Source organism: Magnolia sinica, chromosome 14 (genome assembly GCF_029962835.1).
Source record: "Magnolia sinica isolate HGM2019 chromosome 14, MsV1, whole genome shotgun sequence".
In the NCBI taxonomy this organism is placed as follows: Eukaryota; Viridiplantae; Streptophyta; class Magnoliopsida; order Magnoliales; family Magnoliaceae; genus Magnolia; species Magnolia sinica.
In genome coordinates, this window is record NC_080586.1 from 62,114,938 (window position 1) to 62,187,026 (window position 72,089).

The following is a 72,089-nucleotide window of genomic DNA, read 5'->3' on the forward strand; positions in this document are numbered from 1 at the left end:
GGCTCCACCACATGGGCCTAGGGCCCACCATAATATTTATTTGAAATCCAACCTATTCATAAGGTCACTTGGACCTTGGGTAAGGCCCACTGAAATGTTCATTTGGAATCCAACTTATTCATAAGGTCACACGGGCAAGGGAGGAGGGGAACAACAATTTTCAGCTTGATCTGAAACTTCTGTGGACCCAGAAAGGGGTTTCAATGGTAGAGTTCAATTCACACTGTTTCTTGTGATGTGGGCCGCCCGAGCGCTGGATTGGCCTGATTTTTGAGGGGGGTCCATGTCAAATAGTGGCCCACCAAATGGGCGGTGTGGATACAAAATATACATCATGGTGGGGCCCACGGATGGAGCCGTGGGTCCCTGCTTATTGGCCGCCCGCCCGTGCAAAAACGCAGCAGCAGACGCTGCTGTGGCAGTGGCAGCAGGCGCTGCCCTATACATATATATATATATATTTTATTATTATTATTATTTTTTTTTTGTTTGTTGTTTTGGGGCCCACCGAGATGTGATTCACAATCCAGCCCATTCATTGTGTGTGTCCCACGATTTTAAGGGTCCAAATCAAGTTTCATTTACATCCAAAACTCAGGTAGGCCCCACCAAGTACTTCTATATGTTTAGACATGTCTTCATATGATTTCAGATGGTGTGGCCCACCTGCGTTCCGCATAAGGCTGATTTTTGACGTGGACGCGTGGACTGAGGGTACTCATCAAACGCACGGTGTTGATTGTCGAGACACATCAAGATGGGGCCCACAGCTGGGCCGTGAGCCCCCAGCCCGTCCGCCCGTTGGTGGCCAGCGCAGGCAGCGCCTGTACGTGCGCTGGCAGTAGCAGCAGCACTGCTGCTTGCTTCTTCCCTTTTTTTTTTAAAAAAAAAACGGTTTTTCTGCAGTTTTTCCTAGGTGGGGCCCGCTTTAGTACGATCCACTCCGTCCATTGGTCTCTGTGGCTTGATACCAACCCATAGAGTCCAATATTGACCTTTTTCAGATGTACAGGAGCATCAGGGAGCAAATCAAAGGTAGGGATACTGTTTCCTATATCACGGCCCGCCAGAAAACCAAATCAATCTCATTTTTCGGTTCAACGCCTTAAGTGACCTGAGGAAGAGAATGGACGGTTTGGATTGTATAGAAACATTAAGGTGGGGCCTGCATGAGAGGCCCACCACTCCTTCTCTTCTTTTTTTTTTGTCCAAAGTTGCAACGTCCAGCGTCCAGGGACGCTGGACGGTTTGTATATATTCCCAAAAATGTGGTGGGTCCCACGTGAATGTGGCCCACCAATATATATATATATACATATACATTTAATGTTTACCTTATATTGTATATATATATAAGTACATATTATATTATATATTATATACATATATTATATAAAATATAACATACATATATATATATATATATACATATAAAAAGATGCATTGGACCCATCCCAACAGTAGAGGGTGCGGATCATCACCTATAATAGAGTGGGCCACACCGTCTGATGTAGATGGACGGAGGAAATGTAACACCTATCGGTGGGATCCACACCATTACAAAGAAAGAATGAGAGAGATAAAGAGAGAGATACACGGTGAGATAGAGGAACGCCGCCACTATGGGCCCTCTTGATTAAATCACATACATCCAAATGGGTCCCACCAACAAGTGGGCCCTAAAATTTAAATTAATGGAAAAACACCCACCTTATCTTCCTTCTCCTAGCTCCCTTGGACTCCTTAGCTCCTTACCTTCACTTTTAATGGAGATTGATGAAGGATGAATGGCTGAGATTGGAGATGAGAGGGTGGGCCACACTTGAAGTTGAGAGGGAGTGTTGGATGAGTGAAATTTCTCATGGGATTTGGAAAAATTGCTAGAGAATGAGAGGGAGAGATAGAAATAATGGATGGAGGGATGGGTGGAGTGATGGTTGTAAGAAATGAGTGATGAGGGGTATGGTTTAGTTTGAAATTGGTGGAGAAGAGGGATGGTTGAGGTTGAAAATGAGAAAAAGAGGAATGGTGAGGTGGAAAGATGGTGGCCTTTTGGAAAAAGAGGGAATGGGTGAAGTACTTTGAGGCATGGTTGCATTTATGGTTAATTAGAGGGACTAATTGTGTAGAGATTCCCTCGAAATCCGCAACGCGCGGTGTTTCTTCGGAATAAACGCTGATCGGCATCTTCTTACCTGGGTATCGGTTCGGTGCGCAAGTCACGGCGTTGGAACCGCGGCGACGACGCGATCGTCAAGACATAAGTTTCAGATCGAGCCGACGTCGGTGCGCGGGACCTGGCTTAGGATCGTGCGCAAACACCGAATTCGGTGCGAAGGTTGCCGAAATTTGACCGGAAGGACTACGGAAGCCAACGGAATGGTACGGATTAGGACACGGGTCTTACAATAACCATCACTATGAGTAGGGCGTTGACCCTATCCAACCGTACAGATGATGCAGGTGACGTACAAGTAGAGGATCTAGAAGACCAGTCCCTGATAAAAGATGTTACAGAATAGAATAGGCAAATTAGTTCATGATTTCTTTTCTTTACGCTTTCGCTACGTAGTTTGAATATTGTAATAAGCTCCCATTATGTGAGCATTTGACAATTATTTAAATATTGAATGAGAAATACAGTTATTCTATTCTTATGAATGATTACCATTGCCAATGTATTTGAATGTGATTCCTAATAAGAAGGATCTCAAGGCTAGCCTTCAAGACTTCCATGTCATACATTAATAACACACTAATTTCCTCGGGTATGAGTATAAACTCTAGCCATGAAAATTAGGGATGTTATAAGTTCACTCACTTCGCGGTGAACTTTACTCATTGCGTGGTGAATTTTACTCACTTCACGGTCAAGTTCACTCACTTCGTAGTCAAGTTCACTCACTTCGCGGTCAAGTTCACTTACTTCGCGGTGAATTTCAATCATTTCGCGGTCAAGTTCACTCACTTCGCGGTCAAGTTCACTCACTTTATGGTGAATTTCACTCACTTCACGATCAAGTTCAATCACTTTGCGGTGAATTTCACTCACTTCGTAGTCAAATTCAGTTACTTAGAGGTCAAGTTCACTCACTTCGCGTTGAATTTCACTCACTTTGCGGTTAAGTTCACTTACTTTGTGGTGAACTTCACTCACTTCGCGGTGAACTTCACTCACTTCGCGGTCAATTTCACTCACTTCGCGGTCAAATTCACTCACTTTGTGGTCAAGTTTACTCACTTCGCTGTGAATTTCACTCACTTCGCGGTCAAGTTCACTCACTTCGTAATGAACTTCACTTACTTCACGGTGAATTTTAATCACTTCATGGTCAATTCAATCACTTTGCGGTTATGTTTACTCACTTTGCGGTGAATTTCAGTCACTTCGCGGTCAAGTTCACTCACTTCGCGGTGAATTTTAGTCACTTTGCGGTGAATTACACTCCTCGGTCAAGTTCACTCACTTCGCACGTACGTACATAGGAGGACCCCACCATCGATCTGGCTCGATGACGACGTCCAAGGAGGGCCTCCTAGCTAGAAGTCAAGTTTTGGTTCAGAAAAGTGGCCCGATAGTCAAGAAAAGCCCACCATGGGATCTCATGATCGTGGCCCACTCGTCGGATTGGTTTTATATTTTAAGTTTTGCTTATTGTTATTATTTAGAATATCGTAAACGCTTTAGATTTCCTTGTTTGGTTTTTATTTTAGTTTACTTCATCGCCAAGTAATAGGTGTCGCACATGGTGCGAGTTTTTGGGTATAGGGTTCTCCCTATAAATAGGCACCCTTTGTAGTTCTTTTCATTCATTGAAGTTAATAAAAAATTCCTGCTTTATTTTTCTGCTCTCTTCGTGAGTTGTGGAAGAATTCAAAAGTGGGTGCGAAGCCTTCCCTTTTCGAAGGGCTAACTACCGTGGTGCGAAGCCACATCGATCCCAATTCACCCCCATCTTCCATCATCTTTTTTTTTTCCATCTTCCCCCACCATCCGTACTTTGAATTTGTCCTTTTGTTGCATCAGATTTCTTCATTGAAGCAGGTTTCCAGATTTCGCAGGAGAGCTGAAACTTCGGCGGAGCACCACGCACAAACCGTACATCGGATCGAGCTGAAATTTGGAGGTTTTGGAGTCCATTCCTGGCTGACCAGGGCCAAGGTGGCCTTTTTCTGAATAGTGGGCCCCACACACGTGCGGCTGGGATCACACGCACGTCCGTTTGGGCCATTGTTGTTGTCCACACGCGGGATCATCTTTTGGCTCAGGTTTTTATCCTCTTTTATCCTCTCATAGTCATTTTTTCATGAATCCTAACCCTATATTACATGATCCCTAATTGATTTGCCCCTTTTTATCACCTTAGAGTTCCTTGAATTGAAATTAGGGAATCCCTTGGATTAAGGACTGATTTTTATGCATGAGTAGTTGATTTTATTTCCCTTTGACATTGTTTGGTTTATAATTTTATTGGTCCAGTCCTAGCCCCTGGACCCACATAGATTCCCCTTTAATTGAATGTTTGGATTTTCATGTGGGATGTGGAATTTGTGTGATTGTTTCTGAATTGGTGTGATCTAAGCCTGCAATCTTGCATATCATATTTAATTTTCCATGTCCTGCATCAAATTTGGTATCAGAGCCTAGGGTTCTTATAGGAGAATTCACCACATATTTAGGGTTTAGTTTGTTTGAGTCCTTCATGCATTCAGTCCATCATATATAGCTGAATTTTAGTAACAGTGTGTAGTCTCCTTCATATAGAGTCTCGTAGGGTCATTTAGTTTTTAGACGCATATAGTTGTCATAGCAAGTCCTTAGGTTGAGCAAGTCAGTGTATGCTCACACGTACGGGTCGCGGCTTCGGTTTGCACCCCACACTAAACATGGAGCAACTACAAGAAACAGTGGCCAAGTTAGCCCAGCAAGTTGAGTCCTTGAATAAGCATTTGGAACAACACATAGATAAACGTCTCGAAGAAATAGAGGCCTCATTCAGGGCAAACCCCACCACTGGGGAGGATGCCCAATCTCAGGCAGTTGGTCGGGAGGTTAGACCAAGGAATGGAGGCGGCCAAGGAGCTGGTCATGGGCGCGTACCTGTGCACCCACCCCGTGAGGGACATCATGATCAATATGACCCAGATGCACAACTCCTCAAGGGAGTTAGGGTAGATGCTCCTACTTTTGATGGTCACTTGGACCCTAAAGCTTTTTTAGATTGGTTGGCGGATATGGACCACTATTTTGAGTGGTATGATATGTCGGATGCTCGACGAGTCCGACTCGCCAAGATGAAGCTTGTGGGTCAAGCAAAGAGGTTTTGGGCGACGGTTGAGCGAAAAAAAGAAAGAGCGAGGGAACTTCCAATAGTCCATTGGGGAGAAATGAAAGAAACGTTGAAAGAGAAGTACCTCCCTTTCTCTTATCGCATGCGGTTGATTGAGGAGTGACAGTCTCTTCGACAGGGTTCCATGAGTGTTGCTGACTATATTGAGAAATTCGAAGAGTACTCGACCCGCTGTGAGGTTGATGAGGACCCCGTACTCACCCTTGCTCGTTTTAAAATGGGCCTCCGTCCTGACATTAGGAGAGAATTGCTCGCCAAAGACATAGACACTATCGAACAGTTGTACCAACTAGTGTTAGATGTCGAGCAATACCTTAAAGCATCTGTGGGAAGGCGGTTTGACTTTCGCAAATCTGGTACTAAGGCCAACCCCTCTGGGGCTAGACCTAACACGGGATTCCAAAACAAACCTTCCCCTAATGTTCAGCCCAGACCTAAGGATGATAAGGGTAAAGAGATTGTCGGGTCTAGTTCATGTGGAAGTGGGGCCACTAGGTGTTTTAGGTGTCAGGGGTTTGGTCACTTTGCTCACCAGTGCGGCACGAGAGAGGGCACCAAAGTACTCCTTATTGATGGGCAAGTAGAAGTAGTGCCCCCAGAGAGTGATAGTGAGGAGGAGGAATATGAGCCAGTCGGAACCCCTAGTGATGAGGAAGAGGGAGCACAAGAGTCTTTGACCCTTGTAATTGTGCGTTGCGCCCTAGCTCAAGCCAAGAACACTGATGACTGGCGCCGCAACACGATCTTCTACACTTATGCAAAATGTGGGGAAAAGAGCTGTAAGATGATCGTGGATAGTGGTAGTTGTGCCAACGTAGCATCCACTAGCACTGTGAGTCGTTTGGGCTTGAAGCTGGAAGCCCATCCTCAGCCCTATAGAGTCTCCTGGGTTGATGAAACATCCATTCCAGTCTCGCACCGCTGTCTTGTCCCTATTCAGTTCGGATCTTATAAAGACACAATTTGGTGTGATGTTGTTCCTATGGATGTGGGCCATGTCATTCTGGGTAGGCCGTGGCTCTATGACAGGGATGTTACCATATTTGGTCGTTCAAATGTGTGTACATTCTGGTTTGAGGGCAAGAAGGTCAAGCTAAATCCTCTACCACCCAAGAATACAACTGGAAAAGAGTTCACCACACAGAGTGGTGTGAGGGCCCAAAAGAAATGAAGGAGTCGAAGTCCAAGTCCAAGCCACTCCATATTTCGAATGCCAAAGACTTTGAGCGAGAGACGGAGGCGGACTCGATGATATACGCCCTTGTGGCTAGGGAGAGTGTACCAGATACTAGCGTAGAGTTACCCACTGAGGCCATTCAGGTAGTACATGAGTTTCGTGATGTTTTTCCTGATGATTTATCGAATGAGCTTCCCCCTATGAGGGATATACAGCATGCCATTGATTTAATCCCTGGGGCAACTCTGCCAAACCTCCCACATTACAGAATGAACCCGAAGGAGCACGCTGAGTTGAAGAGGCAGATTGATGAACTCCTAGAGAAGGGTTTCATTCGCGAGAGCATGAGTCCGTGTGCCGTGCCCGCCCTTCTTACACCTAAGAAGGATGGCACATGGAGGATGTGTGTTGATAGTAGTGCCATCAACAAAATTACAATCAAGTATCGATTTTCCATACCGCGTCTTGATGACATGCTAGATATGATAGCTAATGCTACTATCTTCTCAAAAATCGACCTCAAAAGTGGGTATCACCAAATCCGTATACGCCCTGGTGATGAGTGGAAGACGGCCTTCAAGACGAAGGATGGGCTATATGAGTGGCTAGTTATGCCTTTTGGGTTAACTAATGCCCCAAGCACTTTCATGTGTGTGATGACCCAAGTGTTGAGACCCTTCATGGGGAAGTTCCTGGTCGTATACTTTGATGATATCTTGATTTATAGCATGACTAAGGAGCAACACCTCAACCATTTGAGGCAGGTTTGTGGAATCCTTAGGGCCGAGAAGTTGTACGCCAACCTAAAGAAGTGCGCGTTCTTGTCTAGTAGTGTGATCTTCTTAGGTTTTATTGTGTCAGCTGAGGGCGTATCGGCGGATCCCGAGAAGGTCAAGGCCATCGTTAATTGGCCCGACCCCGCAATATTCATGAGGTGCGCGGCTTTCATGGCTTAGCCACCTTTTATAGGCGGTTCATTCGAGGCTTGTTCCATTGTAGCTCCCATCACGGTTTGCATAAAAAAGGGAGAGTTTGATGGGATTTTTTGCGAAGGCCTTCGAGGAGATAAAGGTCAAGATGGCCAAAGCTCCACAGAAAGCTGCAGATTTTTCAAAAGCTTTTGAAGTCGCATGTGACGCGTCAGGAGTCGGCATAGGGGGAGTACTTAGCCAGGAAGGGCACCCTGTCGCCTTTTTAAGTGAGAAACTGAATGAGGCGAAGCAAAGATATTCCACCTATGACAAGGAATTCTACGCGGTAGTGCAATCACTACGCCATTGGCGACATTACCTATTACCGCAAGAATTCGTCTTGTTCTCAGATCACGAGGCCTTAAAATACTTAAACTCTCAAAAGAAATTAAGCCCCAGGCACGCTAAATGGGTTCAATTCCTTCAAGAGTACACTTTTGTGCTTAAGCACAAGGCCGGTGTAGAGAATAAACTTGCCGACGCGTTGAGTCGTCGAGTCGCATTACTCAACTCCATGAACGTTGAAGTTACGGGCCTTGAGCGCATCAAAGAAGAGTATTCTGAGTGTCCAGATTTTGGAGTTGTGTATACGTCTTTATTAGAGAGTCCATCAGGAGCTAACAGTGAGTATTTGATTTTGGACGGGTATTTGTTTAGGAGTGACCGCTTGTGCATACCACGCACCTCCCTTCGCGATTTTCTTGTCTGGGAGTTACATTCAGGGGGGGTTGCAGGTCATTTCGGTCGTGACAAGACCATTGCCCTAGTGGAGGATAGATTTCATTGGCCAAGCCTCAAGCGGGACGTGGCCAAAATTATAGGGCAATGTCGTACTTGTCAACTGGCAAAGCAAAGGAAACAGAATATAGGATTATATACACCTTTGCCAATCCCATTCATCCCTTGGCAGGACATCAGTATGGACTTCATGCTTGGACTTCCAAAGACTATTCGAAAGCATGACTCCATATTCGTTGTCGTGGACCGTTTCTCTAAAATGGCCCACTTCATTCCTTGTTCTAAGACCTCCGACGCCTCTCATGTTGCCAAGCTATTCTTTAGTGAGGTTGTCAAACTGCATGGGTTACCAAAAACCATAGTGTCTGACCGTGACGTGAGATTTATGAGTTGCTTTTGGAAGACACTATGGCACATGATGAATACTAGGCTCCAGTTTTCTTCTGCTTACCACCCTCAGACCGATGGCCAGACTGAGGTGGTTAATAGGAGCCTAGGGAGTTTACTTCGATGTTTAGTGGGGGAGCATACCAGGACATGGGACGCCGTACTACCCATAGCCGAGTTTGCATACAATAGTTCTGTCAATAGGTCCACAGGTCTAAGTCCTTTTGAAGTCGTTACTGGTTATAAGCCTAGGAAACCTATTGATCTTATCCCCATGTCATTGTCTCATAGGCCATCAGAGTCTGCAGAGTCTTTTGCGCATCACATACATTCATTGCATCAAGAAATCAGGCGAAAGATCACTACTAGTAATGAGCATTACAAACTTTCTGCAGACCTACATAGACGTTTCAAAGAGTTCAATATTGGGGACTCTGTGATGGTCCGTATCAGGCCCGAGCGGTACCCTCCAGGGGCCATTCGTAAGTTACACGCGCGTAGCGCTGGGCCCTTCAAAATTATAAAGCGAAACGGTCTCAATGCGTATGAGGTAGATCTTTCACCTTCCATGGGAATTAGTTCCACATTTAACGTGGAGGATCTAGTTGCTTTTCAGGGACCCACTGATACTTTGTCCAGCCCTTCGCCCACCCATCCTGATGTCTCAACCTTACCCTTTGATCCATGGCCTCTTCCCGACCTCTCGTCCCAGCCTCTGCCTTCCATACCTAGCCTTCATACACCCAGAGAGGAAATAGAGGATATCTTGGACCATGAGATAATTTCCACGTCGGATGGTGGGTTTCAGAAATACCTAGTTAAATGGAAGTCACGCCCAACTTCGGACAGCACGTGGCTCACTGAGGAGGAGCTTCAGAGACTTGATCCAGACATCCTAGAGCGGTTCAGGAGTTTTATTTCGCCAGTGGCGAAATCTTTGCAGCCGGGGAGAGTTGATGAGGACATCGTGCACACGCACGCCCGCACACCACCACCCCTACGCACGTATGTACGCAGAAGGAGGACCCCACCATCGATCTGGCTCGATGACGACGTCCAGGGAGGGCCTCCTAGCTAGAAGACAAGTTTTGGTTCAGAAAAGTGGCCCGATAGTCAAGAAAAGCCCACCATGGGATCTCATGATCGTGGCCCACTCGTCGGATTGGTTTTATATTTTAAGTTTTGCTTATTGTTATTATTTAGAATATCGTAAACGCTTTAGATTTCCTTGTTTGGTTTTTATTTTAGTTTACTTCATCGCCAAGTAATAGGTGTCGCACATGGTGCGAGTTTTTGGGTATAGGGTTCTCCCTATAAATAGGCACCCTTTGTGGTTCTTTTCATTCATTGAAGTTAATAAAAAATTCCCGCTTTATTTTTCTGCTCTCTTCGTGAGTTGTGGAAGAATTCAAAAGTGGGTGCGAAGCCCTCCCTTTTTGAAGGGCTAACTACCGTGGTGCGAAGCCACATCGATCCCAATTCACCCCCATCTTTCATCATCTTTTTTTTTCCATCTTCCCCCACCATCTGTACTTTGAATTTGTCCTTTTGTTGCATCAGCTTTCTGCATTGAAGCAGGTTTCCAGATTTCGGCCCGTAGACGAGCTGAAACTTCGGCGGAGCACCACGCACAAACCGTACATCGGATCGAGCTGAAATTTGGAGGTTTTGGAGTCCATTCCTGGCTGACCAGGGCCAAGGTGGCCTTTTTCTGAATAGTGGGCCTCACACACGTGCGGTTGGGATCACACGCACGTCCGTTTGGGCCATTGTTGTTGTCCACACGCGGGATCATCTTTTGGCTCAGGTTTTTATCCTCTTTTATCCTCTCATAGTCATTTTTTCATGAATCCTAACCCTATATTACATGATCCCTAATTGATTTGCCCCTTTTTATCACCTTAGGGGTCCTTGAATTGAAATTAGGGAATCCCTTGGATTAGGGACTGATTTTTATGCATGAGTAGTTGATTTTATTTCCCTTTGACATTGTTTGGTTTATAATTTTATTGGTCCAGTCCTAGCCTGTGTCGGCTTGGACCCGCATAGATTCCCCTTTAATTGAATGTTTGGATTTTCATGTGGGATGTGGAATTTGTGTGATTGTTTCTGAATTGGTGTGATCTAAGCCTGCAATCTTGCATATCATATTTAATTTTCCATGTCCTGCATCAACATCTGTGTTCAGGCTGTGTTTTTGCCAATTTCACATCCACATCTGTCGGTGCTTCTACCAATGGCTAAAGACCTTTAATCTAGTTCCTGTATTTTTTGTGACAGTGAGGAGAATGTGTATTTGCTTTGCAAGAAACTATGTATGATGGGGTTGGCTAATTCAGAGGGACTCGATCTTTTTGTTGTCTTCATATCCAACGAGGACAAACAGGCAAGTATGTCTTTATTTTCTTTGATGAAATTACCTTATTTATAGGTTTTGTTTCATTCTGTGTATTTCTGAAATAGCTCTTTTTCCAACTGCACATCAGTTTTGGTTTAATGCTAATCATGACTTCTAAGGCTGCAAAAAGCCTTTATGGGTGATTAGAATGAGAAATGCTTTATTGAAACTAAGGACACCATGTGTTTTTAATTGATATGTTGAATGTCAATATGCATAGCATATTATTTCAGAACGAAGATAACTGTCAATGCAAATATTAAAGTTGATTATTCCACTATTTTCAGTATCATACAGGTAGCAAGTCATAGTAGCTGTTGTCACTGGTAGACCCATTATTCAGATAATTATCAGGACTTTCTAGTTCACTCAGAAAAGAACTATCAATCTCAATATAAAAATCTGATTTCAATACTGAAATATTCAGTCACTTTTGTCATCACTACCTCTAACTAAAAGTCTCGTATCTGATGAAAGTGTTTTTTCTCCCTCTCCACTCGATCAGCACAAAACTTAAGTTGATAGCTCACTTGACTCCTAAGCACCACTACTGCCATCACTACCTCTAACTAAAAAAGTCTCGTATCTGATGAAAGTATTTTTTCTCCCTCTCCACTCAATCAGCACAAAACTTAAGTTGATAGCTCACTTGACTCCTAAGCACCTGACTTGACATGATATGACTTGGTATGGGTATGGATATGACTCAGGTATATCCTAATTTAAAAGACAAGGATTTGATCCCTTAATCTTAGGGCCTGTTTGGCCGGCCGAATTTGACGGGATTGGATTTAAGGTTATGATGGTAGTTGTCAGTGGTTGTCCGTGAGTTCCACCGGTTTGCCAAATCCCGGGACGATGTTTGAAACCTGTTTGGATGGATCGGATTATCTGGCAGCTCTAACACAGGGAGTGTTTGGGAACGCATGGGATTAAGCATATACATCAACTGTTTTTTTCCACCGGTGGCTCGAGACCATGCTGCAACAACGTATATCGAGTAAAATCCTACGGTCTGCTCACTCTCTGACCCAGGGCCTTCTCCGCTCACCTTTTGTTTCTTCTCCTCCTTCGACCAAAAGGCTCTCTTTGAGCAACTTCTCTCTGCAAAATTGTGATGGGGACATCACGCGCACTCACGCCGCCCCCCCTACGCATGTACGTACGTAGGAGGACCCCACCATCGATCTGGCTCGATGATGACGTCCAGGGAGGGCCTCCTAGCTAGAAGTCAAGTTTTGGTTCAGAAAAGTGGCCCGATAATCAAGAAAAGCCCACCATGGGATCTCATGATCGTGGCCCACTCGTCGGATTGGTTTTATATTTTAGGTTTTGCTTATTGTTATTATTTAGAACATTGTGAACGCTTTAGATTTCCTTGTTTGGTTTTTATTTTAGTTTACTTTATCGCCAAGTAATAGGTGTCGCACATGGTGCGAGTTTTTGGGTATAGGGTTCTCCCTATAAATAGGCACCCCTTGTAGTTCTTTTCATTTATTGAAGTTAATAAAAAAATTCCTGCTTTATTTTTCTACTCTCTTCGTGAGTTGTGGAAGAATTCAAAAGTGGGTGCGAAGCCCTCCCTTTTCGAAGGGCTAACTACTGTGGTGCGAAGCCACATCGATCCCCATTCACCCCCATCTTCCATCACCTTTTTTTCCATCTTCCCTCACCATCTGTACTTCGAATTTGTCCTTTTATTGCATCAGATTTCAGGAATTTCAGAATCTGGCCCGCAGGCGAGCTGAAACTTCGGCGGAGCACCACACATAAACCGTACATCGGATCGAGCTGAGATTTGGGGGTTTTGGAGTCAATCTCTGGCCGACTAGGGCCAAGGTGGTCTTTTTCTGAATAGTGGGCCCCACACATGGGCGGTCGGGATCACACGCACGTCCATCTGGGCCATTGTTGCTGTCCACACACGGGATCATCTTTTGGCTCAGGTTTTTATCCTCTTTTATCCCCTCATAGCCGTTTTTCATGAATCCTAACCCTAGATTACATGATCCCTAATTGATTTGCCTCTTTTTATCACCTTAGGGTTCCTTGAATTGAAATTAGGGAATCCCTTGGATTAGGGACTGATTTTTATGCATGAGTAGTTGATTTTATTTCTCTTTGACATCGTTTGGTTTATAATTTTTATTGGTCCAGTCCTAGCCTGTGTCGGCTTGGACCCACATAGATTCCCCTTTTTAATTGAATGTTTGGATTTTCATGTGGGACGTGGAATTTGCGTGATTGTTTCTGAATTGGTGTGATCTAAGCCTGAAATCTTGCATATTATATTTAAATTCTCGTCCTGCATCAAATTGTCTCCTCCACCGTCACCTTCTGCAAAAGAGGCAAGTACTCCTCAACGATTTCCTGAAATGGGTTTCGGTTGGTTTCAGCAGAGGGTCGAGATTCGCCACCGGTTTCACTCCTCTGTAACCCAAACCCTTGGAGTGGATGATTGAGGGGGCTAACAGCTGCTCGCCTAAGGATCTCATTTCTGTCTGGGATGAGTATCATCTGGGAAGAGGTCACATAGGTGCATCTATGAATGCAAAGTTGTATCATCTACTGGAGCAAAGAGCAATTCCTTGCTGACATTTTGTCATTCCTTTGTGGAGAGGGAGTGGTTATACGACCACGTTCGTCCAAGTGCAGATGCTACACATCCTTTTCACTGGGCTTGAGGATTACAAGGCAAGAGGAACTCAAGCGGCTCCCTACTTCACTGTCACTTATTACAAGGAATATGCCGAAAGCAAGGATGTGGTGCTTATCCGTGGTGAGGCCCACAGAGCACCGACCACTAGCCACGGGGCTGGTGGCAGGGGGAGTAGCCAATCCGTTTCCGCTTCCAAACATTCGTGTGGTCCACTGCAGCCTTGCATCTCCGTCTGTATGTGGATGAGCGGGCACCTGTGAGGGCTTAATCTCCGTCTGTATGTGGATGAGCGGGACGACGAAAATGCAAATGGGAACCCCTCGTCTTAACAATGAACAGGGTTGGAGGAAGACGGAATGGACTTCGCTGTTTCCCAGGTGTCTCGCTGAATATCGCCTTATAACCATGGGTTCTTGCAGTTCGATGCAAATCGATGGTCCAAACACGCGCGTGGGTTACGGGGATGGGGTTGCATGATCCCATCCCACCTAATCCCATCCAATCCGACCATCCAAACAGGCCCTTAAGGTCTTCATGACATCCTCTTGCCATTGTGCTTGTGCTTAACTGTAACCTTACTATTCTTTTAATCACATTTTTTTTTTTTGAGAAGACTATCTTTTAATCACTAATTTTACCTTTAATTGTGATGCTTTAAACTTATGTTAATTTAATATTGTTCTGCCCATATTAGACTCTTGGTATATTATCTGTTGACGCCTGTAACATATTTGTCATGCCCATATACTGTGATCTTGAAATTTGGACAATTGCTATAGTCGATCCTTCCCATACTCGACCGTGGTACCCTTATCCAAATTACACTGGTTTATGTTGTTTCTATTGTTTATTTACCCCTTCGTATGAATTTTCGTTGTCTACTTTATGGTTTCTTTCATTTCATGAGTCCAACAACCTTTGATGTTATGCAAATGATATTATGAAAAACCCTCTCTAATCAGTTAGTAACATTTTAGATTCGTCATGCTTGGGAATTGTTCCATGGGCTTGCTAATAGAACTCACAAGTAGGCCATGGTTATGTAAGTAATGGTATCAGGTACCTTAATGATGCTTCCACCTGCTTTTAGGCACAGGGCACCAAGTCACGTGATCCACCAATTAACTTGAACATGAATCACTTTGCTTGATTTGGCATTGAGGCTTTAGACTACAATCTTAAGCTAGCTAAGTCTACTGTAATGGCCTCACCAATCATCTTTAAGATTACAACATCACTGTTCTTAATCTTTTCCTAAATGTAGAAAGATCTTTTGTAGTCATGCATGTACTATTTATTTCTATTTGTTATATTTTGTTTGTAGTCATGTGGAGCACTATAGTGGTCTCCTTTTATTAATATCATTTGTCATGTTTTTGTATGGAAGATAGATGTACCTTTGCCCCTGTCATCACCGTATGACCATGGTCCCATGAGGAAAAAACCAAATGTCAGAGCATGATTTTAGAAGCTTTATGGTTATTTTTATGGATTTTTTTTTTATGAGATTTGATAGGTGTTTTTTCAACTATAAAGAAAAACTTCAAAAAAAATTCCGGTTCTAATTTCTGACACATGCATTTTGCTCTGGAGATTTTGAGGAGATTTGAGTCTTCTCTTTGGTGTGTAAGATAATATCCAATCCTCAGAAATTGTTTATTTGGTATGTAAGATAATATCCAATCCTCAGAAGTTGTTTCGTGGCAATCCTTTGATATTTGAGGAGTCCGATGACAAAGCTGAATGAGACAACAACTAAGGAGAAGGCAACTGAGAACTGGTTGCATACTTGTGTTTTCCAGACCTGAGGTACATGTGAAAGGAAAGCCAATTAAGGTCAACCATCAACAATGGAAACACCTATTACATTGTTTTGCAGAAAGTAGTAGATCAGCTGCAGCTGCATGTGGAAAAGTACTGGCAACCTCATTGAGCCGCTGTGATAGGTGGTGAGCCAATGTGGGTGACTCATCAATAACTATTGACTTATTAATTAGCAGAACATTATGTCGAGTTGGTATGGTATGATGTTGTCTCAATAAGACTTGTCACCTCCTGCTAGTCCGACCTAGGATGTTCGATCGTTGTGTGAAGTGTTGTGGGTTCACCAACATCCACAACCCTGTGCATGATGGAAAAGATATCACTCTTCACCCAATGAACGATGACCCTCCATGGAGTGACGTCGAGATGAAGGTTGTCAGGATGAGGACCAGGGATTTCATAGGCAAAGGCATGATGACATGAATCGACTAGCAGATGGTGTAATGGAGAAGAAGAAATTAACTATGCACCAAAAACCAGTGTTAGAAGTATCGGTATTTCACTATGTATCACACCTGTGGGATACAAAAATATCGTGGGAAACAAGGTGTGCTGTGACGGACATTATGTAACACTAACGGTTACAACTGTTACGTATTACATGGTTGTAATGGCTGTAATGGCCATTACGAAAAAAATGACCCATAATGGCCTTCATAACGGCCCGTTATGGGGCCGATACTGGTTTATTTTTTTCCCCAAAAAACAAAAGAAAAAGAGACCATAGCGGCCGTTATTGCCTATGTCATAATGGTAATGGTGGTGGCCATTATGGCCACCATTACCATTATAGAATACCATGGTGGGAAACATTAGGAAATATCACATGACTTGTGTGAGGGAAACATTGGGGAACTTTAGGAAAATGGTAGAATTTCTCCGTGAAACTTCATATGTTAAAAGACCACTGACACACTTATAACTCAAAATCTTACGAAAAGGGCATGCATTCTAGTTTTCCTTATTGAGGGACAAAACCATGCATTGTTGGCCATTAGTGATGCAATTATATCCAAAATTAATTGATACAGAACCAAAATTTCCATGTCAATGCTTGAACTCATGCATAGATATGAATTTCTACCTGTTTTCTTGCTTCTTTGTTGAAACTTTTGTCACCTTTGGTGTTTAGGCCCGAATTTTCTCTCAGATGAAACAACAAAAATGGAGTTGTTAAAACACACTAGGAAACACAACCCAAAAAATTGGGCAAAAGCTTGTTTTTTTGATCTTTTCTGGTTTTTTTTTTCTTCTCATTTTCAGTCAAATATTGCAGACATCATGGTATGGATCAATACTTTGAATTTACAAAAAGGCTCTTTGCTGATAGATCTTGATATAAATGCACTTTCAATGATATTATGGTCAATACCAAGTATTTTTTGTATTACCCATAGTTTCATATCATTGACCTTCTGTATCAAACTATTTGTTGATACATTCAATACATTAAACACTGCTGGAAATGAGGAAATTGAGTACAATGGAGAGCATCACCATTTGTAAAGTAGACAGGGAACGGTCAAGAGATAAGTTGTGTTCAGGAATGCAAGTGGAATCGAAGACATGCTCTAGATTTTGGAGTACGCTGCCAACCAAAAACAATCTGCCAACACTGGCTGATGCTGGGGAATAAGAATCAATGTGATGAGGCAGTGAATTAGAAGTTCCCTCCCGATCTTGTAACTTGAGGTTAAGTTCTTGAAGATGAGGGAATTGATGCAAGAATATCTATAGTCCCACGTGTCGGGCCTATAAGCTTACAGATGTGGAGCCTGCATGCTCACACATGTGACCCCACATGAACACATGTATGTCCCCATGATCACAAACATGTTACGTTTCATATTTTGTTTTTGTTCGAAGTTTATTGAGGCTTTGGATTGACCAAAAGACCTTTTAGTGATTATATGTGGATAACTTTTAAGGACATTTGAACATTTCCCTCCTTTCTTTCTTTTGGTAAGCCCATAAAAGGCTAGTGTTGGACATGTGACTCTTTAGAACATGAGTTTATGAAGGTCTTTTCTCTCTCTTTGAAAATTCCTTTTCTTGCAGTGTTGCTTTATGGCTCCTGCGGCATAGTATCTTCACATGTGCTACCTTTGATCTTTGATAAACTTCGCATCTGAGGCCGTGTCATACATTTTTTCTAGACAAGGACAAAGATTCCATCTCTAGCTAGATACTATAATTTTAGCCTAAAATTTTATTTTCCTTTTTTATTTTTCTTTGCCAACCTCATAAAAGTTTATTATTTTGATTACTGAGGCTTCTTGGTAATTCTGTTTTATGTCTTGAATTGTCAATATCCAGATTCCACTATGGCATCAAAAGGCTAGCAAAATGGGCGGGTTGGTATTATGGGACTATCATGTAATCTGCATTCAGGTGAGGGCTGAAGTCATTTAGATGCTTTAAGTACAAGTTGGAATAGTTAAGTAAAAGATTTATTTTATTGGTGATATAAACCATAATAATAAAACAAAAACAGACATGCTTATTGATTCTTCTTCCCTCAACAACATTGATTGTACTATCCTATTTATTTCTTACCCTAATCAAGATTAATAAACATAGCTTATTCAGATCCGAAAGTACTAATCATATCCTTATCATTATCATGAAGCTAACCATGTCAAACTAAATATAGTTAAGTGAATCTAATATCAAATTATCCTATCTCTACCAAATAATCTTCTTATATCTATAATATTAGAATGCGATCATCGTGTACCGCTCAAACTGAAAGGGAAATTTTATAGGATGGCTATAAGACAAGCCATGCTTTATGGGACCAAAATGTTGGGCTGTTAAGGAACAACAGGTCCATAGGATGGTTGTAGGCTTGTAGCTGCAATGAGGATGTTGAGATGGATGGGTGGCAAGAAGGAAGGATAAAATTACAAATGAATGCATTCGAGGGAATTTAGTAACATCATTAATAGATAACAAGATGAGGGAAAGTAGACTTAGATGGTTTGGTCATGCATAATGGAGACGAAGAACTGTGTCGGTTAGGACTTAGGAGTGAGTTTGCACAAGTTGAAGGCTCTAAAAGGGCAAGGGGAAGGCCCAAAAGGACACAGAGGGAGGTAGTAAGAAAAGACTTGATGTCCTAGGGTTTAATGAAGAGTGGAATGGAAGAAAAGAATTCGTGAAGCCGATCCCAATTAGTTGGGATGATGGGAACATCGGAGGAGCTATTTGGATATACCGGAGATGGAGACGACCACTCACATCAGTACAACTTTCTTTGTGGATAGGTGACGAGTTCTGGATGGGGCCCGTCGGGCTATTTTGAAGACCCCACATGTATTGGACGCGCATCAGGAAGACCCCACTTTGGGATGATGCATGTGGGCTGCTTAGGAGATCATTTTAGTCACAAGATTTTTATTTCGTGTCGATCCAACCGTTGGATCTTGTCGATCAGGCCATCGGGCCACCAGATCTTTTAGATCTGGGCCCCTTGGACTTTGATCTTGCTTTCTTTATATTTTTTGTTATTTTTAGGAGTTAGTTGATGGTTGAGATTGATAATATATGTTTTAATTTTCTTATTTTGGATGATGGGCCACTTCACGTAAGTGAGTGACATAGTTGTAATTATGCTGGATTTAATTCCAAATTTTTAATTATAAAAGCACAGGGGGGAGGGCGGTGGAGTTCCAACCCTAGTGGAGATTTGAGAAGAAAAAAAGAAGAGAGAATTTCTCGTGTGAAGGAATTTTCCTCATTATTTTCTATTTTTTTTTTAACCCCTCCATTCCAATTAAATTGTGGAAGGGTATAAGCTTGTTTGGTGGTGGATTCCCTAAGGTATTATTCGTCTTACATCTTTCCTTTTTCTTTTTCAAAAGGTATTATTCTTTTTCTCTTGTCTTCCTCTTTTCCCTTCCATTATAACCTTCTAAACCTTAGATCCTCAATTTCTTATTTTTCGCAATTTTTAAAAACTCTAATTCTAAAATCCCCAATTCCCATGAACCCTAATTTTCCTAATTTCAGATTTTCCCATTTCCTAACCCTAATCATAACACCTATAAATTTGTTCATTGAGTGTGGAACATGCCTATGCTAAATTGGAAGTTCTATCCTTCCATCGGTCCTAGTTTTAATTGATTTATGTGATTTCGGGCATGTGATTTAGGTTAAATAAGATTTTATTTCCTATTGTTTACTCTTAATTAATTGGTAGGTTAACATCTTTTGTTAATTGAATTATTTATGGACTCTTTCATAATCTCCACGTTGCATGCTAGCATTAAATCATGTGTCCTGCATCAAATTTGGTATCAGAGCCCACATGTTTAGCATAGGATTTTTGTGTTGCATCTAGGTTACAGTCACATCTAGGGTTAGTAGAGTATGGATTGCATATAGGATCATATTGCTGAATTTTTGTTGGAGTATCTTATTGCTGAATTTTCAGTTTGTAGCCCCACTTATACCATTGCTGAAATTTCAACATAGTAATTTCAGGTTGTCACATTACTGAATTTTCAACTTGTAATTTTCGGATTACACCTGTGCTTAATTTTTAGTTTGGTACCCTTGGATTACTATCTTGCTGAATTTTCAACATAAGATTTGAGGATAGAGAGTTGCTGAATTTTCTGGTTAGTGTGTCTAGCGTGATCTCTAGGTTAGTACTATCATTGTCATCACATTGTCCTAGGACCTAGAGTTTCCTTTAGAGTGTCCTTGTGTATGCCCACTCATTCAGTAGGTGTCTTTGGTCTACATCCCACTATGAATCTAGAGCAGATTGACGAGGCCCTTAACGCTATCAACAACCGTCTGACGGCTAGTGAAGCGCACAATAAGACCACCACAACTTAATTGACCGTGATCAATGCACGTGTTGATCGACTTGAAGCTTCCCTTCAGGCAAACCCCGACACTCGGGAAGACGTCCAATCACAAGTCAGGGATCAAGTTGAGACTGTGCCACTTATTAGTTGCGCCTTAAGCCAAATTGTAGAAAGTGATGATTGGCGTAGGGATTCAATTTTCCACACTTATGCTAAGTGTGGTGGCAAAAACTTCAAGGTGATCATTGATGGTGGCAGTTGCATCAATGTGGTATCTGTTCGCACTGTGGACCGCTTAGTTATGCCAGTCGTTCCTCACCCTCAGTCCTATCGAGTCTCATAGGTTGATGCATCTTCAATTCTGGTTTCTTAGTGTTGTCCCATTCCCATCCAGTTTTGTTCCTATACGGACACGTTGCGGTGTGATGTTTTGCCTATGGATATAGGTCACATCATTTTGGGCAGGCCTTGGTAGTATGACAGGGACGCAACATTGTTCGGTTGCTCGAATATGTGTTTGTTTCTATATAGAGGCAAAAGGATTGTCTTGAAGCTTCTCCCGCCCAAAAGTACCTCGGAAAAGGAGGACATCAAGAAACATGGTCATGAAGGTGTGGCGAAACTCTAGCTTGAGTCTCTTCCTATAGTTAATGCCAAAGAGTCTGAAAGAGACTAAAATTGATTTGACGTTGTATGCCCACGTGGCAAGTGTGGTTACACCTAAGGTTATTATGGAGATTCCACATGAGGTTACACCCGAGGTTAGTGTAGAGTTACCATCTGAGGAGAGTCCGATATCGGAGGAGGCCAGTGTTGTTATTCTAGAGGACATATTGGATGAGCAGATGAGCCTAGGACCCCTATAGATTGCATACCCACGTCTATGTTCCATAGGCCTTTAGAGTCTGCACATGCATCTACACAACATATGCATGACTTGCATGTGGAGATTAGAAAAAGAATCAATACAAGTAATGAAACATACAAAATGATTGCTGACTCAAGCATAGGTTTAAAGAGTTTGTTATGGGTGATGAAATCATGATTAAAATACGTCCAAAAAGGTTTCCACAGAGAACCATAAAAAAATTACATGCCCATAGCGCTGGACTGTATAAAATCTTGAAAAGACTGGGTTCGAATGCTTACTTGATAGATCTTCCACCTAACATGGGTATCAGTTCCACATTTAATGTGGAAAATCTTGTACCGTTTCATGGACATTCCCCTAACCTTCACATGAACTTTGATGATGATACCCCTGACTTATCCCAAAACCTATGGCCATTACCTGACCCATCTTCTCAACCTTTACCATCCGTACCATCAATGCCTATGAGAAGAGAGGAGGTGAATGATATCTTAGGTGAAGAAGCGATTTCCACACGATATGGCGGTTACCAGGAGTACCTTGTCAAGTGGAAGGGTAGACCAAAATCAGATAGTACGTGGATAACGGAGGCAAAACTTCAACGATGAGACCCGGATCTCCTTAAGCATCACTGTAGCTTTATTTCGCTAGAGGCGAAATCTCCTCATCCGAGGGGAATTGATGGGGACATCGGAGGACCTACTAGGATGTACCAGAGACAGAGATGACCACTCACATCAGCGCAACTTTCTTTGTGGATAGGTGATGAGTTCCAGATGGGGCCCGCTGGGCCATTTTGAAGACCCCACATGCATTGGACGTGCATCAGGAAGACCCCACTTTGGGATGATGCATGTGGGCTGCTTAGGAGATCATTTTAGTCATAAGATTTCCATTTCGTGTCAATTTGACTGTTAGATCTTGTTGATCAGGCCATTGGGCCACTAGATCTTTTAGATCTAGGCCCCTTGGACTCTGATCTTGCTTTCTTTATATTTTTTGTTATTTTTAGGAGTTATTTGATGGTTGAGATTGATAATATATGTTTTAGTTTTCTTATTTTGGATGATGGGCCACTTCACGTAAGTGAGTTGCATAGTTGTAATTATGTTGGATTTAATTCCGAATTTTTAATTATAAAAGCACCGAAAGGAAGGGGGGGGGGGGGGGGGAGTTCCAACCCTAGTGGAGATTTGAGAAGAAAAAAAGAAGAGAGAAACTCTCTTGTGTGAAGGAATTTTCCTCATTATTTTCTAGGATTAAAAAAAAAAAAACTCCTCAATTCCAATTAAATTGTGGAAGGGTAAAAACTTGTTTGGTGGTGGATTCCCCAAGGTATTCTTCGTCTTACATCCTTCCTCTTTCTTCTTCGAAAGGTTTTATTCTTCTTCTCATGTTTTCCTCTTTTCCCTTCCATTACAATCTTTTAAACCCTAGTTCCTCAATTTCTTATTTTTCCCAATTTTTAAAACCCTAATTCCAAAATCCCCAATTCCCATGAACCCTAATTTTCCTAATTTCATTTCCCCCCTTTCCTAACCCTAATCATAAAACTTATAAATCTGTCCATTGAGTGTGGAACGTGCCTATGCTAAATTGGAAGTTCTATCCTTCCATCGGTCATAGTTTTAATTGATTTATGTGATTTCTTAGCATGCGGACATGTAATTTAAGTTAAATCGGATTTTATTTCCTATTGTTTACTCTTAATTAAGTGGTAGGTTAGCATCTTTTTTTAATTGAATTACTTTATGGACTATTTCATAATCTCCATGTTGCATGCTAGCATTAAATCATGTGTCCGACATCATGGGATGAGGCTTGGATGATGATTATATCTATAATATTAGAAGGATCATACTGTTCTACCCTCTTAAAGAAACGTTGTCTTCAAGGTTGCATAAGTTTGGACATCTTTGTTGTAGTGAATCTCTTCCTTCCCATATGGACTCATCCAGTGTAAATGTTTAATGTGGGCCCATTGCGTGAAAACTTCTATATAGCATTGTTCGTTTCTTTGTCCCTTGGTTTCCTCATCTTCATGTGCTTCCAAGATTTCCAGTCTAGCATTGCAGCATTGTGTATCTTTCATCACAATTATAGTATGTCCTTTTTTTCTTCTCCCCATCATCTCAGTGGAAAATTATGTCTTCACAGGCATAGCGTCTCTCTTGGGCCAGACCTTGTGAGGGGAATGGGTCCATTAGTTAACAACAAATTTACTCGTCTCCTGGATAAATTAACATTCTCTTATTGTAAGTGTGCAGGCTTGAATGCTTGCTTAAGGGAAATAGATTTGAGGAGTTGCACACATCCCCTTCTTTCATTATTGAGCTTCGCAATCAGAACTCCACAAAGGAGGATCTGGTAGCCTTTCAAATTCAGTTAGACCACCTCTCAAACTGCTTGAGGGAATTGAACACTGTTAGGTTTGTCATAGCTTAGCCAAAGTACCATAGGATTAGCTTATTCACAGCTACAAAACCTAGTGCACAATGCCTCGTGACGAGCCCATGTCATGTTGCTTTTATTTTATTTTATTTGGTAGTCACGTTCTGCAAAACTAATTGTTACCATGGAACAACATTGCTTCCAAGATGGATTGTGGCCAGCTCCGCTATTTCACAATCCAAAATAGAGTTGTAACGTTTATATTCATCAACCCTAAAGATCTGCCCCAATGGATCTTCCCATTAAACTGTGGGAGCTCGATTTCAAGATGCCCAGTCCATCTGGCCGGTCCTCCATAATTCTGATTACTTGCCACCAGTGTTTTAAATATCGACAATATCGGCCGATATATCCCACGATATATCTTGTATCCCACCTGTGCGATACGAAACACACTAGTGCTGATATATCTCACATGTTCGATCCGGTGAGCATTTTCTATTTTTGATCCTTTTTTTTTTTGGGTTGAAATTAGGTTAAATCAGTGTCAAATTGTTACAAATCCATTGGTTCTTCATGTTTTGCATGAAAAATCATGGAGTTAGAACTTTGATTTTGATATCCATTGGTTCATGTTTTTTCAAAATTTTCCTTCAACTAGCTGTCAATTGAGACAAATTTTGAAGTATTTACGAGTATTCAATGAAATGATCATTACATACACTCTAATTTCAAAATTTGAGTGTAGGTGGTCCAATTTGGGAAAATATGGAAAAAAATCGAAATTGCTTACAATGTTGCACTCCAAACATGAAATCAAGCATGTATGAGGGCTGATCTACTGATTTGTTAAGTCCTTGTCAATTTTTGAAAAATAAATATCATTTTTAATTAAAAATATTAGAACTTTTTCTTTTTTTTTTTTCCCGAAATTTCCCTCTAACCAGCTATCAATTGAGACTAATTTCAAAATATTTGGGAGTGTTTGATGAAATGATCTTCAGATATACTTTAAATGTTATGCATTCAATTTGAATATAGTTGCATTAGTTCAATCAGACAATACATAGCTTAAGACCCTATACAAAGGAAACCTATTATGTCTACTTCTTTTTTTGAGATGTTATGATCTAGAAGTATGTATTAAGGTCTTGTTTAAAAATCCCTAAAGTTTCATTGAAAAATTTAGCCATTTTCCCAATGTTTCCCCATGTTTCCCAAAAAATGCGATAAATTCCTTGATACAAACGATATATCCCGCGCAATAACCGATACGTATCTGTATCCCAAGGGTGCAATACATAACGTGATACTGATATTTCGAACATTGCTTGCCACAGTAGGAGTTCCTGTTTGTGGGAGAAATAGTAACTTACATTGCTTGCCCCATGATAACTGTTGGATAAGGTCGATGTCTCTCCAACAATCTAAGAAGACTCGACGGGTAATGAGATGGGAGAAGGGTCTTTTCCCTCAATAGTTGATCTTGTTTAGCCTCAATGCTTGATGCAATTTTCCGTGGCTTCTGCTCCGCTGCTGCAAGCAACTCCGTCTGGATTGTTGGAGTTTTTACATAGCATTTCATAGCTTATTCATCTTTGCTTCCAACTGCTTCAATTGTGTCCAATTTGCTTTGTATGTGAGATGATATGAACCTGAAATAATAAGATAAAGAAATATTTATTAATAGATATCTACTTTGAGGGGCAAATCCTTATACAATACTTGGATGATTCTTCTCCCCTCAATACTGACCTTACTATTGTTTCCTACCCAAATCAAGATTAAGAAACACATTATTCATATATAGAACTACTAATCACATCTGTATCCTTATCATAAAGCTAATCATAGCAAATCAAATACAAAAAATAAATCTAATATTAGAGTATTGTTCACAACCCCAAGTGCGGGGTCGCGATGTAGTAATAACTCGGTGAGACCGAGGTCGAATCCACAGGGAATGGGGAACACGACCTGTCATGCCTTAAACTCGGGAACCGGGCTCACAAAATTCTCGGCCGCAGAATCCTGTGCCAACAGGATTCGTAGTACCCCATTCTTGGCTCTCAGCTCCCATGCGCCAGGTTCCAATCCTGGGATCCTAGAAGGAGGATTTTCAGGGTGATTTTTTTTTGGTAAAGGATCATAATCACAAGTGTACCCAAGTCACCAAAACATCATCACCATATATCTACTGATATAATATTTGAGTACAGTGCTGAAAGGGAAATACATCATATAACAAAATTCCAAAAGATCAGGTACATGCTCCTACCTCAATGTTGCTGCGGTCTAGCATAACCTGCACGTAACGAACATGCATAAGCTTACTACGAAGCTTAGAGAGTGCGTGCATGTGTGCGTAATGCATGTGCCAAGCATACAAATGTCAGAGTAAGTAGAAATGATGGAAGGCTAAACTGGCAAGTCCATAAATGATGTTAGCCATACCAAGGCTATGTAATGCAAGGCCTACGTGGCCGAATGTCATATGCTAGAGATGTAACACAAGCATATCAATCCTCAACTAGTCCATGTATCAGTACGGTTCGTCACTGGAAACATCACCGGGGTCTATTATACTCCAACACTGGCCGCCACCCCATCGCGCGCATAACCAAGTGAGTGGAAGAGACCTCACTATCTGCCTTGCCGGTGGTATGCCAATGCCCACCCGGCTTGTCGATAGCAGACTCATTTACGAGCTGGTCAAACTCAACCTAGCTTATAGCCCCCTACCCTCGGGCGGATAAGGTCACACCCCATTTCAACCGACCACGACACAGTGGGAGACGCGGCCTACTGGTATTCGGCACTCGGGCTCTTATATTATCCACTCGGTCTCGACGTTGAAGCATCCTACTGGTACCATAAGGGTTTAGGGATTTTCATCCAAGGTCGTTCATAGTGCCCTAATGCTAGAATAAATATTTTCAGTATCCAATCTGCCAATCCACGATATGCCTGTGGAGGCCATAACCCTGATGTCGCTAGGGAGTAAAGTGATCGTGACATACAAGATGCGAAATGCATGAGTCATACCATCCAAGTCATGCATCAAACCTGTGCGTATTGTGCGATCATGTGGGACAACCCTATCTCATATGGGGTCTCCTAAGTATCTCAACCCAATGGCATATGCTATGATCAATCACCACCCACAACATGCATACAAATGTTGCGTATGGGCATATGTCTGGGCATGATGTTATTATACTAAGCATGTTCTTAGTGAGTCCTACCAGGCCAAGTACACTAGCATATTGTTAGACATATCAGACAATAATCGGCCTTAATCGACACATCATATACAGAAAGTGGGAACTGAACGACATGCCCCACTAGAAATATAGAAGTCTATGTGGTATGGCCCACGTTAGACTAACATCAGCTTCTCATGTAGCCTGCAAGGCATGAATAGAATATATATAACAAGGCGGGGTCCATTGGGAGTGACCTGGATGGACACCCACATGTACAACACGTGTGTCACTAGGCTACCAGTCCATTTGGGCACATGACCCACTAACGGTGTCCCAAAATAATCAGATTATCAATGACATCACTATAATTACTTTAATAGAATGATCTACACCATCTAATTATTGCTAATGTAAATTTACGGTTACAAATCATTGGTTAGTCACTGGGATGTGATCATATGCTTATGGCCCATCTGAGTCTTGGGACTTCATCAGTTCAGGCAAAGTATATGCCTAAATGGATTTAATAAAAACATAGTTTCAACATTCACACGTCAACTAATTTAAAGATTTGAATTAAAGATGCCAGATATAACCAAAGACCTAAGGGATCTCGATTCCAAAGATTCCCAAGTCCAAGGGATCCTAAAAACTAAGGATTTCCAAGTCCAAGGGATCCCAAAACCAAGAAACCCTTAAGTCCAAGAGGTTTCTACCCCCACATTACCCTATGGTACGACCCATCTTTGATTTGGATCAACCTGAGTTTTGGGGCCATGGCCTAACATGGTTTGATAAGATGGATGAATGGAGTGGATATGATAAATACATCATGTAGGGTCCCACGTGTGGGGGCAGCCCAAGGAGGCTTCCTCCCTCACGTCACTGGCCAATAGTGCCCAGTGATACTTTTCTTTTTCTTTGTTTCTCTTCTTTTGATGCACCATCAGTGCGTGCCCCACGTGGATTTTCTACTTCGGTCACCGCGCAGTCCATCTCGAGCGGGTCTAATGGGCGTTGATTTGGGTTGATTTGGACGAACAAGGACTCTACAGTGGGCCTTGGAAGATTTCAACAGCAATGGTTCGTTTCTCTCATTACGGCCCACTTGAGACCCGAATCTGTCTCATCTTTTGGCCTATGGCCTAAATTGATCTTGAAAAGTCGGTGGACGGTGTGGATTCAATATAAACATCAGAACAGGGTCCCACTTGTGAGACCCAAAATTTGTCCAAGAATGGGTTACTGCCCACGTGCATGGCATTCATGTATTTTTCATGTTATTATTATATTCGTTGTATGTTTTGCATACACTATTAATGTGGGCCCCAAGTGGATGATCTAATCCGTTCACCGTCTTGGCCACCTCGAATGAGGTCAAATAAACTCTGATTAGGACTAGTTTGGATGATCAAGGACTCCAAAGCGGGCCCTAGAAGGTTTCGACAGATGAGCATTAATACCCTTAGGACAGTTCACTCGATACTTGGATTTGCCTCAGAACTCGGGAACCGGGCTCACAAAATTCCCAGCCGCCGAATCCGGTGCCGATAGCCTCCGTAGTACCCCTTATTATTTGTGGTATGGCCCACCTGGGATTTATATTAGCTTCATTTTTTAGCTCAATGCCTAAAATGAGAAGAGAAATCGGATGGACGGTGTAGATGATATATACACACATCATGATGGGGCCCATTAGAGAAGTCCAAGTGGTGACTTTATAAGGTAATTGTGCCAGAGACATGTCTCTGGACATTTTGTGTCCAGCGAAGAAAGTGCCACTACCCCTCTCCCTCTCTTGTGTTTTAAGGATGAGGTAGGGCCCACCTAGGAAATCCACTCCATCCATTTGAATGGCCAACTCATGGTGGGGCCAAGAAGCTTTAGATCACATCCATTTTTGGTGTATTTTCACCATCCAAGTGTGCTTACACAATCAATTGGTTTAAATAGAAAATAAATATCACAGTGGGCCACACAAGGTGGTCCACACTATGATAGCGTGCGGAACACGCTCTCCAATAGCGTGGCCCACTTGTGGGTCCTACAAAACCATGAGAATAAGAGAAGAAATGGAAAGGAAGGGAAATAGATTCGGCCCTTGGGGTGGCCCCCAGCCACTATAGGGTGCACCACATACTCAATACATGATCAAGGTAGGTCCCACCCTTATGGGCCCACCAAAATAGAGAAATCACAAAGAAGGGGAGGGTTTTGACCCTCCCATGCACTCACTTAGAAGGATGGACGGTTGGATCGGCTTGAATCGGCGATCGGACAGTCCACCAAGCTCCTCTTCACCCCTAATCTTTTTTAATCTCACTTTTCTCTATTCTCTTACTCTTAATCTCTTGATCTTTCCTAATACTCTCACAAGCTCTCTTTCTTTTCTCTTAATCTCTCCCTAATCTTTTTTTCTTCTCTCTCTCAATTTCTCCCTAATCTTTCTAATATTTCTCTCTCTCTCTCTCTCTCTCTCTCTCTCTCTCTCTCTCTTAATCCTTCTCTACTCTTGATAGGAAATGGTAAAAATGAGAGGGAGTTAGGGAGTTTTTGTGGTAGAGATTTTAGGATAGGGAGGGAATAAGGGGAAGATGGAGGGGTAAAATGGGGAGAAAAAGAATAAGAGAATGATGGCTAGCATAGGTAGGGGTATGGGTTGCATGAGAATGGCATGGGTTTGTTTGACTAATGGAGAGTGAGTGACATGAGTGATGGGTGACTTGATTGATGGATGGATTGATTGATTGATGGATTGATTGATTTGATAACATGGGGATTTCTGCAAGTAAGACCCGCGTGCATTGTGCGGCCCATCTTGGATTGTGCCAAAATTGTAACTTCTAATCTAAGAGTCAAAATGGGGCATGCCGCGTGGCGTTGGAATCGTAGGGCCCGCACGGTCACTAAGGTATAAGTCTTGGGGTATAGCAGTACAAAAGTAGGGTAATGATCAAAACTAGTTGATCTGGTCCGCCAGGAACATGCCGTTGTTGAAGTAGAAGTGTATGGAAGGTCTCGCGAGGTTACGGGTCTTACACGACCTAGAACTAATCTAAGTGTAATGGTTTGTCTGGGTTTTTAATCCAGTGATTTGAAGGGAAAAATAAATAATAAAGATAAAACACTAAGGATTCAGGAATCCACTTGTAGTAATCTCAACATCAATTTGTTGCTTCAATATAAAATAACACAACTGGAATCAAAGTCCTAATCTATCCAGTTGGATGATAGAGCGGTTAAACCATTCACAAGTATTAAGATGAATATGATTTCAATTGACTGGTTCTTCCATTAAGCACTCGGACATCAATCGCAGGAAATCGAAAGCATCCAATGCACCCCTTGGATCAACAATTATACAGATTGATTCCTTCTTTAAATCAAGGCTAAACAATTGCTAAATCGGAGCATTCATTGTACCTAGAGTGCACAATGAATCCAGAAATAAACAATTCAAAGACTTTCAAAGTAAATTCAAACCAAACCAATCTACTATCATCATTCAAAGTAATAACATTGAATTCAACAAATTAAACACTGAAATTAACTACAAGCATCATCCCTTAGCCTTAGCTAAGAGATTAGCTAGTTATAGCTAATGCAAAAATGAAAGAAAAACTAAAAGATCTACCAGAACCCATGAAGAAATCGAAGTAGAAGAATGTTGTCGACGCTCCACCTAAGCCTTCTCTCCAGTTCCCAAACCCTAAAAGATGATTTGGAATAGCTTAGGGATTCCTTTAAATAGTTTTGCAACTCAAACTTTTGCACTGCCTAGGAAAAGTTTGCAAACCGCCTCAAATTTACGCACTTTGCGCATCTTTGATGGCAAACTTCGATGCCATCGGGGAGGTCTTCGATTGCACCTTCGATGTCATCAAAGAAATCGAACTTTCTTCGATGCCATCGAAACTCGTCTAGAACTGTCCAGTGAGTTGAGCCCAAAATTCCTAAATTGTCAATGCCCTCAAAGTGACTTCGATGTCATCAAAGTCTATTTTTGGAATTATTTCCGGATATTCTCTTTTTAGACTCAAAATTTCAGAATATGATTTTTCTGGCCAATTTTCAAGATTCCTTTTCTTCACTTCAAGTATTTGATTCTCTTCATTCCTCACTTGGCTTTCTTGGATCTTTGGCATGTGAATTCTTCATTATTGACTTCTAAATCTCCAATTCTTTATTATCTTTTTTTGAGCTCTAAATCCATTATTTTAAGTGCATGTTCATCATCGGCTTCCGAGTCACCTCGCATAACAAAAAAACGTTTATAATTAAATCAAATTATCAATTAAATGCTTGGAAAACTAATATAATTGAAGGGTTAAATGTGCAATATTTGAGTCTCAACACACCCCCAACCAACATTTTGCTAGTCCCGAGCAAAACATGCGAAAGAAATTTCGAAAACAAATAAATAATTTCCATGAGCTCAAGCGGTTCTAAAAAACAATTCAAATTATAGAAATCTAAAATACATTAATGTTGAACACTACTTTCTCCTAAACTCTAGTACTATTCAAGTTCAAAGTATTAATCTTCTAATTAGAACAATTCTAAACATTGAGTTCCATTGGTGCATAATAAAGTCTCAACTTATCACAAGCAAAGGTTCCGTTCTCTACTTTCATGATAACATTGATGATTCAAAGAACACTTAGGATAACCAAAACCTAAACCAAAACTTGCCTTACAGTTCTACCTTCTACTCATCCAGTTTTTGATTTTTCCATCAATGGCTTTCGCACTATTTTCATATTTTTCTTCTTTTAATATTTCATAACAGTCCTTTCAAGGAATTTCGATGAGTAGCCATTTTCGACGACAATTGTTTTTTTAGCTGGGTACTTCTCTCTTTTTCAAATTTTTTTTATTTATAAAATTGAACATGATGGACAGATTCTCCAGGTTTAGTACTTGTCATTCTTAATAATCATCAAGTTAACAATTCAAAATCGAACTTAAACTTTAATGTGTAAGCTAGGTGTGATATGTGAAATCATGATTTAATCAATGTTTAAAACTTCAAATTAAAAGATTAAAAACTTCAAACTTAATTTTAGAAATCTATCAAGTAAGTAAAATTCAGATTTCAACAATCCTCAACAACCAAGTATTTTATCATTATAATCTCTGAATTATCTTTAAAATCACTTGAATCCACAGAATTTTCAAAAATTTTGAAAAAAATTTAGCTCAAAAATTTAACAATTTTGCTCAAATTCAAAAGAATTTCTAAAAGGAAACCTACCCCCCAACCTAAAATCTACGTTGTCCCAATGTATAAATAAATGCAATAAAAGCAAAATTGAGAGCAATGAAAATAAAGAGGAGTAGATGAAGAATACCCGTGAGACGAATACGATCTTCCAATATAGTTCCAGTATTGAAACTAAGGGCTTGTTTGATTTTCCAATTCATTGGTAAATACCCTGTAAAGGGGTAATAATTATTTCCTTAGGCAGTTACAACATTTTCCCCCGTGCTTGATTTGACTACCTACTTTTTGGACACAAAAACTGAGAACATTGCAAAATATCTATGGGTCCCACTGTGATGCATTTCACTTATCCACACCGTTCATCCATTATGCCAATTGAATTTATGGCATGAGCCAAAAAATGAGGCATATCCAAAACTCAAGTGGACCACGCCATACGAAAAAGTGAATTGGACACTTACTATTAAAAACTTCTTGGGTCCACTGTTTCTTTTGGTGTGGGCCACTTGAGTGTTGGATCTGCTTCATTTTTCGTCTCATGCCTCAAAATATTGTGGTAAAACGGATGGACGGAACAGATATATCATATACCTCACCATTGGGTCCAAAAAATTAAACTAGCTCTTTTGAGTTGGTTTCCAAGGCAGAAATTTGGATGAATTTTCAAACGGGTGAAAGGGTAATACTTATCCATTTACAGGGTATTTGCACCCACTTTGAAAAATCAAACAAGCCCTAATCTAAACTATATAAAGTAAACTAATCCTAAGGTTCCTAATCCTAAGAAAGCAAACAAATCTCCTAATCCTAAACTAGGAAAGAAGGGGAAAACTACTTAGTCTGGACAGATGGGTTCCTCCTCCGGCCAGTATCTCGATAAATTTCTCAATAGACTTCTCAACAAAATCATCTAAAAGCCCAATTCGCAGTAGGCTTGGATGTTCTGGAGCATTGATGTCCAGAGAAATTTATGAACCTCAGCAGCATATTTGCGATCAGAATTTTGAGGCTTCCAGAGAATATATGATTCACCTATAAAAGAAAATTCCTCAATGTTAGAACAACATGGTGAATCTGAGACTACAATTAATTGTAAATCAGAAAAAATTTCTGTAGCCAATGTAGTCTCAACACATTCCGAAATTTCATACTTCGGTTCAAGTTCTAACTCCTCCACTTCTAATGGTAAACATTCAAGATTTGTGGAAGGAGGTGTTTCAGAACAATGATTCTCTCGGTCAGTATCAACTACCGAGATATTTTCTCTTAAGGCATCCACTATGTCGTCAAAGTGTGCCAACCAATCTTCTAAAGATTCGAGACATTTAGTTGAAAGGGACTCATCCTCCACATTGAGGTCAAGCGTATCATATGGGTGGAGTAGAGCATCATCACTATGTTTGAAAATTACATGTGCCTCTTGATCATTAACTTGGACGGTCATTGAAATCGAATCTTCGGGAAACTGAACCGTATACTCATGATCATAGTCCAACTCCTTATTCTCAAATTCAGTATACTCCACAAGTGAGGTGGAATCACTCTCCTCACATTGTGTTTCTAGATTGGGTTGAGGCTGAGATAAACTAGCCTCTTCCTCATCAATAGGGTGTGATTAAATTTCTTGAATGGATGATTCAATCAACTCTAATAATTTTCTAATGTCTGCGAATGATTACGTGAAATGTTGGTTGAATTGTTCTTGGGCATCCATGTATTTCTGAAGTGAATTCTCTTGGATTGTTTTTGGTTGGATCTCATAAGTAAGGGATCTAAGAGGATAGACACCAGAATCCATGATTGGTACACCTCTCTAATTTAAAATGTGATGCTTCCACCAATTGTAATCATACGGGTTATATGTGGGAGTATTTGATAGTTGTTGGTAAGCATTATCACCCATAATATAATCGTGCATTGTTTTCTTAACCGATGGATGGTAATTGTTCTCCCTCATATGATCACGTATTGATTTCTTAACAGGTGGATGATAATTGTTCTCCCTCACGTAATCACGTATTGATTTCTTAATCAGTGGGGCATCATATCGTGGTCGGTTCTTAATCATAGTTTCAGTAAATTTTTTGGACATAGGTTGTTTCCTAACATAATCATTTGACAGCCCTTCAACGTATCTCTCGTCTTTTAGAAGTAGATTAGAGTATTCATGTGTCCACTCTTGTATGAACATGATGAAACTGTAATTCTGAATCTAATCCTAAAATAAATTCCTATAGAAAAATCCTACAGCAATAAGGAAAGCAGGTAGAGGGAGTAAGGGAGGATGTTATTAAAAGGGAGGAACGAGAATAAAGATCCTATAAAACAGAAACAATAAACAATGTTAGTAATATTAGAAAAAAAATTAAGATAAATCCTAAGAACAAAATTCTGGAAATTGGAAAATTCTAAAAACCCTAGATTAGAAAAATTCTGAAAACAAGAAAAATTTAACCTAAAACAACAATCAAACCTAAACCTAATCGTGTTCAATGTCACTCCCCAGCAACGGCGCCAATAACTTGTTTATAACCCAAGTGCAGGGTCGCAATGTAGTAATAACTTGATGAGACCGAGGTCGAATCCACAGGGAATGAGGAACATGGCTTAGAACTAATCTAAGTCTAACGGTTTGTCTGGGTTTTTAATCTAGTGATTTGAAGGGAAAAATAAATAATAAAGATAAAACACTAAGGATCTAGGAATCCACTTATAGTAATTTCGACATCAATTTGCTACTTCAATATAAAATAACACAACTGGAATCAAAGTCTTAATCTATCCAGTCAGATGATAGAGCGGTTAAACCATTCACAAGTATTAAGATGAATATGATTTCAAGTGACCGGTTCTTCCATTAAGCACTTGGACATCAATCGTAGGGAATCGAAAGCATCCAATGCACCCCTAGGCATCATTGGATCAATCAATTATGTAGGCTGATTCATTCTTTAAATCAAGGCTAAACAATTGCCAAATTGGGGCATTCATTGTACATGGAGTGCACAATGAATCCAGAAATAAACAACTCAAAGACTTCCAAAGTAAATTCAAACCAAACGAATCTACTATCATCATTCACAGTAATAGCATTGAATTCAACAAACTATACATTGGAATTAAATACAAGCTTCATCTATTAGCCTTAGCTAAGAGATTAGCTAGTCATAGCTAACTAAAAAACAAACGAAAAATTAAAAGATTTACTAGAATCCATGAAGAAATCGAAGTAGAAGAACGTTGTTGGTGCTCCACCTAGGCCTTCTCTCCATTTCCAAACCCTAAAAGATAATTTAGAATAACATAGGGACTCTTTTGAATACTTTTGCAACTTAAACTTTCGCAGCACTTCCAAAAAGTTTGCAAACCGGCTCAAATTTACGCACTCTGTGCATCTTCGATGGCAAACTTCAATGCCATTGGGGAGGTCTTCGATTGCACATTCGCTGTCATCAAATTGTCTTCGATGCCATCGAAACTCGTCCAGAAATATCCAGCGAGTTAAGCCCGAAATTCCGAAATTGTTGATGCCCTCGAAGTGACTTCGATGCGATCAAAGTCTATTTTTGGAATTATTTTTGGACTTTCTCTTTTTAAACTTAGAGTTTCAGAATATGATTTTTCTAGCCAATTTTCAAGATTCATTTTCTTTACTTCAAATCTTCGATTCTCTTCATTCCTCACTTGGTTTCCTTGGATCTTTGGCATGCGAATTCTTCATTAATGACTTCCAAATATCCAATTATTCATTATCTTCTTTTGAGCTCTAAATCCACCATTTTAAGTGCATATTCATCATAGGCTTCCGAATCACCTCGCATGACAAAAATGTATATAATTAAATCAAATTATCAATTAAATGCCAGGAAAACTAACGTAATTAAAGGGTTAAATATGCAATATTTGAGTCTCAACACATATCCTACCTCTGCCTATGGTTGCATGAAGTGTGAAGCAAGGTGTAACAAATTTGGGCGTGGGAGCAGGGGAGAGTCTGTTTGAAAATCTTACCAAGCATAAATGGCTAGGATGCAGGAGCAGGAGTGCGATTCCGAAGCATGATTTGAAGTGGGTGCAGCATTCGAAGGGTCGTGAAACAACGGCCCTGCCAAATAATTTCCACGTCTATAATCTTCGAAGGATCATAACATTTGAGATGCTAGAATGTCTGAAAATATCTTAGGGAATTCCTTTATGATTATCGTACAATCTATCACCTCATCAATTCTTCTGAAGTACATTCTATCAAATTACAGTGTAAAGGAAAAGGCAATGCTCTTCGTCAAGTATGGGATTTAGATTCGACTCTCCCTTTTCCTTCTCCCCTAAACCAGTATGTTGCTGATGCCATTCGGCCATCATTTCCTCTCAACTCTAAATATTCAAGGTGAGTTTTTCTCTATTGCTTTACTAGTTGTGCTTTGTGCAAGCCCATGCTTTCTTCTAGCAATACCATAGAGGGCTGTCAATGGACCAGCTTGGGGTGAGCAAAAAAAGAAAAAAAAGGAAAAAAAGGGGGGAGCCTAATAGTCCCGTGCAACTGGCCTAGTTGGATCAATACGAAATCCGGGCCCAAATGAACCCCAGGCCTGGCTTGTTGACTGCCATAGTACTGTAAGAACAATCTTTCACATGCAAAAGTGCTCAAGCCTTTGAAAAATTGAGTAGCAGTGGCAGCCAAATGATTCTTATGTAGTAGTCATTTTGTAATTGCTTTTGCACATGGTTGAGTTGGAGTGTTCTAGTGTTCTCCTGCTTAGGTAAGTCTGTTTTGTCCTTTCTTGTACTCTATTTATTCCCAAAGGGAGCTCTAAGATTCTCCTTTTTCTCATCTCAAACTCCAACTATTGTAGTATTGAGCAAGGTTATGCTTGATTTGGATTGACTTGGTTCTAATATTAGTCATAGAAATGAATAAATTATAAAATATTATTTTTAACTTTTTTCTTTCAGATTTATTTTATTTTATTTTATTTTTTATTTTTAAAAAAAACATTGATAATGAAATGTTTTCAACATGACTTTACCATAGATTTGTCGTGTAGAGGTTTTTGTTGAAGATTCAAAGCTGGATGTGTCAAATAATCACTGGTTTCTATTGATAGTAGATTTCTTAGAATGGAAAATTTTCTAGAGCTTTGCTAAGCCCACTTGTGTGTACAAGTAAATGCACGCATCACCATATTTGCCAGTGTGGCAAATAGGCGTAATATCCAAGCCATCCATCAGAAGGGTACCACTGTGTAGATTCTCTATCCCAAGAATCAGGTTGGTTCACTTGTTAGATGGGCCACAATTAACGGAATAAATGTGCAGTTGTGAAAAAAAATGGCTGAAAGTTTTCTAACTTGTCCACTTATTTCTAATATCATGGCACACCTACTGACTGGACCACCTTTTATTTGGTACTAATATGTACATGGTGAGGTCCACTTGATGGATAGCTTGGATATTTCACTGTCTGCCACGCTGTATATGTGGTGGTTTTTGCATTACTGGAATTGTACACACGTGGGATTAGCAAAGCTCAATTTTGTATGCTAAATTAGTTCCTAGTGAGGAAGAATGAAAGTTTATTCTCTAATTGTATGGTTGCGAGATTGGAAGACCTTAATATATCTGTGACCTTGATCCTTCTTAGTGCTCGGTGTTGCTCCCTATTGTCAAATGTGTTGGGGCTAGAGTTTGTTCCACTTGTGCTCCAATCTTTAAAGTAACCAATTTGGGTCATTGAGTTTGCTATTTGTTGTAGACACCAATGATTTGGTACCTTTTAAGTTGTTGATTGTTGGAATTGTAGAACAATCGGACTTGTTTCACTCACTTAAGCAAGCTACTGAGGTTTATAGACCATGATCCAAGTTGATCTTTTAGTTTATATTTCCTTCTTATATGCACGTGAGATGTTTAATTTACACACACTTTTATGGTTTGGTGGATACTACATGGGCATAGCCATAAAATGCTGATAGGTTGAACTCTGCTAGATGTAGTGTAGATCCCTCTGTTCGAGCATAAATAGAGCAGTGCTTGTTGTGACACATGTGCATATTCAGAGGCACCTTTAGCTTTGATTTTGTTGAGATGATTTTGATGAGCTCTCATTAAAATCAAACTGACTCACATCATACTCTATCAGTTTATGCTAGCCTATGTAAATATCTAGGTCAATCATTAGATGATAAACGCTGGTCCCACCTAGCTTGGGTGCAGTACCATGCCCAAAAAGAGTTGGGTCATGCCATACCCTCTTTTGGTTGTCTTTCCTCTTTTTGTCATTTCACTTTTCAAGAATTGGGACAACTTCCAAATGCACCATAAAGTAAGGAGAATTGAGGATCTCAAGGTTTTAGATTGCAATTTGCCAATTCAAACACCATCAAACACGAGTGAAAAGACTCTCAACTCTCCTCTCAAATTGTTCTAAAATTTCATTACAATCTTCTGAAAACTACATTGCTATGCTTTATGCTTATTGCAAGGTTTTAATAAACCTTTTACAATAAACTTCTAACTGCAATGTTCCCAACTAATCACTTGACTATACTTACCACTAACTAATCATGGTGATTAGTTGATAATCACAACTAACCCCCAACAAACCAAAACTAACTCTAACACCTTTGTAACTCCCTACCTGTCAACTAAGAACCCAAGCAACAACGAAAAAAATTACAGAAATACCCCCAAATCCAAAAGTTACAAAAATACAAGGACGTACACCAACTGGGCCCAATTATGTTGTTGCAATCCCAGTTGTCCAAATATGTGATTGCCATGAGCTCGAGATTAGATTCCCGTGGTCGAAGACAACTCATCGTCAAGTTAGGGTTATCCTTGCCAATAGTAAAATCTCGAATATGTCCACATGCGCTGCCAACCACATCAAATGTATGACCATGAATCGGTAACTGCAATTCATGAACCGTGCTAGATGCCAGGCTAGGCTTTGGTGAACGTGCCCACGATGTGGCTTAGCGCATTTGAGTGTTTGGACATGGGCCACAGGCCTAACAATGGTCTTTGCCATACTCAGTGATAGAAACACAATGTTTCTTTGTCAAGATTTTGGACATTCATTGCTCAATGGGTTGTGGTTATGACACTGACAAAGGTGAATGGCAAGATGATTTCGCCTTGGTCCAATGTTTGCCTCTCTTGGTCAAAAGGTGTCACCCTTGAGATTTGATCAAAAGGAAACCTAAAATCAACCTCAATGTCCCTTGAGCTCATATAGTTAACCACAACCCTCCCATTTCACCACTCTCTCATCCAACAATAGAGAGAAAATTGCTTGTCCACATTAAAAGGTTCTACTCTACTGGAAATATTTCCAAATCCGTTGTAGTTGTGAATTACCATTAGATCATTCGGTATTGTTACATAGAAGACATTACCAATGTAAACTTCATACTCAACCAACCCTCACCAAGGGTTGGACCACTCAAGAGGTGATAAAGACGCACCATCTTCGCATTGTAGATCGGGCGTTGCATGACATTGTGGGATTCTATCAGTTCTGCATTTTAGATCGGTTCCCCAATGATGTGGCGACTCTCCTGACCCCTCTTTGTAGGGTGGGCATCCATTAACATTCTGAAACTCGGCCGGCTCATTATCGAGGATTGGGCCTTGCTTGTGACTGCAAAAAACTTCATGGGAAATGGAACTCTCTAATGCACGCTCTACGCATCATGTCTTGAACAATGTGGTAGTCACGACCCTGACTTTTCCTCTCGTGGTGAGACATGGAGTTCTTGCTGCAAACAAGTTGCCAACTTTGCACCATGTCAGAAGGCCAACTTACCTTTGTTAACGGTGCGAGGACCATGAGACCATGCATTGTATTGAATGACTCACTTGCCTCTGTTGACAGGGTGAGGACTGAGCTACCTTGCACCATACCAAATGGCTCACTTGTCTTCCTTGATGGTGTGAGGACTGAGCTACCTTGTACCCATACCGAATGGCTCACTTGCCTTTGCTAATAGCGTGAGGACCAGGCAACCACTGTTGTTGGATTTCATGTATTGAGTTATTAGAAGGTTTGTAAATTATTCCATACATCTTTGCCCACTTGGGGAATTCAGGCTTCCCTTGACGCTCTGATATATGTTGGGTGCAATGTTTTAAAAAGAGAGTAGTGTGTAGCATAGCTTTCACTCCTCTGAAGTATTAGGCGTAAGCTACATAGTGTGTAACTTAATTCTAGATTTTTAATCAAGGTTGCGCTTAGTTGTACCAATTCATGATATTTTGTACCAACTTAGACTAATTAATAATGAAAATTTACAAAATTTCATGATATTTGGTGTAACCAAATGCAACCTAAAGTAATAGGAAAGGACAATGATTAAGTATAAAGGTAAAGAAAGAGCAACGAAATTGATTCAATATTGTTACTCATATTATTTTACTAAAGCATTGACAAGATTAACTAATTTTTATTGAATATAGAAAATATAACAAATCATTGAAAACATTATTTGATTTTAATGTTATAGTGAAAAAACTTGTAATGTGAACTATTTAGTGTAGTCTATGTAGTGTATGCAAATTATCATGCAGCATGGGCTACATGTGACCAGTGTTCGAGTTGTCGGTATCGCTACAAGTTTCGCTGGCCGGAGATAAAGATATAATATCGTTATCGCCAATAACCGGAAATGCAAGGAAAGAGGGGGAAATATGGAGAAAATGGTGGAATTTTTCAGTGAAACTTCAGGACATACCTAAATACACATATTTACATATTCAGGAATGAAAAAATTGCAAAAAGAATGCATTGAATAATAAGTTTCCATTTAATGGGGGCCAAAAGGCATGCGTTGTCATAAGAAATCACTCTAATAGCAACCGAAATGAGTTTATATAATATAAGTATAGCTAAAATATAATAATTAAAACAGGTAAAAGTAACTGAATTTAAAAAGTTTCTGGATAGCTTTGAGACAATGCTGCTTTTCACTTCCCTTGTCCGGATGGCTTGGATCGTACAGTTGTTGTTGTTAAACAACCAACATCAAATGGGCCACTGCCACGAAAAAGGAAAAAAAAAAAAAAACTAATCCAAAACTTCTGTGGCCCCATGAATGTTTCAATGGTGGAGGTTTAATTTGCATTATTACCGGTCATGTGACCCACTTGAGTTTTGGATATGTCTCATTTTTTGGCCCATGTCCTAACATGATCTAGAAAATAGATGGGCGGAGTGGGTTTCTCACAAATATCACGGTGGGTCCACCTACCATTCATGGCAGGCCCTTCTTTGAAGGCTGTGTAGGAGTGGATTGCAGATCGAGCAACTCTTAACATACTGAGTAAACTCCATGGGGTCCACTGTGATTTATGTATTTTATCCACTCCATCCATCCATTTTACCAAACAATTTTAGGGCTTTATCCAAAAATGAAGCATATCCGAAGCTCAAGTGGACCACACCATAGGAAACAGTGTGAATCAAATGTCTATCATTAAAACATTCTTGATGGTCATTGAAGTTTTAAATGAAGTTGATATTTGTATTTTCCATTCATCTGTGTCTTTGTGATCTTGTGAATATGTTGGATAACAAATAAACATCACTGTGGGCCCTAAAAAGGTTTCAACGTTGGAAATCATCATTCTCACGATTTCTTGAGGCGTGGTCCAATCGAGCTTTGGATATGCTTCAATTTTCGGCTCAACCCCTAAAATGAGCCCGAAAAATGGATGGACGACGTGGATAAAGCACATACATTCACGGTAGGCCCAACATAGTTTACCCAGTACATTAAAACTGTACGAGTAACCTAGTACCGGTGGGATTTCTTCACGGTCCATTATTGGGTGGGACCCTAGCCATGGGGCTACATCAATAATATAAGATGTATTTCTACACCGTCCATTCATTCTGGTAGATTATTTTAGGGCATGGGCCACAAAATCAGTCAGATCCAATTCTGAGGTGGACCACACCATAGAAAATAGTGGTCATTGAATGGCCACCATTAAAAACTTCTTGGGGCCCAAAACTTTTGATCATCAGCCTGATATTTGTGTTTTCCCTTCATTCAGGTCTATGTGAACCTAATGAAGTGGTTGGGTGGCAAATAAAAAGTACAATGGGCCTTAAAATTTTTTTAATGCCAAGCATTCAATCACATTGTTTCCCGTGGTGTGGTCCACCTAAAATGTGGATCTAACTCATTTTTTAGCTCATTCCATAAAATGAGTGTCCAAAATAGATGGACGGAGCAGATAAAATACGTTACATCATAGTGGGGCCCACAATACCGTAAGTAGCTGCAACTCACGTCTGCAACATGAGCATCATCAGCGTCCGAAAAAAAGGGACGTAGATTAGATACTGACAGGTTGAGTAGCAAGTGGGCTACTGAAGTGACGTCACTAAGTTCTGTGGGCCCCACTATGATGTATGTGTTGTATCCACACCGTCCATCCATTTTGAGATATCATTTCAGGGCATGAACCAAAGAATGAGGTAGATAAAAAGTTGTAGTGGACCCTACCACTGAAAACAGTAGGGAAAGTGATTCCCACCGTTGAAACTATCCTAAGGCCCACCATAATGTTTATTTGAAATCCAACCTGTTCAAAAGTTCCAAAAAACATGAAATAAGGGAAAACACAAATATCAGTTGATCTAAAACTTTTGTGGCCTTCACAAGTTTTTAATGGTGGGCGTCACTGTCCCCACTGTTTTCTGTGCTGGGGTCCACTGGAGCTTTGGATTTAACTCATTCTTTGGATATTGTCCTAAAATGATATCTACAAATGGATGGAAGGTGTGGATACAAAACATACATCATGGTGGGGCCCCTGGAACTTGGTGACGTCACTTCAGTAGCGAGTCTAGCTACTCAACCTGTTAGTAGCTAATCTGCGCCTGAAAAAAAGGGGTCCGATGCCATTTTCGAAAGGGGAATAGGGTTTCCCGTTTCTATTTGGAACCCAAATCCCAATCTAAGGGTTTCCATTTCGAACCTAAATCTCCAAATCGAACCAAAATTCCCAAGAGATCGCAGATTATTCGCCAGAATTCTCGTTGGTTTTGAAAATTTTCATCCATTCGAAGGAAAAAAGGAAAATGGGAGGTTTTTTCGTACTTGTGGAAGACCGAAACACAACTGTTGTCGATCAATTGATTGGCGCACCGAATTCTTCTTTTGATTAGGTGTACCTCTTCTACAGGTACCGAAATCACCTTCTTACAAAATTTTAATATTTTTTATTTTATTTTTTCGCATTTACAATGCTCTCCCCAAAATTTCTGATACTGCCTTTTTATTAGCGAAATGGAGTTAGGTAGCTACAACGAATTTGTCGCCTGACAACTCTGATTATCGCGAAAACTCTAAAAAATCGCCGATAATTCACCGAAAACTGGTAAAGAAACGAAAAAAGGGGTTTTCAGTGTCGCAACGCTGGCGACACCGATATTATCGACTTTTCGCCGATAACTTAAACACTGCATGCGACTTAAGCTTTTTTCATGAGCGATGTAGCTTTAGGGCTAAGCTACACTACGAAGTGTAACCTACACACCATATAGCGGAGCTATTTAAAACACTGGGTGGGTATGCCCCACCATGCTAACCCTTGCCCTTTGAATTGAGAAGCCACTAACTTGATAAACTAGTCTTCCGACATCCCGTGAAAATCGACCACCCATTCAATGATGTCGAGCCACTCTTGGAGATCATCGTCATGGAGCCCCCCACAAAACTCAAGAATCACGATCTTGATGCCAAGATTGATCTGTCGGCTTGCTCCCACATTTTTCTCCTACAATCTTCCTTTTCATACTTCCCATGCAAAGGCATGAGGTGGTAAGAGGAAGCATTCTAATCATCCGATGTTTCTAGATCCATGCTTCATACAAAATGACGGTGAGACGCATCCATGGTGTTGCACTAACACTTTGAGTTGTCATTGTAGATGCTTGATCTCCTCATTACAAGTATGTACCAAGACATCTTCTTGTATGTGCCCACGATCCCTCGTCGACGTGGGGAATTTGGGCTTCCCTTGATGCCCTCATACATGTTGGGTATGCCTCCACTATGCCAATCCTCACCCCATGAAACAAGAGACCACTAACTTGATAAACCAACGTTTAAATATCCCATGGAAATTGACCACCCATTCTGTGACATCAAGCCACTCTTTGATATCATCGACACGGACTCCCCCATAGAACTCCAGAATCATGATCTTGATGCTGAGATCAATTTGATCGGCTTCCTCCTATATTGGTCTCCTATGATCTCCCTTCTCATACTCCCTATGCAAAGGCATGTGTTCGGTGAGAGGAAGCACCCAAATCATTCTTTTTTTTTTTTTTTTGATCCACGATTGTTACAAAATCACGGTGAACTGCATGCACTATGCTGGACTAACGCTTCGAGTTTTTGTCGATCTCCTCGTCACGAGAATCTACAACGACCTCTTCTTGCTGTGTGGCGACCCCACACTTCCTCTTTTGAGGTACCATTGCACGATCCTGTGCAAATGTCAAGAGAGTCTGCAATCTCAATAATCCACACGTTACTACACACATCGCATTGAACACTTCTTGCTTCCTCCCACGAACCATTGACAGTCCTTGCTCGCCTAGTTAGCATAGCTTCTATGAAATCACCGCTCCCTTCTAATAGCTTGAACATGGAATTCGGCCAAATTCCTACTTTGGTGCCACTAGTGTACAAAATTTTGCTGAAATTATCAAAAGTATAGCGACAATTTCGTTGTCAGGTTATCATCTCCCTTCTAGAAATCAGCGACTTCTTGCTGATATTTTCAATATTCTCGAGATTTTGAGTTGTCACCGACGACAGTAACTCTAATTGAACCACTGTTCACACCTAACATGAGGGCGAGATTGTCGTTCGACATTTTTTCTTCGCTGGTCGTCACACCAGCTCGAAAACAAACATGCTGTTTGCGTAAATAGCATTTAAAAGAAAAGAAAAACGAGAAAGGAGGGGATTTCATCGGAAGCTCCTCCTCTTCTTCTTCCTTTGCAACGACTCTGTGTGTGTGTGTGTGTGTGTGTGTGTGTGTGTGTGTGTGTGTGTGTGTTGTTTAGAATAAATGAGCATGAGAAGGCTCTCTCTCTCTCTCTCTCTCTCTCTCTCTCAATAATAAGCCTGAAACAGGCTCTGTTTTCTCACATTTTTAATAAATGAGCATGAAAAAGGCTGTTGTCTGTATCAATAAAATGAGCATGAAAACGGCTTATATGATACCCAGGCTGTGTATGATGCTTGATACGCTGACACTCAAAAATTGTACACGTGGCATATATATTAACCACTGATTCGTGGACACTTGCTAAAAAAATAAAATCTGTTTAATATTTTTGAAAATTAAAATAAAAATCTGTTGGGTGGATGGATGAATGGGATGGGTGGATGGTTGGATGGATAGATGGGATGGATGGATGGATGTTTGGATGATTGGATGGAATGGATGGATAGATGGGATGGATGGATTTTTGGATGGGATGGTTGGATAGTTGGATGGATGCGATGCTTGGATGGTTGGATGGATGGATATATGGATGGGATGATTGGTTGGTTGGTGGATGGTTGGATGGATGGGATGGATGGATGGTTGGATCATCATGCGTATTTATTCTGTTTATATACTAATTTTGCATGGATGTATAATGTATGAATGCATTATGCATGTTTGTTTGCTTGTTAATTGATTTAATGAGATTTAGGTGATTGTTGTGTTACTTTTGGAATGATTTCTTACAACAACACATGCTTTTAGCCACCATAAAAGGAAACTTATTACGTATGCATTCTTTTTGCAAAATTTTAATTCCTAAAATGCAAATATGTGTATTTTTGCATCTCCTGAAGTTTCTCGTAAAAATTCCACTCTTTTCCCCATGTTTCCCAAATGTTTCCCCACATTTCCGGTTACTGGCGATATTATCGGTGATAATGATATTTTATTTGTATCCCCAACCAGTGAAACTTGTAGCGATTATGATACTTTGAACATTGGGTGCCACCTAACATACCCTCGAATTGACGATTTTGATAGAATCTAGACATTCAAAATGCACTGGAAAGTAAGGAGCATTGAGGATCTTAATGTTCTTGAATTGCAACTTGTCAATCCAAACACCTCCAAACACACAAGGCAAAAGACTCAACTTTGTTCTCTCAAATTGTATTTCGTTACAATCTTCTAAAAACTACATTGCAATGCTTATTACAAGGTATTTAATGACGTCTTAAAACAAACTCCTAAAGTATTTTAAATAGCGTTAGCTACGTAGTGTAGCTTAGATTCAGATTACATAGCTCATGAAAATGGCATAAGTCATGTGCATCCTATGTTACATATTAAATAGCATATGCTATGCGCTCAAGGTATTGAATAATGATAGCAGTGGCCATAATAGCCACCATCATTATTGTTATGATACGGCCATTACAGCCTTTTGTTTTTGTTTTTTAAAATGTAACTCCCATTATGAGCCATTTTTTCCGTAAATGACTATTACGATCTTGTAACGCATAATGATATCCACTGTTACCATTGCGTAATGGTTTTCAGATACCATGAAGGTACTATGTAGCTTATGCCATACACTACATAGCTTATATAGTACATGTTATTTTTGACTTAAACATTTAAGGGACGGATTCCTCTAGTTGTCCTATGAGAAGGTTAGTAACGAGTATTGACACAATAGGCACTAGCCAACAGAGGTGTGTTTCATGGATCTTAGTACCGCAAATTCCAAGACCAGAGTAGCAGATTAGACAATCCATGAAACATTAAGTGGTCATCTTGTATGTGGGAACCAACGGCAAGTTGGGATGGAAGGTCTCCACCATCGGGTTGTTGGTGCCTTTCCCTCCACCGCGTGAGTGTGAGTGTTCACGGATTCAGGTTCTTGTGTTTAGGCCTGGTTGAACACCAGCATTAGAGGATGATAGCATCGAGTCTTTGATCTCGAAGAAGATCCATCGTGCTTGGATTACATTGACTTGATCATGTGCTAGCTTTGACTAATTCTTACACCCGAGGATGATTGAGGAGTATGAGCTATTGGTGTTTTGTACTTTGGCTCACCCTGTGATGTTTCATTACTGCCTGACAAACGGGTGTAGTTGGGTACATATATCAAGGTTGTGGCCGTTGTCCATATGTTCCAACATGGGAGCTGGTTCCTTGGGAACTTGTTAGTGGCTTAGATCTTAGTGATTGGACAGTCCATTAAGTGGTTTTCTAACTGGGTCTTGATAATTAAAATGTCTTGAATGATAAATCGAAGTATTTTAACCATTGAACTTTTATTATTATTATTATTATTATTATTATTATTATTATATTTTATTTAAAACTGTTAAAAAGTGTTTTAACATGCTTGATGGATATCTGATGGTTGAGATCTTGTGGCCCACCTCTTTGTCCAGCATGGAATTATGGTCAAGAGTGGATGCCATTGGACAGTAGAGGGATTGGGTCAATTTGCATACATGAGACAGGAATACAAACCTTTTATGTAATGGGGCATACTGAAGTCTGTGGGGGATGAGGAGCGTTGTTATGGTGTTTTCCTTTGAAACCCAAAGCCTTCCTCATAAATAGATCATATCCCAAGGCAAAGAGATAGAGAGAAAAGAGAAGAAGAGATAGAGAAAAACTTCTCCCCATATCCTTCATCACACGTGTGAATATCTGGGGATCCACATGTGATGGCTCTTAGATGCGCGCACCTCACCTCAGCCGTACCTCGGGGTGTGTACTGGCCTCTCCACTCTCTGCCCCCTAGCATAGATCAGGGAGAGACCTCTTGTGTGTTGGAGGATCAGCATCTGACTTCTACAGCGATCATAGGACACAAAACTGAAGTAACATCCTTGTCATTGCTCTGTGTGTTTTTGGAACTTGATTGTATTTAGATGGGAATCCTAAATTAAATTCTAAAATCTGGAATTTTCGCAAAGTTTTACACTTCCGTGTCTTTCAAAATTTTCCAACACATACATGCATTGATAAGGATACTGTGAACACTAGTGCCAATACTCTGCATGATGATATGTTTTGAATAATCCTTCTTGGATTAATGTATCATTTTGTTGTTAAAAATTATTTTGCAACTGATTCCTATGGAAAGCTGCATTGTACATGCCTTCAAACATATTTCAGTCTGTACAGCATCTTGAACAGCTCAATTTTTTTGTAACTTGTGTGTGTGTGTGTGTGTGTGTGTGTGTGTGTGTGTGTGTGTGTGTGTTATGCTGTTTCAGATTTTCATCACAAGAACTTGCTTCACTATATGCAGGCTTTTCCGAGTGGTACATGCTCCAATCTTCCTTCGTTGCTTTGCATCTGATAGACGACACATGAAGAATCCTGATGGAAACTGGATTTCTCCACCACCTGCATATGAACCCATTGTTGCTGATGGTAAGTACTCGGAAGCATTTTTCTTTTTATCCTGTACTCACAAATGCATGCCTTTCCTTTCCAATTTAGATATCAAGTTGTTACTTTTTTGCAGTTAACGTATCCATTGAAAGAAGTGAAATGACTTAGTTCGATATTTTTTTTTGTCTAAGGCTTGTTTTAGTATAATTACAATTTGTATGTATGACTTCTTGTTAGTAATGTTTAATGTAAAAAATATTCATTTGATTGATAAAAACAATTCTTTTAAGAAGGAACACTGCCAAGAATGAATAAGCAACCTGAAGACCACAACCTAGATGCTGAATTTTTCATGAGGAATTTTCGGAGTGTGATGCTTCAGGATGTGAAGTCTCTTGATGTGGGAGTCTGTAGAAGTGGGCTTCATAGTTTGATGATATGGGCTATTGATATGATGGGCTTACTGTTGATGGACATGCACTCAAATCTCGTAGATCGGAAATTCCTAGCCCTTTTATCTGCCTTCAAATAAAGGCTAGAGAAGAACACTGCAACAGACTGGAAAAATGGTGGAAGATTGAAAGGTTATGATAATCTGCAACCAACTTGTTGCCTTGTCAATGACAGTCGATATTTTGATCCAACTGATAGATTCCAGTGAATTAATCTTCCCAAGATATAGTTTCTGATCTTCACAAGATAATAGTTTCTGATCTTCACTGCAACTTTCTTATGAGGTATGAAGAAAAAAGGGACCTCTATAAATGCGTGATTGTATGAAGTTCAATTGCTAAGAAACAAGAAGATGGTTATTGCCTCCAGTCCGTCATGTTTTGGAGGAGCGAAATAATGGCAGAAATCTTTGCTTCAGCCTCACTTCCATTTCTTCCAGTTGCTCACGGTAGGAAGGCCACAACTGCAAGTTGAAGGCCACAACTGCAAGTTTTCTTCATGAATGTACCACCAATCTTGTGTCACACCCTCAAGTTTCAAGGCTTCAAAATGCAACTTGAAGGCTTCATTGATGACTTCAGCCAGTTGTTGAAAGTCTTGGGATCCAGGATAGCATAATAATCCAGGATCTCAATCTTCACTGCTTGGTGGGATCATTGGTGTGAAGACTTCGTCCTTCCTCGGGATATTTGAATAATCTTGTCAAGGTGGAATTGGTTCCCCTGGATCCAATCACATTCTCTGGTAACGAGGTTGTTGGACTCCTAGGTTTATTTTATGTTCGTCATTGTAGTCCTTATTCAATCCAAATTGCATGGAGTGGACATTCCCTGATTTTATATTTACCTCAGGGTTGTTGCTAGATGATTGAGGGTCAGCATTATTCCTCTTACTGACCTCTTCTGTAGCAGTCACCCAACTTGCTAGAGCATGAAACTGATCTTGTTAATGTTTCTAATTTATTTGATTTGCTTATTTACTCTGTGTAAATTTCCTGACAGATCATTCAGGTCCTCTTCTGTCATCTCACTATTATAGATAGTTCTGCTTCTCATGCACATGCACTGGGAGCTTTGAATGTAGATAGTGAATCTGTCTGTCAAGCGGTCATGGATTGCCAATCTTTCCTGAAGATTGCGGAAGAAAAAAACACCAGTCTAAACTCTGGGGCAGATCCGAGCCGCGATTTAATCATATGGATCTATTGATCCGCTATATGGACCGCATGAATGTTGATCTTCAAGTCGGGACAAATCTCACCATTGATTGGGTCATGGATAAATGGATTCACTATATGGGCATCATATGAATGCTGATCTTTAATTCGGGACAGACCCGACTTATATGGACAACATATGGATGCTGATCTTCGATTTAGGGCATCTGACTGTCGATTTGATACAAGAAACTAAATTTGCTACGTGGACAACCTATGGATGATGATCTTCAATCCAGGATATAACCAACTGTCAATTGGATAGGATGGACTGAGTATCAGTTGTCACACCCATTGTGGTTTAAGATGGTTGGATGGGCTGCATTTAGAGTTAGGGCTCTAGATCTGAAAACTTAGATGTGAACCAGGTTTTTAAGACTCCCGAGCCAACCTGAACTCTGTAGTCTTAACCATGATCTTCAATCCGGTGAGCCTGACTCAACAAATACTAACTACAATGTGAACAGTGAAGATTGGTGTTTTAAACCGCTTACGCTATTTAGAGTGTAGCTATGTTTTAGACAGATTACACTCTGTAGAGTATAGCTATGTTTTAGACAGCTTATGCTCTGTAGAGTGTAGAGCGTGGCTTAGCCTTAATGCTAGATTTGAGTCACATGTAGCCTATATTACACACTAATTTGCACGATCTAGACACTACATAGCCTACGCTACATGGCATGTAGCTTACGCTAAGAGTTATGTTTCATCAAAGCATTAAAACTAATTAATGTTTTCAATGATTTGTTAAAGTTTATATTTCAATAAAAATTAGTTAAATCTTTTCATTGATTTTAGTAAAATAATATAAGTAGCAATATTAAATCAATTTCTCTGCCCTTTCTTTATCTTTAATGTAATCTTTGCTCTATTTTTTCCTATTATTATTGGTTGTGTTTGGTTGCATTAAATATCATGACATTTCATTATTAATCAGTTTAATCTGGTGCAAAATGTCATGAAATTTCATGATTTGGTGCAACCAAGTGCAACCTTAATTAAAAATCTAGAAGTAGCGTGTCGTGTAAGCTACACACTATGTAGCTTATGCCTCTTGTTATGCCTCATGATTTAGTGGGGTGAGCGTTATGCTACATTCTATTTTCTATTTAAAACATTGGTGAATATCTTACTTCAGATTGTTTCCAGAGTGAGAGAAGTGGGTCACTAGGGTTTTTTTTGGGAAACTACGGCTAGTGTCCTTTGGTAATAGGAAGAGGGAAGGTCAAGGATAGGGTTTTGTGGATGGATTTTGAGATGGGAATAGCAGTGATGAGGGTTTATGGATTTTGAGATGAGAATGGGAGGGCTGGGTAGATTTTTTTTATTTTTTATTTAAATCGATTTGGGTTTGGGATGGGTTTTGAGAGTGGAATGAGGGATGAAATAATTAGAAAAAGAAGGGAAGAGGAACAGGATAAGATTAAGGGAGTTGCCTAAGTTCCTAAGGAACTAGCTCTTACTCTTACTAGGGTGGCAAACTCTCAGGAGTTTCAACACCCGGTCAAGGGTTCGAGTATCCATATGTGGTGAAATTCCAATAGCGTGAGTGTGTGGGGGTGTGTGGGCATGTGTAAAAATAAAAAAATAAAAAAAAATGCATCGTAAATGCGATGTGAATAGTGTTTTTATTTTTTATTTTTTATTTTATTTAAAGGAACTAGCTCTGACACCACTTTGGGACAGCCTGAGCATGTTTGGGTATCAAGTATTCCATGGAAATCAATCCAAATGGAAAATGGTTTCACTTTAATGTGATAGTTTGGGATGTTTGGATGGTCATAAAAAGGGTGGATTCAATAAAGTAATCATTCGATTTTTCCATAGTTAGGATTTTTGGCACAAGAAACTAGATGCCTTTGTCTAATGGATATGAGAATTCTAGTTGTTATCAATATAGTAACCTAAAATTGGAATCGAATTTTTAATAGTGCTCCTTGCTTATGTTACAACCTTGAAGTTTTTCTTCTTCTTCTTCTTCTTTGTCAGCATTTTCTTCTTCTTCCTCCTTTTCCATTACCTGACTTTTTGTTTTAATCACATGCACTCACACACCCCACGCATGCCCGCCACTCACACCACAATGGGTACTCGAACCCATGACCTCATGTTGAAGCTCTCGTGAGTCTACCACTGAGCCATAGGGTTGCAGGCATTCCATTACCTTACTTAAACAAATAAACAAAAGAAGAAAAAAAGGGCATGTCAGCTAAACTCTGAAGGTTATCATGCATGTGATGTGGGGTCCCACTGCGATCAAAAGAACCCAGGCTTAGTGTCTCATGAGAAATTCTTGGTTGCAGCAGTTGTCTCCTACATGCTTTTGTTAACAATTATGTTTACACCAATTAATCGGTTCGATTATCTATGTACTATTCCTTTTTCTTAAACTTCCTTCATGTATGATTTGGTATTATGATATGTCTGTCAGTCTTTACATGAAAATGGCCTTTTGTATTGCACAAACCCACATGGATTTCAATCGCGCAGTTTCTGATCATTTAGTGGTCATGTCTACACTTCATCAGGAATCTCTACTGGTGATTGAAAATCACATGAATTTCTGAAATACAAGCAGGCCTAAGTATGAGATGTTATAAAGTCATCATCCAATTTTCCGCTCTCTCACTTGTCTGGTTCTGTAGATGGGACTGTGAACAACCTGGATGAGTATATTCAGATGCATGCCAGAGATGTGACTACAAATTTGGGAGATTTGGTCCATGGGCTTTTCTCTGAAAAATTGGGCGTGGTGGTAAATGAAGCAGAGTTGTTGGACTTGTTTTCCCAAGTTCCTTGATGATTGGCGTTCATCGCATCCATGAAGATCATCATTTTGCATTTTCTAATCAAATCCAACAAGACTTAAAAAGGACCATTGAGTTGTCTTGCTGATCGATAAAATCTGCTCAGGAGATGATTAATATGCCCAGGTAGATAATTATTTTCTGTTCTTATTCTGCAAGTTACCTAGGTAGTGTGCCATGGGTATGGCATTTACACTGTAAAATGAAACTTCAGACATGAGTCCAACATCCATTTTACTCCATCGGATATAAGATGTACTAATTGCAGGGTAGCTTTGCATCTTCTTCTATTGAACATTTTGTGACATTGAAGTCCTTTTCCGGACGCTCGCGATGATTTTCTCTATAGAGGGAGAAGATTATTATTCATAGCTTTGACAGACCTAGCAAGAAACAATGTCGTTCTTTGAGATTGCTGTATTTATTATTGTTGGTATCTAAATAATTTCTCTATAATTATTATTTATAAGAAGTATGCATGCATGTTTACCATGTTACATGTAAAGAGAATGATGCAGACATCAGTGGTGCACCCATTAGAGTGTATCAGAGGAGGAGGTGTCGCCGATAGAGTACCAGAGTGGAGGAGTTGATGTGGATGGACACTAGGTCTATCTGACTTATTTTTTTATGCGCTACGAGTGCAGGAGCCGCATGACCGCACCCTGACCGCAGGCCCATGGGGCGGATTTCATACCTTGTTGCGTGGGTTTTTTTTATTTTTAGGCGTCTTTTTGTTCTTTTCTTTATTTTTAGGGGCTTTAGTGCACTTTTTATTTTTTCCGTGGCTTATATATATACTATGAGAAACCTTATTTTATTATGGGATGAATGAGAATTCGTATGCTTTCTTTTTTTTTTACCAAAGAGATTGGGATTTCAGGATTGGCCCTTGGGTGTTGATGATTACACTCCAGTTTTCGATTTTCCTTCTTTCTAGATCTTTGAGGTGCAGGAAAATTTAAGAATCGGCCGTCTTCCTTTTCTTTGATGACCTATAATCCGTACTCCCTTTAATTTCGAACCCATCTCTTGTTTATCCATTTCGTTCATCTCTGGATATTCCCTTTTGGTTTAAACGGAAAAGATTGATGACTAGTTAGAAGAATCGGATCCAAACTTGACTGTGGACTGGCTTTTGCTAAATCTGAGATATCCTTATATCCCCAGGTCCTCTTTTTTTTTACTGTTCACATGATTTATGCTAAGGGGCATGATCATGATGGAATGATTTCATCTCTGAGTTGAGATTTGCTTAATCCACTTGATTGAACACAGTTAGTTGATTAATTTTATTATTTGAATATTTTCAACCTGATTATACATGCATATAGGGTTAGGCTATCGTATGTCCCTACATCAGAGAAAGTGGGTAAGTTTGTCACTTTAAGATATTTTGGTACTGACCATCAAGTGTGTCCCATGTTAACCTAAAGTTATCAAAGAATTGCCTGAAAATGACCATTTTTGTTGGTTTGTCTCAACAATTCATCGGAGCAGAGAGGTCAAGAAGGATTTGCTCATAGAATTAGGGATCATTGAATGAAATGAAGATGGGCTTCCGGAGTTTTACGTGATCATAGCATAACAATTAAACTGAAAAGAGATTTTATAGGATTGGTATAAGACTATGCTTCGTGGGACTGAATGTTAGTTAGTTAAGGAACAACACATTCACAGGATGAGTTTAGCTAAATGAGGATGTTGAGATGGATAAATGGCAAGGAAGGAAGGGTAGATTAGAAATGAATGCATGCCAGGAAACTTAGGTGTAGCACCAACAGTCAATAAGATGGTGGAAAGTAGACATGGATGGTTTGGCCATGTGCAATGGGACCCAAGAACTGCATTGGTTAGGAATGAGTTGGGACCAAGAAGCATTGCCCAATTAGTTTGGACAATGCTTAGATGATGATGATGATGAAACTGAATGCAACCTCTATCCAGTTCAGGAAAGAAGCTAATAAAGAATTAATTACCTACACGCAAGGTACCATACCAAGTTTCCTGTCAGCATACCACTTGTGCTGGATATTAGAAGAATGGAAATGGTGGGCCCACCGTGAAGATCCTCTAGCAAAAAAATCAGGCTGGTCTGCTTCTCAGGTGGGCCATACCTTTGGAATCAAGGGACAACCATAGGTCTGAACCAATGTGTCAGTGTGGCCCACCTAGTGATCTGATTAACTCAATTGTTGAGACGGGTGATCATGATGGTGGGGCCTATCATTTTCATGGTACTGATTTCCCTATCAAGTGGCATGTGGGAAGGAAAGATGTTGAGGTACCACAAGTTGGGGTGTTGTTGCCTGTTGGTGATCATTTCCCTAGCCAATAATAATACGTTAAAAGGAAAAAGTTGGAAGCTTGTTGGTAATATCCTTCAATTGAGATTTAAGAAAGAAAATTTTCAGATTTTTTATTGCGAGTCTGGGTGCCCCAAAAAGGTGGGGGTGGTGCTTTTCCATTGAAATTATTATATCCATGGTTGGGTTGGAATTTAAACACAAGGGATGTTGGTTTTGTCTGAAAAAGAGGAACTGAACTGTATGATAGAGCCCATTCCACCAAGGAACTTACATTGTGTTGTGACTTGGCTACATCAGACGGCATTTTAAAAAAATCTGCCACATGGGGCTTATAACTGATAGGTATATAGAAATGATCTAGATGTAAAATTTTCAGCAAACATGATTGAGTATTTTGGTGTCAGAACTCTCAGTACTTATAGGATTATATAGAAAGTCTAAGATACAGTGTTTGTTTGGACAATTTTTAAGTAATTGCTCTATGATTTATATTCATAGAAAAAAAAAAAAAACAAATTTTTTATTGATAAGTTGACACTACCAATTCGATAGTTCATTTATAATAGTCAAGGTAAGTTTTATTTATTTTTATACCTCTAAGGTGCGTTTAGTTGCTACAAATACTGTGAGATTTCATGATTAAGCAGTCTAATTTGGTGCAAAATATCATGATATTTCATGAAATTTGGTGCAACCAAACACGACTTTAAATAATATTCTTTTTGAGCATGTTTTTCCATCAATATCAATGTGATAAAAGCTCTGTAACCCACATGTGTTTCTCCACACATACATGCAGACGATGACATGGACAAACATTATGCTGGCAAGGTGGGCCAATGTTAAACAACATGCATTGTTAGTACCTAATTTGAGTTAAAACCTGCTGGAGGATCTTCTGAAATAAAGAAAGTGTCCATGGAATTGCTGTTTAGGGGAGGAAAGTCTAAGCGTCATCAGAAGAACAACTAACACCCTACGAAAGGAAATAAGAGCCGTAATACACCTTAGAGAAGATGATTATGAATGTTAGATCTTGACCCTAATCTTGATGAATTGGATGGTTGTGATGGCTTGGGTTGATGTGTTGGTTAGGCTTGATGGTTAAGATGGGGTGACTGGTCGGGACTGGTTGGATGCTCTTCACTTTCTTCTCTCTCTCTCTCTCTCATAGAGAATCATGAATCCCTTCAAATTAAGGGGTGTGAGGGTATTTATAGGCAGACTAATAGTATTTTTTTACAAATAATGGGAAGTTTATGGGCAAAAATGCCACACAGCACAGTTTAAGTTGTTGTTGGACGTAGGGCTGTAAATGAACCGAGCTAGCTCGATTAGCTCGCTCGACTCGACTCGACTCGAAAAAGCTCGATTTGACTCGGTTCGAAACTGAGTTCCAGCCGAGTCGATCTGATTTTTTGAGCTAGAAAAAATTTCGAACCAAGTTCGAACTTGTCCGAGCTCGACTCGACTCGGATCGAACCCCAACTTGAATTGAACTCGGATTAAACAGTTCTGTGACTCAGTTTCTTTGATATTGATGTTGCTCACCAAGTGTTTGATGAAATGACTCAACGAAGTGTCAGCTAGTGGCAATGAAGGTATGTATATGAAACAAATATCCTTTTTTCTTAATTTTGATGTTACTTGCAAGGTCTTTGACGAAATACCTATAAACAGCTGCATGTTTTACATACAGTAAGAAATTGAAAGTGCACTCCATGTGTTTGTGAAAATACTGCACATGCTCGATCTTGACTCAAACTCGGCTCAAACTGGCCCGAGCTGTTGATAGAACCAAGCCGGCCAGTCAAGCTCGAGGACCGAGCTTAGCCGAGTCGAGTTGTGCCAAGCTCGACTCGGTTCAACTCATGTACACCTTTAGTTGGACGCATGGAACCCATTGATTGACTAAAGAGGTTGTTAAACTAATAATTTCACCCTGAATAAGGGGTAAAAAGTGATTGAGAATCCAATGAAATTGGATTTCCTCTAGTGCTTAGAGTTGCCCGAATCTCAATCAACTTAGCTCAGGGATCCACGTATAACATTCAAGAAGCTTAGTTGACTTTTGCTAGGGCAGAGGAAAGTAGATTCCACTACTAACCTACCCTCGATTCCGTACAAGCCACTTGCCCTGTTTAGTCTCAGGTGCCCCTTGGCAACTTCTGATTGGTTGAAAGATGCTAATGGATTTTGAATTTCCTCGAGCATATGATAGTCAATTTACCTAATTTTGACTGTTCGAATGATCCTAGAGAGCCACTATGTCTATTTGGATTGGGTTATCCGGCTATTTAGTGTACTATTGGGGGTAAACGGATGCCTAATAAGGTTTTTTTTTGGCTATTGGTTTCCTTAAAGTTGCGGTTTCAGGTTATCTTTGATTTACGATTTAGTTCCACATGCTTGTTCATCAGGATGGGGTGTCTAAAATTGTTTTAAAAGCCATTTTGGGCAAGATTCCTAACTTAAGCATCCCAAAATGAAAAATAAACTATAAGGCGTTTTGGGTGGATAACAGCACCTTCAATGGAGGGAATTTGATACCATTCAAGCAAATTTTTTTTTTTTTCGATTTTAATGGCTACAGGGTAGAGTAATCCATGGATGGGATCAGATATGTCCTTATCAATGTAGTATTAGGTAAAATTAGCCCAGGCTTCACTTAGTATTATTATTATTATTTTTAAAACAATGATGCGCTCTGGTAGAATGTGATGTTTGATGTGCATGCATTTAGGCATTGTGCATGTGGCATATAAGTAATTCAAACTAAGTTGTCCAACTTCTCGTCTCTAATTTAGATCCATCATAAACAGAAATTACGATGATTTGATTACCTAGCTGCCTCATGGGTGGACATTTAGGATGTGTCTGGTTGCACCAAATACCATGAAATTTTGTAATATTTGGTGGAACCAATCACCATTATGTTAGAAATAGGTTAGGCATGTTTGATCATTCTGATTTTCGAGATGATTATCTATATGCAGTGCCCCACAGTTACACAATTTCATTTGAGGTACCACGCGTACAATTTCCCAGTGCCTGTGTATCAACCATCACACGGCCAGAGCATGAAAAAAATATTCCCCATATACAGTAAGGATCCTTATTTCAGAAGAATAAACAACAAAGGAAAAAGCTCAATAACTTCAACTTGCCATCTGAATAAATTCGCCTTTGATATTAGATTTTGGTTGATAGGCACGCTTCTTTTGGCTAATGTTTGGCAGCACAATCAAATTGAGTTCAGAAAATTATGGTTGATGAGGAAATTATAAAAGCACATGCTTTCACCATCCATCAACATGGGATCATAGATGTAATGGATTTCAAAATTCACTAGAAATCTTGTTCTATTTCTTGCTGGGATTGGAAGGTCAAATACATGAATTAATTTAATCATTCTCATTGATTTCAAACACTAAATATAATTTATATCCCACCAAATGCAATTTCATACTATGTATTCGTACCAACCAAACACACCCAACAACCTGATTTTTTATGGAGATCATATTTAAAGATGGATCCACCTGGTGGACAGCTGGGATATTTCATTTGTATGCCGCGGTGGCGTGTGGTGGTGTGCACTAAATGGTGTTCCTTGCCACTAGTGTGGGCTAAGCAAGTCCTTTACAATGCCATAGTAGATGTATTCATCTCATGCAAGCAAATGATATAGGGACTGATTGGACGTAGGAGATTAAGTCAGTTTATAATTTTGGAAATTCATTAAAGGCCATCTCCATGAAATTGGAAATTCATTATTTATCAAACTGTTATTTGAGTTTCAACTTATCAAATTCATAGTTTTCTAGATTTGTTGTTTGGTTGGCCTAATATTTTTTACATTTTAAGAGAGCGGTTTAAATCCTTTTAAAATAGTGAATTTAGCAGTTAAGGTTAACCAAAACACATTAATTACACAATTCATGAGTTTGACAATTAAAAATTTATCAAATTCGTGAATTTGGAGTCCATCCAAACAAGCCCACAAAATAAAAATCAAACGAGAAAAGTCCAGAACTATGAGGATGGATAGTGAAGTTATCGTCGATAGAGCTTGTTATGGCCAGCGTGTCATGTATGTATGGGGACGCAGATTAGGTGGTGAGGCCCTCATGGTCCCCCGCGGTGGTGTGGTGATGTGGCAAGATGTGATTGGTCACCATGGCCGTCAGAGATGGGCCGAGTAAGTACTGGGCCTAAAAACCGGATGCGAATTGCCTGTGACCCACAAAGGAAGCTCCTATGGTCAGAAACTGTGTAGGCACCAGAAATTCTCATGATAAATTCATTCTGTCCATCAGTTTCTAAATGTCACAATATGACAGGAGACCAGGCAGATCCATAACTCAGGTGGGCCACACCACAGAAACGATGAGAATGGAAGCATCAACCGTTGAAACCTTTCTGGAGCCGACGATGATCTTTATATGCTATCCGAACCGTTCATAGGGTTATTACCAGTCAGATAGGCTATATTGAAAAAAAAAATCATCAACTTCTGTGGCTCCCACAAAGTTTCCAATTGTGGCATTCAATCCCTGCTCTTTAGTGTCATATGGCCCACCTGAGTTTTTTACTCCTGTCCTATTGTGTTATTGGGAAACTGATGGACGGAGTGGATTTGTCACGGGCATCTCTGTAGCTCCACACAGCTTCCAACCACATGACATGCGGTTGGGGGAACAGGAATTTCGCGTCCTGATAAAACAAAAAGAAAACAAAAAAGAAGGAAATTTTCCATATGTACTACTGTATTTTCAGCGATGGACCTAAAACCTTCTACGTTTAAACTATTTTCATGACTTGCTCATAATTTCCACCATTAGGCGTTGCACCGCATAGAGTTCTGTATTTTTGTATTAACCAAACAGCCTTCTCGTTATGCACTTCACAATCTCCCCTCAATGCATGATCATGTGCCAACCAAACCCCGACCACAAGTGGAGCCCTTCTTGATGTTTGTGACAAATCCACCCCGTTCACCTGTTTCTCTAACTCATTTTATGGCATTGACCCAAAAATGAGGTGGATCCAAAGCTCGACGTGTGCACCAAGATGGACCTAATCTGTTTCAAGAGTAGGTGTTTAATCCCACTGTTTTCTATTGTGTGGCCTACTCAGATATTGTTACCAACCTCATTTTCAAGCCAATGGCATAAAATGAGCTTAAAAAACAGATGGACATGGTGGATTTGTCATAAATATTTCATGCCCTGTAAATGTTTCAACGGTTGCCATCCAATCCCTATTGTTTCATGTTCGTTGTCCTACTTGAGCTTAGGATTGGCATCATTTTTACGCTGTCCCTTAAAATAAGATGAAAAATCCGGTGAACAGGACGAATTTATCACAAACATCACGGTGGCCCCACTTACAGTAAACCAACTCTCACTCTTGACTTAATTTCCTCGGAACCTCACAGCGGCACATTGATTGACGTGGATTGTCGTGCCAACATCACCACGGCACATTGATTGATGTGGTTGTCGTGACAAACCACTGCACATTGATTGACATGATTGTCATGTCAACCTGACCTTGGTCATAAGTGGTCCCTGCTTGGATGTTTGTCAGAAATTCACCTGTCCATGTGTTTTCATAGATCGATATTTTTCTAGCGTTCAATGCATGGTAAAAAAATAAAACGAGCTGCATCCATTGTTCAAAGGGGATCGCTTGATGGCCCTAATATATTTCAACATGGGTATTCAATTTTACTGTTTTCTATCATGTGGGCCACTTAAGCTATGGATTTGCATCATTTTTGGCCCGTACCCTAAAATGATTGGGAAACACAAATGGGATTTGCATCATTTTTGGCCCGTCCTAAAATGATTTGGAAACACAAATGGACAGGGTAGATTTGTCACAGACAATTTGCGACCCCGTGAATGTTTCAACCGTAGGTGTTCAATCTTTACTTTTTCTGATCGGTTGGTCCACCTGAACTTTGAATCAACTTATTTTTTTTGGTGCATGCCCTTAAAATGAAATGGAAAATCCACCGGACAGAGTGGATTTGTCACAAACATCATGGTAGGCCCCACCTAATATCGGGCAACCTTTGATGTCCAGACTTAAAATGTCCAAAACATCAGTGGAAAACCTGATGGATGCTTGCTTGACGTGCCTACCAAACCGCGACTATGCGGGCCTACCTAGAGGTTGTGAGAAATCCACACCGTCCATCTATTTTGCTAGCTTACTTAGCATGGGCCCAAAAATGAGAGAGATCCAAACGCTCCAAGTGACCCTCATGATGGCCTCAAAGTGTTTTAATGATAAGCGTTCAATCGTACTGTTCTCTTACAGGTTGCCCTTGATGTTGGCCTCATTTTTGGGCCCATGCATAATATGAGCTGTCAAAATGGATGGACCAGGTGAATTTCTCACAAGCACCCTGTGCCCCATGAAATTTTCAACTCTGGACATTCAATCCCCACTGTTTCCTGTAGTGTGGTCCAATTGAGCTTTAGATCTGTCTCATTTTTAGCCATCAACCATGCATGGCAACAACCATAAGATCATTGGTACAGAGAATTGTACAAAATAGGTATAAAGATGGCATGCATGACATGACACCTTTGGCTCCGACTAGCCAAAATGTAGAAACAACGTACACGAGTCCTAGTGAGTGAAATTTCTGTTATTATCCATCCATGATTAAATCAGCGATTTAAACAGGTTGGATCATCCAATAACCGTGATATATCTACAATTTGATATGTGCATGCGTGTATACCAATACACTCCACCGATCACCTAATCCATTTCCCTCATTCTTCATCGTCACTATAGCCAGGAGCTGGTTGCCTTGCCTATGGACGATGGAAGGGGATTTCATCCGCCCCCTGCCTGTTTCTAGCAAGGAACGGGAAGATATGCGTGGGGCCCACCGTGAAGGTTTTAATGGTGGGTGTCATTATCCCACTGTTTCCTTTGGTATGACCCACTTGAGCTTTGGATACGCTTCACTTTTAACCTCCGACTCTAAAATGATTGCTAAAATGGATGGACGACATAGACAGGCTATAACATTATGGACAGATGGTAGTGCTGTCATTTGACAAATGTAAAAATATTGAAAGAATCGGACGGTAATATTTGTGGTTGACGTGGATAAAAGGGACTTTTTTGCATACTCCATCGAGGTATTCAGTCATGGTAAAAAAAGGCAGCGGCAGTGACAAGGAATTTGACCGAACTGACCTCAATGGATGGTCAAATTGTCCCGCTCTCAAACTCGGAAACCGGGCTTATAAAATTTTCGATGGTCGAATCCGGTGCCGATAGCTTCTATAGCACCCCATTCTTGGCTCCTAGCGCTTATACGCCAGTTTTCGATCCTCAGATCCTACAAGGAGAATTTTCAATATGAATTTGTCTTGTAAGAAGCATAACCACAAGTATACCTAAATTACAAGAATAACATCATCACCACATATCTACTAATATAATCATTTCAGTACAATGCTGAAAGGGAAAAATATATGCATATAATAAAAGTCTTCACAAGGCTCGGTTACACGCTCCTGCTCTTGCTCAGTTACGATTACGTCCTAGCATCACCTGTACGCATCTATCGTGCATAAGCTTATACAAAGCTTAGAGGGTGGTGTAAGTGTGTGAGTAGTATATGCATGCTCAGAATGTAATATCAGAGTAAATGAAAATACTGGTAAGTTCACGAACCATACAATATCAGAGTAAACAGAAGTACTGAAAAGTCCTATAAGAATATCATCAACCTAATCTAGGATATACGATGAAAAGACATAACAAGCCAATGTCATATACTGAGAAGGTAATGTAGGTCAGTTTTACAATGCGGAGACATAATGAGTCAAATATCAGATACCGATGATACAATACCCTATGCAACTCTGAAGAGCTACGAATACCATCAGTCTCATCTAAGTCATATGAATGCAGAAACATAGCAACACAAAATGCCATATATCTTGGATGTAATGCAATATGCGGTGCGAATGGAATGACCATGCTGGAGTATAAAGTCGGGATGATAGTACGTAGTATCGTAGGCTATGGAGTCCATCACAAAGGACTTCTATCCAAACCAGTCCCATACCTAATTTGGATAGTCAAACTCAATGTAGTAAAATCCTGATCTCAGGTTAGTCGCACCCCAAACCAAAATTCTAGCCATTGCGAAGGTACATGTAACGAATAGTTGAGCACCACCAGCCCAAGTAGATAGTGAAAGAATGAACAGTATGCAACTCCTGCTCCACAAATCAGTACTCTATATCTTTGGGATCATCACCGGGGTCTAGTACACTCTACATGCAAATCGCCGCCCACTGACGTGCGACCATGCAAGTAGAAGAAACCTCACTATCCGCCTGACCAGTAGTCAGCCAATATCTACCCGACACGTCGATAGCGGACCCATTCACGAGCTGGTCAAACTCAACCTAGCTATGCCCCTACTCTTGGGCGGGTAAGGCCACACCAGCTCCCAACTGACCACGACACAGTGAGAGACGCAGCCTCCTAGTATCGGTACTCGGGCGCTCATATATCCACTCGGTCTCGACGTTGGGGCGTCTTTTGACCTCGGAGGTTTAGAGACTTTCACCCATGGACATCCAAAGTGCCTAGATGCTCGAACTAAATATTTTTGATGTCCCTTCTAACCATCCACGACATGCCTGTGGAGGCTACGACCCTGATGTCGCTAGGGCATACAGTAATCACAACACACAATCTAGTCATGCATCAATCCTGCGCATACCATGCGCTCATGTGAGACAATCTCCACCTATAAGGGAGTCTCATAACAACCTGCCCAATGACATATGTAATGGTTAACCGCATCTCATAACAAACTTGTAGATGATGGGTATGGACATGAATCATGGTGTATGCCATGCATGATCATCAATCATAACAATGCTCGACCTCACACAATCACAATGAGGCTCACACATCGCAATGGGCCTCATCCGGTCACGATGGGTCTCATACAATCACAATGGGCCTCGCACACTGGGCCTCATACAATCACCATGGGCCTCATACCATCACAATGAGCCTCCTACAATCATAATGGGCCCCACATGGTCATAATGGGCCTCACATGATTACAATGGGCCTCTTACAATCATAACAGGCCGCATATAATCACAACGCTACGCTAGCTCATACACGGTGCGTATACTAACTCGGTTGTAGTCAATAATCGACCTAATTATGGCGGGGTCCATAGAAGGACATAGACCTAATCCGTAACATGAGGATCGGTCTTCGACAATTGGAATCGACTTCGACAATTAGAATCGGCCTTGACAATCGGAATTGGCCTCATCTATTGGACTCGGTAATTGGAATCGGCCTCGACAATCGGAATCGGTCTCGACAAGCGGATTCAGCCTCGACAAACGGAATCGACAATCGGAATCGGCTTAATAGAGGGCCTAAGGGAAGGTCAAAATGAGGATATTTAACCATCATTGCCCATCAATATGGATATTTAACTAACATTGCTCCCAAGGAGTGGCCCACATAGAGCCAAACATACAATGGGCCCAAGGCCTCACACAAGACTTAATATACATCATCATGGGCCATAATTATATCACATCGGGCCTCACTCGTGGGCCACATATACATCACCATGGGCCTTGGTACAAGGGCCATAAATACATCACATTAGGCTACTCCCACGGGCCTTAAATACATAACACGTGGGCCCTGCACATGGGCCATTAATACATCTCAATGGGCCACGACCCATGGGCCTCAGTACATCACAATGGGCCTCAACCCATGGGCCCTAAATACATCTCAATGGGCCTTACCAAATGAGCCGGAAAGACGTTACAATGGGCCTCTTCACATGAGCTAAAAATATATCACAATAGGCCACTCAATGGGCCGCACCAATGGGCCTCATATACAACAAGTCGGGCTGCATCATGTGGGCCTCAAATACATCAAATTAAGCTGCATCATGTGGGCCATAAATACATCAAATCGGCCCACCTTATGTGGGCCTCAAATATATCATAAAGGGGCTCTCAAATGGGCCCAACATATATCTGTCTAACATATGAGCCTAGTGCAAGGTCTGGCACTACATATACATGAACATGCCTTGTACCTTTTTTTTTTTTTAAAGAAATAAAAAACAAGTTAATATCCTTCACCATCATGTCTTAAACCACACTTAAAATTTTTAAAATATAAAAACCAATAAAGAAAAGCTTATGCCATAGAGACTAAAATCCCAAATAACTTGAAAGCATCTCAACTTTCTAATAGTTTCAACGAATCTGATCTGGCAACACAAAGTCGCAGACATCATTGATCAGAATTATATGAACAAATTAGGCCTCGATGCCTTGAATGTTGTCTTAAGCTTCCTAGTTGGTGGCCTAACCTTCTTGAACACTAATGGGAACATGATTTTGGAATCATGAAATTGCTTGGTATTCTCTCTCTTGCAAAGCGAGTCAGGTATGGTAGCTGTCTTGATGATCTGAATGCAAGGAGACCTTACCCTGTGGCGAGAAGCCATCTTGTCATACATTTGCTCAACAACACCATTAAGAGTAGTGTCCCGGTATTCCTTGTACATATTGTGGTAACTAGTTCTGTTCTGGTACCGCAAGCAAATTCCTAATCTCAACAATGGTGGGATTCCTCTCAAAAATCTTATTGATGGCAAGCACTTGCCAGATACTGATGGAACATGTCTTGTATCTAAATTCACTCATAAAACAAAATCTTATTGTAGCTGGTGCTATCCTTTTACTTGTAGGATGTTCGGTATTTGGTTGAGGACATTCAAGAATTGAAGCCAACAATCTTTTGTGGTGTTCCTCAAGTTTATGATTGTATATACATAGGTTTTACATTTTAAACAAGGATCTACTCCTGTGACTGATTTACTTGAGTTTCTGCATTGATGTTCTTATGTTTTCTTTGGCTCATTACATTACAATTTGTGTTGGTTGTAGGTATAAATGACAAAATTTCATTTGGAGGAGCATTCAAAAGGAGACTATTTCAATGTGCTTATAACTGTTATGTAGCTTATATCTTGAAGTGATAAATCTCGACCTTTAGTTTTGCTTTAGGGTGCTTCTGGTTGCACCAAATATCATGAAATTTCATGGTATTTTCAAGATTAATCAGTCTAATTATAAGAAAAATCTCATGATATTTCATTAAATTTTGATGCAACCAAACACACTCTTATCGCCTATCTAAATTTGATATATAATTAATATATTATATTGACATCATTTTAGTGATATCAGCAAGTTGAAGAGTTTGAATAAGGGATTGAAACAGGACAAAGTAGCAGCTTTCTGTGATAGGGTTGTCTTCAACAGAGTCAGTGTAACTATTTCTCTAAGAGAATGAAGATGTTGCTAACATCCACATGAATTTGGAAACATTAGCTATCTTCTGTTTATTTTCTTTAATCTTATAATGCCTTTTATGTGAATTTTGTGCATAGATCAAACAAGGGTTAGGAGGACGGGTGCGCATCATGTTATCTGGAGCACACTACAAGAAAACTAGCCTTTACCGGCGGTCAAAACCGCCGGCAAAGCCAGAAAACCGCGGGCAAATCCTTTGCCCGCGGTTAGTTAACAGCCGGTAAAGCCTCAGTCGGTAAAGGCTTTACCAGCGGTCAGGACCTTTACTGACAGTTGTGCTGGACGCCGCTAAATTATCAGTTTTTTGCTACACTACCAGAATGTAGGTCAAAAGCTACGGATAAAATCCGTAGCTGAAGATGACTATCCCACAGTACGACCGTAGCCATTCGGATCGTAGCTCTTTAAAACTCCTTACGGTTTAAATCCGTAGCTATAGAGATCACGGCCACCTAAAACCCGTAGCAATAGAGAAAATCTTTCTTATCAAAAAGTATTAAAAAAAAGAAAAAAAGAAAAATAAAAGAAAAGGTGACCCACATGTATCCTAGTTTTTTTTTTTTAAATATACACCAATCTAAGCAGCTAACATACCTTGGTTAATGTCAATGATCTCCTCATTGCCAATGATTGCCATTGTTTCCAAGGGACTGGTTTCTTCTGTTGATCTTTGGTGAGCTGTGTAGCTGCCATTGAGGTTCACTCTACTTGCCTTCAAACAGGCTGTAAGAGATTCTCTACCTTGTAGAGTGTTAACTGGCTTGCAGCGGATGAGAAATTGCGGGTATGCCTCCACCTTGTAGACAACTCAGAATTTGGAGTTCTTATTGAGCTTCCTTGGGAGTTCACCTTATACACATTAGTTGATGAAATGGATCTCTTATCAGGAGAAGACCAGTCCGAGTCTACGGAACAAATATTATTTGATAATTCCAGTTCATTGATTTTTCCTACAACAAATCAAAGGTAAAATGAGAATTGGTTGATGCCAATTCAGATCCAGCAAAATTCAGATAAAACCAAACAATAATTTAATCAAAACCAATTGAGAAATATTATGCATTCATCTGGCTGCAAGCAAGATCCAATCGAACTTGCTCTGCTTAAATGAAACAACTAAAACAAGCTCAAATCGTTTGACCCAGAAAAGGTTCAGTTTCATAGTCTGCTGGACTACCAAAGAAAGATGTTTGAGTGGAACAAATGGACCAACTTATTTTCAATTAGAACCAGCATCATCATCATCAAGGTTTACTACTCAAGGAGGTCTGCTACTCTGCTTAGGGTGAATCAGAATCTAAGTGGCCCATTCAAAAAACCAGCATCACCATGAAGGCCACATCTTGGATTGGCGACCGCCTGATGATTGGCAATGATTGATTTTTGGGCCACGTCATCTTAAGAGCAGATCCCATCTATGAAAATGAAAAGTATTGCTTGCTAATAATAGATACAACATTTCCAAATAACTTCATGCACAACATAAATAGGAACACAGATGGAAAGTTACAAAATAATAATAATAATAATAAGGAAAGCAATATCTGCTAGTACAATACTTCGATTGGAAACAAAAGCTGAAATAATGAAAAAGTGCCCTGGCCAACAAAACAATGTACAAAACCGATTGGAAAATCCAAACAAGCCTTTTGTACTATTTTCAAAATGAGGGCAGTCATCAACTGTATTGCCCACATTGTACACAATTTAGTCTTGCAATGACCCACCAGGATTTATTCTCATTGGATTGAAAGCTTAAATTTCAACATAAATCAAGATGTTAGAAGTTAAGAACTAATGAATGACCCTTGCATTACTCATCATGTACAATTTTCTTCTTTCGACAATTGAGCCTAAATCAAAGCTTATTTAGCAATCTGCCAAGAAAAAGTACCAGAAAATTAAGCACAGTAACTTGCCTCACAGACCCACCAACCAACCAAAAAACAGGATAGTCGTTTGATTGGACAAAATATCAGCAACCAATTAAGCTAAGAAATTAATTACCCAAGTTATTGGAACAGAAAAATACTAGTGAATGGTCAAACAAATCAGGATATAACTGAAAGGATTTGAAAAAATGGATGGACAGCATGGATGAAACAAATACATCATGATGGATCCACATATAAATGAATTGATTTAGTACTTGTAAGTAAAAAAGTTACTTATAACTAATCATAAACAAAACTTATCTGAAATAAGTTACTTATCTACTGCTGTAAATTGAAAAAGTAACTTATTTGACGATATCCAAACAGGGCCTTAATCATAAATTCATACTTGTCAAATAAAAAGATAAAATTAGTGGAATAGATTTGAAGTGTGTAAGAGAAGTTGTATTCATTAAGTATATGCAGAAACAACTATCTGCATATCCTGTCTTTTATCGAAATTCCTTTCAAGGCAACATAGGTCAGATATGGTTGCCTGAACCTAAATCTCTGCTTTGTTAGTGTCTTCTATTGTGGAATGATCCGATTTAAACACTTTAACAAAATCTAATGTGTTAGCAAACTTTGGGATCATCAAACAATTCTGATCATTCCTCTAATACACGTGGTGCTCCATGCTTGTCACAATGTCCAACCTATAGACCAGATTTTGTTAACCTTGCATATGCTTTAAGTCGGAGTAAGCTACAGTTGCAACTTAAACTATCAGTTGGTATCCAGATCAGTGGATGCATGTATCCATCCTGATTTACTTAGGTATGAATCTAGATTTCTGGACCAATTAATTATTGGGTCAGGTTTGGGTCCACATGCAATTCTGTCTAGAATCTAAGGTGTTTTTTTTTTAAAAAAAAAAAATTTAATTACATTCATTATTTAAAAGCGATAAAAAGGCATTTTCTACTATGCACCTGACCATGATTCTTAGACCTGAACCCCATTCTGAACTCTAAATCATGCTTAAAATAGACCTGATAGGACCTGATGGAGCTACTCAAATCAGATCAGATTTGGATTGTGTACCTCATGTGTGTTAACATCCGGATATGGGAACACCAGTAACTGACCTGAACCTGATAGTGACAGCCCTAACTGCCACTAACTGCTCCTGGCCCAAGTTTGGCCTAGGTCTGGCCTGAGGCCAGCTAGCATTGGTATCAAGCTAGAGTTTCGAGTTGAATGTGCCTAAGCAGGCCTTACTAATCAGTCCAGCCTGAAGGATTAACAATTTGTAAGCCAAGTATTTGGCTGGTGAGACTGGCCTGGCTTGAGCATGATTCTTAGGGGGTGTTTGGCGCATGGTATTGGGAAGGATCAGGTGGGATGGGTTCAAAAAGTGTAATTATTACATGTGTAAGGGATTGTCCCCTGTTACCAAGTGGGCTCCACCTGTTAGATGGGCTACAAGTTGTCACTGCTCCTCATCAAATGACTTCCACCAAAGGTTGCTACTCTCATTTGTTAGCAGTTACAGAGGCATAAACTATGTGCATAGATTTTTTATGTGGGTTAGGGATGGATTGGTTTGTTGCATGGAAGGGAAAAAAAGTTTGGATTTGAGATGGGTTTTCTGAAAAGAAAAAAGTTGTACACATTGTTACTTGCTTCATGATTATCATTTCATTGTGGTTATATTATAGTCGATTCATGAACTGTTGTTCAATTTAATAATCTTTCTATGCATCCAGGTTGGATATGATATGCAAAAAAAACACTTGGCTCATACACTACCTTTATTTCTTCTGTGAAGATTCCACAATAAGCAATCGGGGCAACCATCAACCATCAACCCACGTGCCACTCCTGCTTCAAATTAGGCTATGAGCCCTCGCTGTTGCTCCCTCTCCTGCTTCCTAGATGTTCACATACTTGCTAACTTCTAGAAGTGAACCTTTCGTATAGAATGAACTCCAACTAATGAAGCAATAAATTTCCCCACAAAATCAGCAAAAAAAAAAAAAAAAAGAAGAAGAAAAAAAAGAAAAGGAAAAGAGATTAAAATATGGAATTGAGAACACCATCCAAAGTGTTGATATATGATGGGAGCCATCATGTATGTACCACATCTCCTAGATTGGAAGATCTAGTCCAATTGATGGCCAACAAATGGACAGTTAAGAAAGAAAATATAGCAATGGTCCACATTCAACCCAAAAGGCCAAAGACTCAATGGCTAGAATCTTCCTTTCTGGGGCATTTTTGGTTTGTGGCCACCATTCATATCTACAGTTTCAATCATTGAACCATGGTCCCAACTTTTACAAACTGAAAACCCCAATGCATCATAGAAACTAGGAGCAATGCCAGGATTGTTATCATTCATAAATATAATTGTTTTAATCTTTTGACATTAAAAAGCACACAAAAAATACCAAATCCCTTCAAGAAAATTGAATTGTGCCCACCTTTGTAACACCAATAGACCTCAGCGGATCGACTACCTTGGACTACATCAACAGCTACATTTGAAATTGGGCTTGTCCATAGATGTTGCAACACATCCCTCACTTGAATCCTTCCAAATTCAACATCTACAACCACAATAAGTGCATTTTTCATTTATGGCATGCACTTACTGTTTGTGCCCAAACACAATAGCGATAGTTCTCTAAAATTCCAACTAACCTAATGATGCATTCGGACCCAAAGTTTATTCATCTCTGGGAAGTTTTGAAGTACAAATTCCATAACATCATTAACAGTGTTAGCATCCCTGTCGGAAGACAATGGACAGGGTATAGAGCATTTTATCAGCGATCTATAAAAAGATATCATTCATTTTAAAAGATATCTACACCATATATCACATAAGAACCTTAGATCTGACAAGAAATCAAGGAAAATCAAAGTAGAAGGGCGAAAACGTAGACATCGAAGAAAAAAGATCATTCAAAGTTCAGACACATTGCCTAAGCAACCCTACCTGAGGAAATGCCGCTGAAACAGAAAATAAAATGTGGATCAGTGAGTGAGATGGCAAAGAACCATACAAAAGTAAGGGGAAATAAAATGTGCAACAATAAGACAAAGGGATACTATGAAACTCAATCCATTCCAAGGATTTAGTTGGATTGGATGGCATCTCTAGAGCATTTGATTCCTTTCCAGCTCTCTCCACAGGGGTCACCACCGACAAAATTCCATCCAGTGAGTTGGGGTGGGAAGTTCAGGGAGATGTTGTGCCATCCTTTCTTATAGTGTACATATAAATAGGGGTACTCCAAATTCCCTATTTAAGAATGAAATCAGAGCTTCTTAAAGGATTTCATCTTAAGCAATTTGAATATAGTTGGAAGTGGATGGGCAGCAAATTCCATATTTTTCTAAGGTAAAAAATATTTAAATAGACTAGTTTGCAACATCAGGTTGGTGATCAGCTGTTGATTAGTTACCTAAACGGTTCTGCAGCAACTATTATACTACCAACCATTTAAAGTTGTCAGGAAAAAGAAAAAAGAAAAAGAAAGAAAGAAAGAAGAAACCAGCAAGGTGGGAAACCAGA

The 72,089-nt window shown here is 40.1% G+C and overlaps 1 protein-coding gene and 1 long non-coding RNA gene across 4 annotated transcripts; both read left to right on the forward strand.

Annotated features, from left to right (window-relative positions):
- Positions 1–10,882: 10,882 nt before the first annotated feature.
- Positions 10,883–53,749, forward strand: LOC131225900 (protein N-terminal glutamine amidohydrolase). 3 transcript variants are annotated; one of them, XR_009161607.1, is made up of 6 exons: positions 10,883–11,010; positions 17,822–17,896; positions 36,271–36,401; positions 48,333–48,457; positions 52,733–53,020; positions 53,401–53,749. XR_009161607.1 is itself a non-coding variant. In XM_058221506.1 (5 exons), exons 1-5 carry the CDS (start codon positions 10,942–10,944, stop codon positions 52,885–52,887), a joined length of 555 nt encoding a protein of 184 aa, XP_058077489.1. In that variant the 5' UTR covers positions 10,883–10,941; the 3' UTR covers positions 52,888–53,263. The 3 variants fall into 3 exon arrangements, 2 of the variants coding, with proteins under 2 accessions (XP_058077489.1, XP_058077490.1); XM_058221506.1 differs by lacking the exon at positions 53,401–53,749 and having other exon boundaries at positions 52,733–53,263; XM_058221507.1 differs by lacking the exon at positions 53,401–53,749 and having other exon boundaries at positions 10,898–11,014; positions 52,733–53,263.
- Positions 53,750–66,002: 12,253 nt separating this feature from the next.
- LOC131226073 (uncharacterized) lies at positions 66,003–66,757 on the forward strand. Its single transcript, XR_009161642.1, has 4 exons — positions 66,003–66,092; positions 66,204–66,274; positions 66,511–66,582; positions 66,710–66,757. It is a non-coding gene; the product is annotated as an uncharacterized LOC131226073 (long non-coding RNA).
- The last annotated feature ends 5,332 nt before the right edge of the window (positions 66,758–72,089 follow it).

Excerpts from the sequence above, each read along its gene's own strand:
- LOC131225900 (XM_058221506.1), top strand. The coding sequence starts at position 10,942 with ATGATGGGGTTGGCTAATTCAGAGGGACTCGATCTTTTTGTTGTCTTC. Across the intron at positions 11,011-17,821 it reads TATCCAACGAGGACAAACAG|ATTCCACTATGGCATCAAAA; the intron begins GCAAGTATGTCT and ends GTCAATATCCAG. Across the intron at positions 17,897-36,270 it reads ATCATGTAATCTGCATTCAG|TGTAAAGGAAAAGGCAATGC; the intron begins GTGAGGGCTGAA and ends ATCAAATTACAG.